Source organism: Cryptomeria japonica, chromosome 2 (genome assembly GCF_030272615.1).
Source record: "Cryptomeria japonica chromosome 2, Sugi_1.0, whole genome shotgun sequence".
Taxonomy (NCBI): domain Eukaryota; kingdom Viridiplantae; phylum Streptophyta; class Pinopsida; order Cupressales; family Cupressaceae; genus Cryptomeria; species Cryptomeria japonica.
In genome coordinates this window covers 79,375,088-79,447,176 of record NC_081406.1, presented here as the reverse complement: position 1 = coordinate 79,447,176, position 72,089 = coordinate 79,375,088, and the positions used below count along the sequence as shown (strand labels likewise).

Here is a 72,089-nt window from a genome sequence, read left to right as displayed (position 1 = left end):
AGCATGGGATAGAACTCATATATGGAAACATCCTCCTCAGTGAGCTGTTTCGGTATTCCAACCAACTCCTTAACACACGCCAAACAATACAAGAGATACAAAGACATAAAGAAGTTATGTTTGAACTGTTTAGCCATACTCAGTTATTCTCTCATTGAATCAGCAATCAATTCAGCCCAATCCAAATACTGCTTTCCTTCCAAAACCAGCTACACGTAGCAATAAATCCAGTCGTCGAAGCTATAAGCTTCAGCGGATCCTCTGGCCCAGTGCAACAAAAGCGTAACATCATGAATGTGAGGCAACATGTGATTCTTATTAGGATTCTTGGGTAACCTGGAACCACCTCTTTGAGGAACCTTCAACCAGAATTTTGCTACATTGTTACAGTGTCCGGTTCTGTCCGTGTTGAACTTGGTGATTGACCGAGCAAGGGAAAAGTTGGAGAATTGGTAATCAGGTATCTTGAAGACTGAGGAAATTACTTCACTATTTATGGCAAGAAGGGTTTCACCATTGTCTCTCCTAATGGTCTCAGACATTGGGTCGTATCTAGCGATACATTCCCGAATCAATTCTGAGCAAGGAATGGCTGGGGGAAAAGTTGTCGCTTCTATGAGACCGCTACTCAAAATCTCCACACCAAAAGATTTGTCAATTCCCTTGAACACCCTCTCTTTCAACACCTCAAGATTTTCCCCTTTTAGGTTGGTATCGCTAACTATGGGCTCAGTGTATGCCAAGCTAAAAACATTCCCAAACAAATGTAGTGTGGACTTCATAATTCAAAGCAATAAGCCTAAACCGGTTGCAGCAAAACTTTCTATGAGAGAGAAAATGCAAGCAAAAACTACTGGAGAGAACAAGAAAAGGACTCACCTTCACAGTTGAACAACCAGACGACGACTAGCAGCAAACGAGACTCCTATCCAGGAAAAACAAAAACGCAGCAGCGAGGAACAAATGCAGAGCACTAATAATCCTTCATACCTTATTAGTGAGGGCAATGATACGGAAACATCAAATGCAATAATTCCAATTTTCAGTCTGAGTGTGTTAAGTTTGTGGATTGGACATCGCACGCATGCATTGAATGCATGGCGGCATTTTTGATGTAACTGCCAGTTCCCGAAATGATTACTTACTTCGAAAAGCCAGGAATCGACGTCACTTGAAACATGGTTCAGCTTCCACATATTTGGTAATGAATGCACCATCAAATCATTAAAACCCGCGAGACCCACCAACTTCGCACACATATGAACATCCTGAACAAACTTCATGGGCGTTCAAGTAGTTCAAGATGTACGTCGTGCTCAAGGAAAATCTTGCCGAGAAAACTAATTATACCAAGCTGCTGACCATTTGTGCTATATTGAACATGTTGAACACGTTTGAACCTCTTGAACTTGGTTCAATGAGTTCAAAACCCGGAGAGAAATAAAGTAACATATTGTCTAACAAGAAACTTTTAGAGAGCCGCTGCAAGATACTTAAAGAAAATATTAGTATGAAAGACTTCCCTGAACACCTAGGAACCTATGGAACCTAAATGAACCCATTGAACTCGGTTCAAGATGGTTCAACATGTTCACAGATTTCAACTAATTACTAAAACTCGACATTTGTGACTGAAAGAGGATTTACAGACGTACTAAGGACTTGAACTGAGGTGTCACCAGAAAGATAAGGACTCTGAATGGAAGTTTTACAGGATGACTTGCTCTTGTCATGAGGAATAAATGACGCAGTAATAGGATCATATTTCTATAAATTATCTTGTGGTCCCTCCTAGTAGGAAACCAAATAACTTTATGCTCAACATTAAGATGTTGCAAAACCAAGATATCAAGAATGCTTTATATATTATCAGGCAAATTAATAAGTGGAGCCAACATATATCCTCAGCTATTTTCAATTGGAACGAGAATGTTGGAAGTTTGAGAACCCTTTGTCAAACTTTGGGCACCAAACTTGCCAAAGATGGAAGAGGAGAAGAGAGCGAGCTCACAGACAAACTTCTCACCCAGGAAGCTCTGACTTAGGAAGATCCCCACAATATTGATTTGTCATTGGAAATCTCCCATACCCGAGATAAGTTCAAAAATATTCAGCATAAGAAATCTCAAGGAGCCAAAGTCAAGACCATAATTAACGGGATGCAATTCGGTGATGAGGGCTAAAAATTATTCTTTAGTATGCTCAGACAAAAAGAGTTTAAGGAGAAAGTGGATACAATTTTGGGATGATGGTATTGAGTTGATAGACATTGAAGATATTAAGAAGGCCTTTCTCTTCTACTATGAAAATATTTTCACTTCAGATTGTGACTCTGCTCTTAACAAGGTTGCTCTTGATCAATGCAAAGCACTCATCCCTAAGAAGATTACTAATACAAACACATATATGCTTAGTAAACCTTTCACTCTTAAGGAGATCAAGGATGTCATTAATAGTATTAGCAATGACAAAGCTCACAGACCGGATGGGCTTCCTACTGAATTCTACAAAGTGAACATTGATTGGATTGCTGAAGACTTGCTTCAGGTATACCTTGAAGCTATGGAAATTGTGACATTGGGTGTTGAGATTAACAGAGGAGTCATCAAGCTGATTCCAAAAGATGGGGACAAATTCCTCATCAAGAATGGGAGGCCTATTACTCTCCTTAATGTTTCCTATAAGATTTTAGCCAAAATGTTGGCTCTTATACTAGAAGGAATTCTTCCATATTTAGTTAACAATACTCAGACAGGCTTTATCAAAGGGAAATATATTCTTGAAAATCTTATTACTAGTGGGGAGACCATGAATTGGGCCGAGGACACCAAACAAAATCTTGTCATGTTTCTTATTTATTTTGAGAAGGCCTATGATCGAGTGGAATGGGGCTTTCTGCTTATGATGCTGGAGTCATTTGGTTTCCCTAAAGAATTTTGTCATATGGTGTTCGTGTTGCTTAAAGATGCTTCAGATCAAGTGGAGATAAATGGATCTCATTCTCAAACTACATCCTTTAGCAGGTCCATCAGGCAAGGTTGCCCCTTGGCCCCGACTCTCTTTGTAATTGCTATCGATGCTATCTCTTATATTCTCAGAGACTCATCCCTTTCCCCAAGGGTGAAAGGAATTACCCTGCCCAACAATATGGACTTGGTGAATGTCCAATTTGCGGATGACACAACTTTTTTCCTTCACTTAGAGAAGGTTAATTTTGCTTCCCTATTGTGTAAATTACAAACATTTTGTGATGCATCAGAGGCCAAGATCTTTGCCCCCAAATCCATACTGTTGGGGTGGGATAAATCCCCCCTAGTTATCCAAGTTTGAATTTCAATGGAGTGGACCCTCGAAGTAGGTCAGATATTTGGGTATTCCATTTGTAGTTAACCCTTTCCTGAGAAAGATGTGGATTGGATCAAAGGCAAGTTGGATGGAAAACTTAATAAATGGAATAACCTTTTCCTCTCTTCTTACAGTTTGTATTATGCTTCAGTTTTGATGTTCAGTAATTATCAAGTTAATGAAATTCAAAAGGCCATCGGGAACTTTCTCTGGTTTGACGGTAGAGGGAAAAGAAAATGACACTCAGTCAAATGGAATTGGTGTTGTTTGGAGAAGGGCATGGGTGGTCTTGGGTTGAAGGATTTGAAGCTTCAAGGCATTTCTCTAGCTGTTAAATGGATCTTTCAGGCCCTGGAAGATGAAGAACCGTGGAAGATCCTTGTTAGGAATAATATTAATCTATCAATTCCTAAGCAAGCCAAAGCTTGGAAGATGCTCCCCTTTGATGACTTGGTCGTCGATAAATTTCCTATCTCCCCAGCTGGGTCCTCTGTGTTTAAGTGTATTTGGAAAGCCTGGGAATTTATTAGACACCTGATTGCTAACAATGGGATTATTGGCAAAGATAATACTATATGTGGTGAGAAATCTATCTAGTGAAACCTATGCATAAAGATAAGCCCTTGGCTCCTATTCAAGGATGCTCTGCAAGGAATTGGGCTCATAAAGGCATTAGAACCTTTAATGATATTATCAACAATGGTGCACTGATTCCCTGGTGTCTCCTTAAGCAGAGATTCTAGATTCGCTCCTCCAACTAGAGGACTTATGCCATGATTAGAGATGCTTGTCTTAGAGTGGACCTATCCAGGCCATGTGTGTTGAGGGTGGACAGGTTTTCCACATACACATGGGTGAATGGGTCACCCCTAAGTAAGATTAATGCTAAGATGATTCACAATTCTCTATTATCTAATGATGATCTTATTCTTTATTTGAATTCTATTTGAAATCTACAATATACTAATGCTGATTGACATAAATTATTTTCCTTCCATTAGCATTCTATTATTACTCCTAGATATAAATGCTTTAAATGGTTGATTATTCTTCATAGATTGCCTATTAAAGATCATAAGAGAGATGTTACTATTTGTGACCTTTGCAGAATTCCTGAAAATACCATACACATCTTTTTTAATTGCCTCTTTGCTAAAGAGGTTTGGAGTATGTTTGGCATTAACTTTGATAATGGTTTATCTCGCTATGATGTTCTTAATGGATTTATCAAAGGCATGAAAAGAGATGTTAATTATTTCTAGTCTATTTTATCTTGTGAAATTCCATGGATCATTTGGAAGTCTCATAATGAGGCTAAATTTTAGAATAGGGATATAGTGCTTATTGAGACTCATATTTTACAATGCTGGCATGCAGGATACGCTTGTGATGAGGCTTGCAGTGGAGAAATTTGAAAGATTCATTGAAGAAGGATCAGTACAAGTCTACCTCCCACAACTTTCTCATGGATACACCTAGACCAAATTCAACAATGAACGATCTCCCTTTGTGAGTGCACTTGAAGCATGCATGAAGGAGATCAATGAAAGTAGGCAATTGGAGCAGCAACACCGAGCCTAGGTGGATGTACCCTTCATAATCCAGGAGACCAGAATTGCTATTTGGATGGAGGGTCCAATGGGACGGACCTCATGGATAGACACTTAAGAATACTTTCGTGTCTAGTCATTCTCAGTTTTTTTTTGTATACTTCACTATGTAGCAGTCTTACACGATGGTCTTGATACAACATACTTATCAGTTTGGTTATTTTGTATAGACTATTATGCACATTGTAAAAAGCTTTAGTATGTGGATTTAGTAGGGTGATCAAGGGTAAATTCGAGTCATGATTATTGCTGCCTTAGTTACAGTCTGAACTCATTTGGTTTTCTCTATGTACATTGTTCAGAAGAAAACAAAAAGGTTATCATTTTTTGTTTAGAAATCAAAAGCTTGGCATATATTCAGATCCTTGTTGAGATGAAAAGTACGAGGATTCATTCAATCTAAGAGTAGGAAAATTGAGGTTAAAAAGGCTGCATTGTAGAATCAACGTATTGATTAAATTTTGAAAGCACTATTGGCTCTCACAATTAGGCTTCAATCTTTAATTCCAAGTAGGAACCTTTTCTTCTTGCTCATACTATACTTCTTAATAAAGCTTAGTTTAAGTAAATAAAATGTGGATTTATTATGGATAAAAAACATTAAAGAAAGTAGTTAGGTTTTATGTAAATGAAGACTTGTAGGAAAAACTTATGAATTATAGAATAACACATAAAATCATAGCACGATTATAATTACAATTCTTCATTAAAAAATGAAAAATAAAAGTAAATCCAATGTATAAGGAACCTATAATAGCCATACATAATTGAAAACTTGCATATGAAAAACCTTTCTTTTTATTAAATAAATTTAAAGAATAGAATATCAATGAAAATTTGTATTTCATGTCACTGTAAATCGAAACTAATAAGTTATACAGTTGAGAAAATTGTAATCTATCATTGTTAGTTGAAATGGAAATAAAAAAATTAGATAGTTAAATTATACATGAAACACTGTATTGATCGCATTCAACTTATTCAAAACTATATGATACATATCATTATCTTATGCTACTACATCTATATTATGTATTTATCTGCATTACTATGTCTTAAAGAATGTATGTACATAACATGTATAGAATAGCATATATACTTATATGCATATCATGCGACATACCTTATTTAAATAAAAAAAATCGTTTTCTCATGAATTTGAATGTGAACTTTTGTATGGTGTATCTTGAAACAACCATGCATATAAGTAATCAAATTGCATTTAAATAGCATGGAATCTTAGTAATGCATTCATGAAACAACCATATAAGTAAACATTTCAATTAGATGCATAACGTGTTAAGTATCATGAATCAAACTTGCAAAATATGTATTGAACAACCATGTAGAAACTATACCAATTATTTAGATATTATAGTTGTATCATGTATGTCTGTTTCATGTATGTATGAGTAGCTTTGTTTCCAGGATAGGGTGCCGAATATGGATTTACAAAGATGGATGATCCTCTTTATAGGAAAATCCCATTCCATAAGTGCTTTAGCTAAATCCATGACATTGAAATAGATGTTTTTTACCTAGCAAATTTATTCATATATACAAATCTCTACCACAACTTGATAGTAGGTTGCATTTCATGGTAGTTATGTACATGATATATCTAGTTGAATTGTGTGTTCCTCCCTACTTTTATTTTTCCAAGTTGCTAGGCATCCAGAGCAAGGTCGAAGGTTCTTCATGATAGGAATGACTCTGAGGAAGCAATTTGCTTCGTGGTTGAGTGATAAAGTGTCTTAGCCATGCTCTTGTCCCTCAGCATCGTGGAGGTGTATAGTGGCAAAGATTTTTATTTCTCTTTCAATTATACATATATACACATACATATCTACATATGTGTATATGTGTGTGTGTATATGTATATGTACATGTATATACATATATACACACACATATATACATACACATGTACACACACACACACACACACACACACACACACACACACACACACACACACACACACACACACACACACACACACACACACATATACACACACACATATAGATACATATATATATAGATATATATGTACATATAGATATAGATATACATATATATATATATATATATATATATATATATATATATATATATATATATATATATATATATATATATATATACGTATACGTATACATATACATATACATATACATATACATATAAATATACATATACATATACATGTGTATATGTATATGTATATGTATATGTATGTACATATACATACATGTATACATATATATATGTATGTATACACACACACACACACACACACATATATATACACATGTATGTATATATGTATACATGTGTGTATGTACATATATATATACACACATATACACATGTATATATATACATACATACATATGCATGTACATGTGTATATATACATATGTATGTATATATGTATATGTGTGTGTATACATATATACATACATATGTATACATGTGTATGTATATATGTACACACACACACACGCACACACACACACACATATGTGTGTGTGTGTGTACATACACACACACACACACACACACACACATATATATATATATGTATGTATGTATGTATAAATGTATATGTATATACATATATACATATACACATAATCATTTGGAGTCATATCCAACTTCCTAGTGATGATTTTCAATGGCTATTAGAATTAAGGGTTTTGCCACTTATGTTCTATCATTGGATGATCTTCATTACCTTTGGTGAACATTGCATTTAAAATAATAAACCCATATCCCAAATTGTTAAACTCAATTGCCTTGATGAGACTTTTGTAACCTATATTCACCATGTGATAAGATAACCTTGTACTTTGATGGCATAGTGTGTAATGGTTGTAATATTAATTATGAACTATACAACTTTTGCTCATTTTTAAAATTTTGATATTTGATTGAACTCGTGAAGAAAATCATAAATCATTTTTTTACACCGATTGTTCGTTATATGGATTAATAAAAAAATATGAAAAAAGATAAAAAAAACAAATTATAAACCTTGAAAATAGGAGATAATTAACGTTCACTTATTTTTTTGTTTTGGCCCATGTAGGTACCTAATCAAGAAAATGTATGAATGCATGATTTTATTGATGTCCACAAGACTGAACAAAATATGGGACCAAGAGAAACACCAACACTAAACCTCCTGAATATAATTTTCCGTATCTGATCTCTTATTATGAATCTTGACCAGGAAGCTTGTCATTTGGTTGATCTTGTCATCGTCAAATAATTGATGCATGTTGTCAGCCTTCAGAATGATCTCATACTGAGCCGAAATATCATCATATGTTGTGCATTCAGTAAGAAAGTGTCATTCCGTCTCCACTACTCCCATTCCGCAAAACAAGTTCTCTCTTCCCATATCTCCTTGGGCCTTTGCCACCTACCGGTTTCACACCTAAGATGATGCGAACCAGTCCTCAGTTGTGCCACGAGCATCCTAGCTTTCCCTTTAATGACTGCCCCTAAATATGCTTTCTCACCATGTTCCCCAGTTGGGTTAAATTCTTAGTATGCCTTTTTGCATCCAATGTGGTTATTCGACATGGCGGTTTGAAACTTTTCAATGACAAACTTCTTTATTTCCTTGTTGGTATTAGGACAATCATGCAGTTTGATGTTCCATGTATTCAAGCACTTTCTATTTTATTTCATCCAAGTTTTCTTCCTATGGATAAGACCTTCTTTCATCGCAATCTTGGACCACCGGTGGTTATCCATGTTTCCAACCTTCTTTAGATAACTTATTAACCAAGTTAATGTTGATGCTTCCAATGGAAACATACTTGCTTCTGCCAAAAGAATTTCATATGGCACTGATGTTTTAACTTTGAGATTGCTTGTGATTAGGTGTTTTTGAATTCTTTCTAACTATCTCCATCCACATTTTGACATGCTGCCTCCCCAAACTTCACAACCAAAGAGAACAATCAGTGTGACCAACAAACCAAAAAGAGTTTTTTTGGTTTTCCAATCCCATAATTCAACATTTCTGCACCTATTTTGAAGTAGATGTGACATTCTCCATCCTCCCTGAATCCTTTTTGCTCTGCAAGTCTCCCAACTAAGCTTATAGTGGAATTTAATCCCCAGGTACTTGTATTCTTTCACAATTTCCAACGGATTGCCTTTGAAAAGAAAGGTAATTTGTTTTTCTTTCCTCTTTAAAGAGAAAATCATGATCTTGGTTTTGGAAATGTTCACCTGCATCCCAACTTCCATATAAAAATGCTCTAGAGACCTTAAGTGATCCATCAAACCATGAGCCGTCTTAGAAATTAGGATAAGATCATCAACATATAAAAGTAATTTCACCACATACCCTACAAGATGAACCCCATCACCATCTGAATTGTTTAACCATGTTTCAAGTTTATCAATGTATAAACCAAATAAAGTGGGGGATAGAGGGCATCCTTTCTTGACACCAATGTCACTACCAAAGCACTCAGACATTCCCTCCTTAGTTTTGTTTTTTGCTCTGACTTGCTCATATAACCTATGGACAACCGCTCTATATATGTCAAGTACACCCAAGTCTTCCATTCTATTCCATAACTTATCTCTACGCACTGTGTCAAAGGCTTTTTTAAAGTCAACAAAACAACAATATGCCTCTTGCCCTTGATTGTCCCATGTTTTCTCTATCAAATGTCAGAGAGTGGTGCAGTGATCGATGGTGGAATGTCTAGGCCTGAAACCAGCCTAACCTTTGGCCCTTATACCTTCACCTTCTGCCCAACTGTTGATTCTACGCTCTATCATGCTCCCAAAAAGCTTGCCGAGAAGAGGATTGACCATAATAGTGCGATAATTAGATGGATTGTTGGTATCCCCACTCTTAAAGAGAAGGATAACCACATTAGTAGTCCAATCTGATGGGAAATCATCTTGAATGACACTATTGAATATACCCTTTATGTGAGGGCCGAGAAGCTCAGCTCCCCACTTTAGAAATTCATCTTGAAGCCTGTCAATATCACTTGCCTTACCATTGGCTAGACTCTTTATTCCCTTTTTGATATCTTCTAGCATGAATAGCTCCATTGAAGTGTTCACTATGGGAGGAGAGTGCTTCTCATGAATCTACTCATAAAGAAGCTTTGCATAATCAAGATATTGAGTATCAGTGATTCTGTTTTTAGTTTGTTTACTCTGTTGTTGTAATTGCTTCCAAAAATCTTTGGGGTTGTTTCTACCACAAGAGATTAACTCCTTCCTTCTCACCTTTGCGTATTCTTCTTCTTCTTCTTCTTTTTATTGAATCAACTTTGCGTATTTCTTCTTGTTGTCTTTTCTTGGATCTTTCCCCTTCAAAAGTCTCTTGGCTGCCTTGCACTCTTCGTCATACCACGGGTTTGCCGGGAAAGTATTCACAACCCTCTTTTTAATGCAAGTCCTTTCAAAGCTTTGTATATAATAGGTATTAGTTGGTTGCTATGAACATAATCATCTTCTTTATTGAGTCTTTCCCCCTTCGTCATTAGCCAATAGGCTATTTAACGTGGGCATTGCCCACGGGGATTGTCTCATGCATCCTGTAAAAAGCTCACGCCAAGGTTTCAACGAGAGCAAATTCCGGTGAATGGTAAAATATTATTTTACACTGACACATTCATACTTTCCAGGAAACTTGTCAGCAACTATAAAATGGAGGGTTGGACGCAACATCATATTTACCCAAACATTGATCTCAAATACCACCAGCACCTATTTAAGTGTCGAGTTAAACTTTATCGTGGCGTTAAATAGTAGATGATAACTGGGTTAAACTTTTTCACGGCGTTAAATAGTAGATGATAAAAAAACCTAGTTGCTTGCCGCCTCACTGCTCTCCTCCCGCAAAATCTCATTTGTTTGCCGCCCACCGCTCTCCTGATGCTTAAATACGTCTGCCTGAAGGAGAACAAACCCATATCAACAAACAGGCTACCGTAAAAATTTAGCTAAGGTGAGTTTTTTATTTTGTTAAATTTTAGGTTGATGGTTTAAAGATGTAAAAAATAGAGAGTGAGACCCATGTTTGAATGATGAATCGAGGGCTCAGAATTATTTACAGTAGCGACTGATAGAGATACAAAGAATTTGCACAGGAATCAGGTATTTATCATATGGTTTATCACTGCCTCTTTGATTTTTTGTTATATTATTTGTGAAAAAGCAATACAGTCAAGCTTCTATTATTTTGGTTTCATTGAAAAAAATCACAAATTTTAAGGTATTTTCTTTCAAATGTCATTGTTGCGTAGAGATGGTTATTTGTTTCTTTAATAAGCTTGCAATTACAAAATGCTATTTCGCGTCCTTTCCTCCTCTTTCCTCCCTGCAATATTTGGTTGCTACGATGCCTTCACTCCATTCCACACGTCCCTCAAATCTTATCTGTAATTTTAAATTACGTGGAATTGTCAATAAAGTTTGTGTGGCTTCGTCTTTCACTCCTTCGCAGTTTTTTAACCTTATCTGGCTGAAGCTATATCATTTATTTCCCGCTCTGGGATCTCATTGATTTCTCTGTTTGGGTGTTCCTCTTCTAAATGAGGAAAAAAAATTGAAAACAAGAAAGAACACTGCTTACAATACACGGTCTTATTAAGAGAGTCATGAATATTTTAAAATTGATAATGTCAATCATGCCTTTAAAGTTGAGAAGCCCAAAAATTCAAGAAGAAAATCGAATGAAAACGAGTCTCTAGAAACGTATAGATGAACTGAGAATAAAAAAACCCCAAAGCAGCAAAGAGTTAAACTCCAATTTAAAATTGAAAACAAAGTTAGATAACATAACATACCTCAGAATGAAAGGTTTTAAGGAAGAATAATTTAATTAGAAAATCTACTCCGGTAAATTCTTGTTCGCTAAATGAATATTATTGCATTTGTTTGATTAACCGACACATGATGCTTTGCCACACCAATATGTTTACACCCTTTCGTAAAGATGGAAACTTGCCACGCCAATATGATTACTAAGAGCAAAGAGATACGTGGCTGCAAAATCCCACATTTAATTTACTTGGCTGAGCTAAAATATTTCCGAAGTAAATATTTTTACCGTCTATCTATTACCAGATGTCTTCATTCACCAAGGAACCACTTTTCATGTGCATAAATTATAATTAGTTTTTGCTTTCATTTAGCCAATAAATCATACATAGTGGTTTAGTTTTCATAAATTATGCAAAGGAATTGTTACATCCCATTTTTTTGGCAAGTTTATATATGTGACCAGATGTTCCATATACCTTAGTCTAACCACTTATTTATGTGAAACCAAACCTTAGTAGAAAAGCTACCAATGTTTGAAAACACAAAATCAACTCTATGCAAAAAAAAAAACGTTTCCGATGTACACCGACGATTGTATAGATGTTTTTCCTTGCTGAAATGTAGGTAAATCTGCAATTTCCATGTTTAGGGTTTTGAGTATTAGCCCCCAAAACCAAACTTTATGACAATGGAAACTTTGTGAAATTGAATAAAGTAGAATAGAATTACTATGTCTCAACAAGAATTTTCTTTTGTTCGTTATATATGAAAAGGAAGGAAGGTTTTTTAAGTTGTTTTTCTTTTTAACAGAAGTAAATATCAAAATAAATATCAAAATACGAAAAGATAATCTTCATTTAATAATTAAAATAAATATATAAATAAATTAAAAACCGAATTTCAATAATATTCTATATATTTGTTGATAGGGGGTGTTTTTTGAAGATGTATGTTGAAATTTTGGAGTAAATGCTTAAGTAGGGCAGTAGGGCATAATATAAATTATTATGATACACAGGTTTAAACTAATCATACCCCAACCCTAACCTTAAACTTATCTTAATCTTTTAACTTTCACTATAATTAAAACATAGTATAAATATTTACATCAAGTAAAAAATTGTAGTTCAAATTAAAAAATGATTTTGTAAATTTTCTAATCAAAATTACTTTCACAAAAATTTTAAATTATTGAAATCTTCAAATATTCTAAACTCTCTAAACTAAATTTTAAATATTATTACTATTAGTAATATTTAATTTTTTAAACTAAATTTGTAAAGTTTATATCAAATACATTTTACAAAAGTTGCGATGTGTTTTTGCCCTAAAGAATATATAGCTTAGAGCCCTAAAACAAGGCAATATAGTTAAACTAATATTTATTTATTTTTAACCACAATTCATATCTTGGAACTACCAAGGCAATACGAAAATAATAGAATAGAATTTAGGGCAAGATTAATGATGTTCGAGGTTGAATGAAGACCCTCATATTTAAAAGTTAGTTAAAATTCATTTAGTTGTTGTAATGTTTCATTTTTTTATTCTAATGTTTTAGAAACCAAAAAGTATATTAAAATAAAGTTAGGAGTAAGACTGAATAGCATTTGAATTAAAACATAATTAAAACAATGGCTCTTAAATAATAAATTATTATTTTTCTGGCATTGGAAAAGATATATTTGTAGCCTTTTAGCTAATTAAAATTTGAGGGATGAAAACAAATTAAGAAGAATAGAATTTATGTAGCTTTAGAAATTTTGCACCTTAGGTGCATGTTTATGCATACCATACACCGCTTTATGATAAAAGCTAATGATTTCTATATAATATAATTTTACTACATGTTATCAGATCATGCCACGATTAAATGAAGCTATTGATGTAATCTCAATTTCAAGCGATTTACCTAATCATCAATTGTCACCCTCGAAACCAGAAGACGCCAATGCTTCAGGATCTGACTCAAACTCCATTGACTAGAATGAACACAATGAAAGTGAAATTGAGATGCTTGCAAAGAACGTTACTGCAAAACTTTACTGTTATGCATAAACAGAATAGTGCGGTAACATAAAATAAAGTTAAAACAAACAGATAACAATCATACATGATTCACTCCATAACACATATATTTTGGTTACGCAAAAACTCTTTGTTAGAGATAAAAACTGCGGTGGGGATGGCACCCACAACTTCACTACTGCAATAATAAAGATTGCTCGGTTAGAGCTACATTTAGCTATTTCTGATAGCTTACCCTGTTAGGAGTAACAAGATCTATTAGATCTACCTTGCTAAAGGATTTTACAACATTGATCTGAATGTTGCACCTAGTTAGAGGATTTACAATTTATAGACTTGGTTAGAGTCTTTTACCCTGTTAAAGGTTTCTCTTTCAACTTCACAATATTACAATAAAATCATTACAAATATCTGCAACTTTACATCTGAAATGTTATAGCAGATTCTATGTGCTCAGAATAAGATTACCTTGCTTATAGCATACCTCGATAACCCATATTGTAACTCGATAAACCCTTCTGTTTACTCTGTTCTTCGACTGTTCTCTGATAACCTTCTCGGTGACCTCTTAGTGTCTCTGTAACAGTCTTCCTTCATACATACACTTTTTTTTACTCTCTTCCCATGTTGTATAAATAGATCTCTTAAAGTGGTGATCTAATTCATTGCTTCGATCTTACAAACAAGATTCCTCGAATGAATAACTAAAGAAAATATTACATTAGTTAGATTGACCTTGCAATCATACACAATCTTTTAGTGCAATTTCCAATGTAATAACGGTTAGATGTGCCTCGATCTTGTAACACATTTTCATGTGCATGTCCAAGTTCAATGTATCTGGTAACACGTTTCACTCGATGAATATCAACTCAGTGTGTTAACTTTACTGCTCGGTAGCCATAAAAAGATACTCGATAAACAGCTCGGTGAATACTGCATTCTGTGACTGCTTTCTTTTATAACCGACTAGACTATTCATACCGACTTCTCTGTGTGTACCGACTGCATGATTCGGTAATGCTAACCGATTAGAATATATATTATGACTTTGAATATAAAAACTAATGGCAATTTGATAAGTAGTAACAGTAATCACAATTTCAAGCAATTTACCTAATCATCAACTATCACCCTCGAAACCAGAAGACGCTAATGCTTCAGGATCTGACTCAAACTCCATTGACTGGAATGAACACAATGAAAGTGAAATTGAGATGCTTGCAAAGAACGTTACTGCAAGTTGCCATGAAACTATCAAAGATCCAAGTCGAACATGTGACCAGGCGCAAAACCTTCAAAATCAGGGGATTGAATTGGTTGAGGGTGCTATGCAAACGCTTAAAACAACCTACAACATACTTCAGACCTACTACGAATCAATCCAAGAAATGTGATATAGAGAGTTTCATGGAATAAATGATTTAACAACACCAAAGCATAACTTCCATGAATTTGTTAATCATGTATGCCACCCTGAATAGTATGGAAATTGGAAAATGGAAGTTTTTTGTTGTACTTATTGATTTTGAATACGTGTGACATATGTTACCTTTGAGAAAAATTGTGAGCGACTACAATGTACAATAAAGTTTCACTTTGCAACAACTAACCACAATGTTAGTTTTCTTCCTTCCACGAATAGTGCTAAGGCATTTAAAATATCAAGGATAAACTTCAAGATTTATAGTTCAACTAACTCTCATGGAATAAATGATTTAACAACACCAAAGCATAACTTCCATGAATTTGTTAGTGATGTATGCCCCCCTGAATAGTATGGTAATTGGAAAATGGAAGTTTTTTGTTGTACCTGTTGATTTTGAATATGTGTAACATATGTAACCTTCAAGATTTACAGTTCAACTAACTATCGCTATGCACACACTCTAAACGCCCTAATTAAATAATTGCAATGTTAGTTTACTTTTTTCCATGTATAGTGCTTAGGGATATACAATAACATTTAAAATATAATAAAAAAATACTTTGTACTCTACAAAAAAATTGATATAAAGAATCTGACCTTGTATAAAAAAATTGGATGGGAGATAGCTTTCCATACATTAGAAGATGAAAAAATGTCGAGTTTGATACAAAGAATCTGACCTTGTACAAAGTCTTGTGCTATATGCTATTTAATCACACGAATTAATACTTTGTAGGAAAAACTAAACAATGGACATACTAACTACAGATGCAATCAAGCTTATAGTGGAAGGAGCTATAGACTTATACCAGTGCATCCAAGTATTCTTTGTATCAACATTTGGGAGAAACCTTGAACAAACTACACGATTTCGACTAGATATTTTTTATGGTACACATAAGCACAAAGCAACGTTGCCCAAGAAGTATAATAATTAGATACTCTCTGAAGAGATTAAGGTCAGATCCATAGTAAAGTTATCAGAGTACAACTGTTCCAAGTCGAGTAAGACATGGTAAGGAGCTAATTATGACAGTGTTTTTTGGATTTAAAAATAAAAATAAAAATGTCGCTTATAGAATTAGAAAATGTAATGTTGATAGTTTGTTTCATTAAACATGTGTAGGTGGATTACAATTATACACCTAGAGATTATATCTATGATACATGAAATGATTGAGGAACAAGTCCCCCTTGATGCAGACCAGTACTGGCAGGTGGATCAAGCGGCACAACTCACCCCTACTTTGGATGTTGGAGTAGAAAACCTCCAAAATTCAGGGACACTCTCTCAGACAAAGGTACTATTTGGAGTAAAGCGACCCTAAAGTTCAAGTGGGCTATTGAGCATAATTACGCCTATAAAGAACTTGAATCCATTCCAAACAAGGTGGACCATCAAAGGTCGTGTGACTATAAAGAAAGAAATTCACCGATACAATAAGCAAACAAGAAGTGGCCGAGTGTTTAGCTTCGACATCATAGACAGGGAAGGGACAGAGACACGTGTTTTAGGTTTTAATAATATGGCAGACACACATTATGGTAATACATACATTGGAGCTATGTATAAGATTTCGGGTGGGGTTGTGAAAACAACTAATAAATTTTATAATAAACTTAACAGTGAGATAGAAATAACTCTTGTGCCTAAATCGATAGTAACCCCCTGTGAAGATGACCCTTCCATTCCAAAAAACCATTTCTCATTCATGCCTATTAATGAAATACTTGAACAAAGTAATAATTCAAACATCAATGTTATTGGTGTTGTTATCTGTGTAGAACTAAGCTCTACAATCAGAAGAAGAAATGGAATAGAGGTTATAAGGCATACCATAAAGCTACTGGATATGTCTCGAACAACAATAGAAGTTACAATATGGGGAGCACCATCTAAGAAAGAAGGTGTCCAACTGCAACAAAAATACTACCTTCAAGAGACAACAATCCTAGCAATCAAGAGTGGACGTGTTTGTGAATATAATGGAAAAGTATTGAGTACATCAAGCAATACACACCTAATTCTAAACCCAATGATAGTAGAAGCTGATAAATTGAGAACCTAGTTTGACCAAAATGTAAGTGACACACATGAAACTTTGGTTAAGTATGCTGGCTTACCTTCGTCAATTACACAGATGACAATCAACAACATCCAACGAGAAGCAGAGCATATGGTTCAACCTAATCATTGCATACTAAATGCAACAACCATACACATTAAAACATAATTGTTCTGCTATCCAACATGCTCCAATCAGATAAATGGAAAAGAGTGCAAGAAACGATTAATTCGGAATGGAGAGTTAGATTGGTATTGTTCTAAATGTGAGATGACACTCGCAAAATGTGCTTACAGATATATAGTTCATATACAATTAGAAGACCATACAGATACATTATGGGCTATAGCATTTGATGAAGGAGAAACACAACTACTGGGCATGCTTGCTGAAACCTTGTATAAGCTACAGTTCGACACAGATATAGAAAGCAATACTGATGAAGTAATAAAGTCTATGCTAAACAAACAATACATCTTCAGATTGACGTACAAGAAGAAAAAATATAACGAAGAGGAACGACTGAAAATAACAATTACTAAGGTAGAACAAGTAGATTTTGTTGCAAAAAGTAATACCTTACTTGAACAGATCAAAGCAATGAATGATGAAATGGGAGCTGAGGAATAGATTGAAATATTATAAAAATAAGTTTGTACAATGATTGTCGATTTTTCATAAAACACAAAACAAGATGTATCCATAAACAATATGAATATTGAAAAATTCTAATGTAAAAAGCCTTTGTGCCCCACCTTGTAAAAATGACATGTATACGAATGTAAATATGTATTTGTTAAATGTTGTAAGTGTTACTCAATAGCACGACTCATTCCAAAAATTTAAATTCATTTCTTGCTCATTAAACTCGTATAAATAGATATATGATACAATTGGCACTTTCAGTACATATGAATGCAAATATATATTTGTTAATGTTGTATGTGTTATTCAGAACATACCTTCTTCCAAATATTTGGTTCTATGTTTTGCTCATTAGACTTGTATGAAAAGATATATGGTACACTTGACACTTTTTATTGTTTTACTTTACCTGTATTGTATTAATACCATTTCTTTTCATTCACGATTTTCAATTGCCTGACTATAGACTATCTAACCCCAAAATGTGTATATCAATAACAAACATTGAATTTGTTTACAAATGGCCGATTGTAATAGTGGAAAGAGGCAACTTAGCCCAAGGCAAATAGAAATAAGAAGAGAGAAAAGTTGGAAGAGAAGCCAAGATTATTATGCACAAAACAAAGAACAAATTGTGACACATAGGCGCCTAAGAAGAGAAGAGAAAACTACCCAACACCAACAACAAATACTGCACATGCCTACATCCAAAAATAATCCGATGTTTACAATGGCATTGAAGAGATTTTGTCAAAGAATAGACATGCTAGCTAGCCTAAGAACATGTCGTGTGTGTAAGGAGTCCTACCCAGGCATGCTCCTTTGTTCATCAGACCTCGTGACCACTTGTCGAAGTTGCTTTAATGAGAAAGGCCCGCATCGCTTCTCTGTAGCCAATAACGTGGATCCTAGAGAGAAGCCAACAGTCCTAAAAAAGCTAAATCGGATAGAAGAAATGCTTATTGCTAGAGTAAATCCTATCTTGCAAGTGAATCATACAATTGGAGGTCAATAAAAGTACAACGAACATACAGTTAGCTTCCTGCAGGATATAAAAAGTATAGCAAAGGAGCTTCCACGAAGAGTTTATAACTTAGATGTGCTTATAATACGTCGATTAAATACTCAAGGTCAATGTTATGAATGCCACGTGAGGAGGTCACATGTTAGAGATGCATTGGAATACAAAGTTAAAAATGATCCATATTATAAAGATGTTATAATCATTGATGATCATTAGTTAGAACTCCCTGAAAGAAGAACAAACATTGCTGGCATTGTACATACCATTGAAACTAACGATTAATTTATGGATATACATACTGGTGATGAGAGTGATGAAGAACAATCCGAAAATGAAATACCAAACACATCATCTTTTGTGGCTAAATTACCAAATAAACATCGTGAACTTGAAATCATAAAGCAAACATTGGAGCTTGAAGATACTGTAAGTGAAAATATTGCTTGGCCTACAATTGATACATCTTCAGTTAATGAATATAATACTGAGAGCTTACTTGACATAGCATTCCCTACACCTTTTCCAAACGGAACTTCTCTACAATCCCAACCACGATTAAAAGAGGTAAAAATGCACGAGTATGTGTTACACCTAATAAGGTTTCATGACCAAAGGTTTGGAAGGCATCCAAGGTTTCGATATTTTGTATTCAATCTTATGATGCGCCATTGCAGTCAGGGACTTGCAACAATCTTCATTAAGAAAAATGTAGAAGAGAACATACCAACCACTATTGAAAACCTTCGTGCACAACTCAAAACTCTCCTAGATACACAATTAGGTGGAGAGCTTATGCATTTTGGGTCATCAATGAGAGGGACAAGGCCATATTGGAACAAGTGTCGCACTGAGTTATCCAATATGATTAACCAAATATGATCACCGACACTATTCTTCACACTAAGTGCAGCTGACACAAAGTGGCCAGATTTGTAGCAGCTACTGACAAATGATATGGCTCTGACAATGCAATCAAACAAGCACCGTCGACAAAATATGATCAATAACCCACATACTATGTCACTATACTTGCATCAATGATTTACTATCTTTCATGAAGAAGTCATCGAGAAACTCCCGAATGCAAAAGAACATTGGTACATATATGAATGGCAACATCGAGGAACAACCCATATACATGGATTCCTTTGGCTCAAAGATGCACCAGACATGGACAATCTTGATTGGGAAAACAATGAGGAGGTTAGAAAGGTAAGAACATTCTTTGATCAACATGTTAGCGCTTGGAACACACAAGATGTATCAATGAGAAATACTACAATACATCACTCCCTGTGATGATCTATTCCTACTAACTACGTCTGAAATATTAGCCACAAACATGTTAGAAGACTATGACAACATAATTAATCGAGTCCAACGACACACAAAATGCAAAGAGGGTACATGCTTACATAAGAAAGACAAAAAACTAGAGTGTCGATACAAAGCACCATGAAAAGAGCAAGAAACCTCCGCATTATCACGCGACACAAATAATACAAAGGAGTATAAACCTGCAAGAAATGATGATCGACTAAATATACACAGTCCAGAAATGATCTCAATCTGGAGAGCCAATATAGATTGCCAACTTGTTGTGTCACGACAACTCGTCTTAAAATACATTGCCAAATATGCATCAAAAGCAGAAAAGGCCTCAGAGAGTTGCAAAGATATGCTAACAAGAATATCCACGAGCCAACGAACAAGAGACGCTGCAGTAACCACATATAGGAAATTCATGACATAACTTCTGGTTGAACGTGATATTGGTGCACAAGAAACATGCCACATGCTACAGAAATTGCCCCTCGTTGTGTGTAACATAACTTTCACAACCTTGAATGTTGGTCGAAAAGTGCTACACCGAATAAGAACAAAAGAGAATGAAAGAAGGTTAATTTTTAGTTACCTGGATTCTTATATGGAACACCCAACAAAAATGGAAAGCATACCACTATTAGAATCTGCAAGATCTTACTCCTATGCAACAGCTCGTAAAGGTTGCAAATGGAAACAGTGAACAATAAAAGCCATTGTGAATGTTTTCCCAAAATTCTATAGCATTCCAAAACAAGATTCATAAATATGTGAAAACTTTTGCTAGAGTGAGTTACTCCTATACAAGCACTTTCGAAACATAGAACAAGAGATAGGCCCCGACCAAGAGATAATAATCGCAAATTGGAAACAAATGAATGAAAATAAGTATAATGTATGGCATGTAAACCGTACCACTGAACATGAACTGAATACTGAACAAGAAGAAGACAGTGAAAATGATATAAACAGAGAAAATGTAATGGAAATGCAAGAATGGGAATTACTCTTACGAATGGGAATAACAAGTCATATGGACTTAGATGAAAATGAAATGCTGCGAGTTTGATTGTAACTACAAATGGGATGAAATTACAGTGCCGAATGATCTACATGATATGGCATTACAATTCATAACCATGGCAAAAAATCATTGCCCAAATGAACCTATACCATTTGTTGACAAAGTACAAGAATATACCTTATCATCAGAGCAAAAACAAGCACTGGCAATAATCATGAATCATAGTAACAGGCTTACAAATGGAGCATTACATAAGATTATCCAAGGAACAATAGGCATAGGGAAATCTTACCTGATCAACTGTATAAAGAATGCACTTCAAGGAGAGACTCCCTAGAGCCGCCAAATCCTTATACTGGCTCCAACAGAAATAGCTACATTTAACATAAATGCAACAACAATACACTCAGCACTCAAAATCCCTATTAAAGAAATGCACCCATTACAAGGCCAAGCATTGACTGTGCTCCAAGAAGACATGAAATATGTATGATACATTCTCATTGATGAGATGAGCTTCATAGGACCAAAACTACTTCTACGAATAAACATGAGGCTAAGTGAAGCTTTCCCAAATAGACAACATTTACCATTTGAAGGGATATCCATAATTTTGATTGGCGACCTTGCACAATTACCACATGTAATGGACAAGCCTATCTATACTTCACACTCAAGTGCCATAGCACTATGGAACCTATTTACGACAACCGTGACCTTACAAACAGTGTTTTACCAACAGAGTGGAGAACCAACACAAGCACGATTTAGACAGATCCTTACTAACATACATAATGCACAACCAAAATAGGATGATTGGCAATTGTTGATGACACAAACAAGAACAATTTAACAAATCAATACACCTATTTCCTACAAATGACATGGTAAGGAGTCATAACAAAAAAATGTCACGAAATTGAATCGCCTAGTTGCGATTAGCGAAGCAACAAACGTTCGAAGTCGGCCAAATGTTGAATCTGAGGATGAACAATTTGAAAAACAAGTTCTATTATGTAAAGGCCAACAAATAATGCTAACAACAAATATATGGACCAAAGCAGGCCTCATAAATGGGGCTCTAGGTGAAGTACTCGACATTGTGTATCAATATGGGTCCAAGCCACCAGATATTCCAGCATATGTAATAACAAGAATTAATAACTACACTGGGCCATCATGGAATCCGACAAATCCAAAAGTTGTACCAATAACTCCAATATCACTAGGAAACAAAAAACAAGTCTTGCTTAAGATGGTGTGGGCTATAACAGTCCACAAATCCCAAGGCTTAACACTCCAGAAGGCAACAAATGACATAGGAGCTATTGATAGGCAAGACTTGACATTTACAGGCATATCTAGAGTTAAAAAATTAGACGGTCTTCGTATAGAACCTAGATTGTCCTTCGAAAGATACTCTAAAATGCAGAACAACCCATATACAATCATTAGGAAGCAAGAAGAAGCAAGACTACAACAACGATCACTGTAAAATAAAATAAAAGTTATATGTCATAACTATTGGATACTAGATGTATGGTTACGTATCTCTATAATGATATTTGTTTAAAATTTGAGACATTTAAATCTTTACAAATTTATTTAGTACTAGAAAAAGTTATTTAAAAACTGATAGATTACTTTATGTCAATTGCATCTGAAATGACTAATAGATACAGTTTTCACATCCTAATTTTATACTCTCCAACATAATTGATTAAAATATAGACTAATCATTGCACCTTTGTTTTGGTGCAAGCGCCAGTACTATTTAGTTCACGGAATTGTTGCTTAAGGACAGCCTTGAAAATAAGAGAGAAAATTGGGCGCCAGATCCAAATGCTTAAATCTTCATTTCCAACGAGAAACGGATATACAACAGTTGCGGTAAGTGTCGGCGTAAGCAAAAAAGTGAGGGAATTAGAAGGGTAGTACAGAAGAAACATATATTCGATCTAACAAGTCCAACAATAGCTAATAACAATGGTTAAATTCTCTCCCGGGGATGAGTACAGTAGCAATTCGAAGAGACCCAGACCAAGCAGTGCTGAAGAAGCTCCACCAGTGATGCAACAAAGGCAAGAGAGGGGAATTGGGTTATCTGGGTCAGAGAGTGACATGGGCATCGGCATGGCTGCTTTCATTGACCCCGAAACTCTTGATTGCTGTATTTGTATGGAACCCCTTTCATCCCCCGTGTTTCAGGTACTGGCAGTTGCATTCTTTTTCAATTTTGTTGAGAATGATAAATTACTAGGCTGCAGAAAACAATCAAACAAGTGGGCTGTGTATGCCATCAAACCTGATTATGTACATTTGCCATCGCATTAAATTGAACAAGATGACCACCAAATCATGATATGTGAATTTATTGTTGTATTTAACTAGAATGAAACCCTTCATGTCTATTTACCATTGTATATAACTAGAATGAAACCCTAGCGACCTCAACGTGAAATAAACTTCTTCATCAGCTGGGCCATGACAAGTTCTACATTTTTTTTTGATGTTCAGTTTCTTGAAAGAGTATAGGAAATTAATAAAAGTTTACAGGATAGTAAGTGTTAGGCCCAATAACTTATGAAGGCTTCTGGAGAATGACTATAAACAGCTGGCAATGTTTCAGCCCATTTCCAGGAGTTTCTGCAAGTTTCTTGGATACGAAAACATTTTGCAATCCTGGAAAGTAGAATGAATTTATACTAATTTGCCAAACACAGTTTCTGGAATGCAGAGATAAAACTGTTAAACCTGAGGAAGGAAAAGGATGAGGAAGTGCAATCACAAGGAAAACCTGGAAAAAGGAAAGAAACGTTCAAGGAACTCATAAATATAGAAGGATTAGGATTTAATGAGTTAATACTACATTTTTCCAAGCAGGAAGAAGAGGAAGAAAACTCCTTTGAAATCGTTAGCATGGAAGGGTGGTGTATGTTGAAGAGAGGTGAATATAACAGGCAGAAGAAGAGGAAAGGAAGCTTGAACTTTGAAGAACTAATATTTGGGATGAGATATTCACTTTCACAAGCCATGGACAGATAATTGCCCCCAGAAAAGAACCCTTGTTTTTTGTTGGATTGAAGTGCATATGATGCAGGAGCATCCGAGTTCACAAGTAAGCCCATGTCGACTAAAAAGACTTTCATGTTTCAGTTCAGTTTTCTTTTGTTTCCGTTGGTTTTTGGTAGTCTTTTGCTCTAGGAAGAATTTTGGCCAAATGGAGAACATCATCTTGTATAAGTGCTTAATGGGTATTTGTAGTTTAATTTGGCGAAATTTGGGCAAAAATTGAAGGCTGTGGCTTAATTAGGAACTGATTCTGAGGTTTAGGCAGTTCTTAGAATCCCAAGAACCATCGACAGGTTCTGTTTCCTACCAAATCCTCCAATGGTTCCTAGTTACTGGTGGAGTTGGAATTGCCAATAGGTGCTTGTTCCCTCCCTTTTCCTTGACTGTTCCAATTCCCTTTGAAAATGCCAACAAAGCCTACGACCCTTAGCTACTTTGCAAATCTTTCACGAGTTCGAGTGGTTCCAAGTGGAGCAAGAATCTTCAAGTGCTTGGTGCCTGGTTCCTGACAAAGGGCTACAGTGATCAAACTATTTGGGAGTTCCTAAGGAGGTAGGAACCTTTGATAAAATGCATGGTGCTTGGTTCTTGATGGGGTCGGAAACCTGACAAGCGAAACACACTTTAGAAGATCCCAGTGGAATACGAACCTTCCGACAAACGGTGGTTCCTAGTTCCTGATGGAATTAGAACCTCAACAAGAGCAATAAAGATGATTCAGAAGTTCCTAGTGGAATAGGAATCTTCGTCAAGTGGTGGTTCCTGGTGCGGTGGTGCCTAAAGGGTATTAAAGCTCTGACAAGTTTTTTTGAGGATCTTTTAAATGCTGACACATGCCAAGACTATTCAGTTCCAGTGGTTCAACCTCCATCACCATGCACATACAAAAGCCTTTAACACACTTTGTGAGGGGGGAGTTTAGAGGAAAAGCAATTCAGAGCTTGTTGATCTGGCTCAAATAATTTGGGGATTGGGGCATATTGATTGGAAAAATAATTGTTTCCAAAGATGATTGATTTGGATTTTATTTTATTCCCAAACAATATAATGTAGTGTATGAATAAATATTTTGAATTTTATTGTTTTGTGTAGAAATTTCGTGTTGTGGATGCATGATTGAGCTGTTTGATAAGACCCCTTCATCCTGACTGCATCAGCACATAAGGCAGTGAGCACAATGGGTACCTCTTTAGAAGTAGTCTAGGGATCCTTAGCCGGTGTTTACCTCAGAATAGAGTATATTAAAAGGGAAATGGATACAATTACTTTTTGAGGAGGCACTCTGCATCTTGTCAGCTAAGAATCCTCTCATGAGGAATTGGTTTAAATGGAGCAGGCAACACAAAGAAGTGGAAGTGAAGGAGGCAGGCCTAGTATTTGAAGGCTGTTAGGAAGGGCCTCGTGGATGATGAAATCACTGGAGAATTGAAGTTGTTCATTTCACATCACCTGAGTGGTCTAGATCTAAAGTTGGAGAACACTTGGTGCTTTAAAGGTGTTGGACATAAGGTTATACCATTATTGTATGCTTGCAAGGCCAATGTAACATTATTTAGCACAAATGCTAGGTAAATCTAAAGAGGGCCTTAATTTGGAATTTTGGATGGTAAACATATATTATCAGGTCTGGTTGGTGATTTCACTTTTTTGAAGCAACTTTGAGAAGGATGTGGTTATTTTTTAGGATGCCATGTATACTAATTTTTTTTTATGTAAACGAGCAGATTGCTCTTGAGGATAATTTGCTAATCCACCTCTTTAGATAGTGGGTCTGCTAACCTACGTTTTGATGAATCCATGCAGATGCATTACATCCATGTTGTTTTGTAGGATTTAGTGGGTATGTAATAAATAGGTCGTTTTGTGATTAAGCATATCAAGATGCAGGATTTTTCTAATGTTCGGTTAATATGGATTGAGATGGTGGTGCACAAGTCTTTGAAAAATTTGTTGTCCATATCAACATACATGCTGGAAAATTCTCTACTCTCTATGGTATACTGTTTTATTTTTCAGTTTCAAGAATGAAGGAATCTCTCTCTAGATTTTTTAGCAGCTATGGACTTCATTTTTTTTCCTGGAATTACAAATTTATGTTTCCAGAAAATCCAGATTTGAGTATCCAGCAGTTTCATATTTTTTAACAATTATTTCAGATTATTTTTAGTTTCAAAATTTCATAGTTTTGGTCAGTTTGTAATATGCTAGCATGTTTTAAGCTCAGCTCATAGCAGTGGTATTAGAGGACTTTCTTGGCCTCATGGATAGACATTGACATTATGTAGAGGGAATTCTAAAATAAATTATAAATATTCAATCATGTCTTACTTCACGATTGCATGGCAAGATGTGGTTGTGACAGGTGGAGGAAGATGTTTATTGAAGAGATAAAGTGTTGAATCCCTGTTTTGTTGTAGGAATCTCACTGCAAATTGTTTCAGAAATCAAGGAGTACACTTTCAGTTCAAATCACACCACTCCAATTGAAGAGGTTCTACATTTACTGCAATCACGCACTGTACGTTTTATGATTTCATGGGAGGAGTCATGGAGCTAGCTACCCTGGTTTTCATGTATAAAGTTTCTCCATTATAAATGTTGTTATTAGTGAAGTACACTCCTGAATGGTATAACAACAAAAATGATAAAAAAAATGTAAAGGAATGAAATACGATCACCAATTAGAGGAAAGAGAATAATTGCAAATGCTTTGGGGCGCAAGCAATTCCAGGAAGCAACTATATATATTTTTTTACCAACAATTACAGATTTTAGTTTTCAATTTATTTTTAGATTTCAGCTTCCAGAGGTTTCAGATTTTCAGCTTTGATGTTACACATTTTTGGATTTTATGGCATCTACAATTTCCAATTTTCTGTTTTGTTTTTAAGATTTCTATTAGGTATATAACTGTTATAGCAGTGGTTTTCAGTAGATTTGTTGTCCAATCTACTGAAAACAGTCTCTGGAAAGAAATTGGGAAACAGCTGATTATTTTGAGGGGAATCAATAGGATACTGAAGTGGTTTCGCAAGGAAATTCTGGGGAAGGAAGAAATATTGTAGGAAAATTTTAAGTATTAATATATGAAGGTTTTAGGATTCAAAGCTTATTTTCTAACGAATCTTCCAAGTAGGAAGAAGAGAAGAAAATGCATTGAAATTGTTGGAAGCAACTAAAGGCCATGGAACAGAAACAAAAATTTGTTTATAACTAGAAGATAGCTATGATAATGACATACAGGTGTAAATTCAGAAAGAACAATGGGATGACAAATGGAAGAAGGGGAAAAATGGAACTTGAAGATTTGTCTTCTGGGATGAGATATATACTCACTTCAGTTATATTAACAACCGATTTACATAGGAAAGAATCAGAACTCATTCTTTCCCATGGAGTAGACAGCATTGTTAAGAGAAATGACTGAATATACCTTTTAAGGAGCATTCTACACATCCTTTCAGTAAAGATTTCTCTCATGAGAGATTAGTTAGATGGGAAGCAACATAACACAAATAAGTGAAGAGAAGGAAGCAGACTGAGCATTTAAAAGGCCTCGTAGATGATGAAATCACTTGCGAACTGGAGGTGCTCATTTGGTAAGATGTCATGTACCCTTTCTCAAATTAGCCTCACAAGGAGATCCATAGCCTATTTTATTCATTCCCATAGGCTAAACATTGAGCAAGGAAAAGTATTATAATATTATTTTTGGTTGGGCCTGTCAATCTTTCATTCAAGGGGCAGTTAATATAATAATAAATAATAATATAATAATAAAGAATAATAAAATAACAAAAAAATAAAAATAAAAAATAAAATTCAAATAAAAAGTATTTTTAATTACTTGGAGGGAATTTTGGATCCTAGGGCCCACATTGGAAAAAGGTATTTGAAGATTGAGCCCAGCTTCATTTGGATCATTTAATTTTATTTGAGCAATTCTTCATTTGAAGTTGAGTTTGAATTTTGCACTCAAGGATGGAAACCGAAACCCTTGGCTGCACACTGTGAGAGGTTAGGACAAAATTTCTTGCTTCTCGCTTGGCATTTCCACACAAGTATTGCAAGGTGGACTGAAACTGAAGTTTGTGCAACTTCCAGGTATAGGTGATCAAGATTTGCAAATATAAGGAGTGTTGGTTGATCGATTAGAGTGCCATTATTTGAGAGCTTCAACATGCATACTATTGCTGTTTGGCAGATCACAGCAGTCCAACAAATATTCATCACCATAGAGATTTAGGTGGAATTCAGCTCTGCGTGGAGCTGCATCAGCTAACTGTCTCTCTACAGCCCTCAACAAAGGGACACAGCTGTAGTGAAGATCTATGTGGAAGCTAAATTGCCCGAGCACTGCATCCTTGCATCATTCCAGGGCTGTTGCTGCATAATTCAGTGGTGCATTTCTGATTTATATCTTGGTTGTTTTGCTGAAGGAGCAGATGAGTGTAATTATTGGTAATTCAGATCTTGCAGCAGGGTTATATCATTCCCGATGATTCTGCAGTCCTTATTCACTTCCTGGAAAGGAATCTAGAATTACTTACAGAATGGAGGACATTTCACTGGCTACCTGTGGTTTTCCCCAGTGATACACAGTTGGCAAGGTGAATCTGGATATAGAAGTTAGATTCATTTGCAGCACTTACAGCTGCTGATCCCTACCCAGATCTGAGTTGTCAATCCATTGGCATGCCAAATCAATATATTCCCAGTGAGCTATTGCTGCACATGAGATTGTAAGTTGAACTGTACACTAAAGGCGATGCTGGTAATCTCGGATACGAATAATATGATATGTATTTCTGAAAACTGCTTTGGCTGTCCAAGTATGAAATTGTTTACTGTCAGTCGATGTAAAATTGATTCAGAATATTAGTAGAGTGCTTAAACTCTTCCTTGTTTTCAGTTCATAATCTATTCAGACTAATTTTCAGTTCAGCAGCTGTAGCCGTTTTGTGTTTGCATTTATTTCAGTTTGGAATAACTCATTTGAAATTTATATCCGGGAACATCATGCTAGATTCACAGTTGTCCATCATTTGGTGGTTGATCTGTAATTTTGTCAAACATTTTTTTTAAACTAACAATGGCAGAAAACTTATTGCTTGCTCTGATTAGAATGACTAATTTACTGCCCTAGAATTGAGTTTGTTCTGAATACACACACAACTAACATAGAAAATTTACCCCCGATAATCTTCAAACAGGAGGGAAATCAGCTGGAAGCAGCTAGATAGCTCATCTACCGACCTGAACACATATTAGTTGGAAAAACAAGTTACAGAGAATTGAATATGAAATATAGTTGTTCTATGCTTTCCCTCCAATTTCCCCTATATAATAGCTGGGTTCTCCTTTTACAAATTGCATACAATCCAATGCTCAAACCTTTAAATCACTTTAATCATAATGACACTTACACACCCATGAGTAGAATGTTGTAAGCCTTTCCCGTGCATTGGAAGCCTCAAATGATTTGGAATGTGAGAAGACAGGACTGTTCTGTTGATGTGTTTTTTAGGCACATGCGAACACAGAATAAAATACCGAAAAGTATCTTATCCTCTCTTGATCAAAGTCTCTCAAATGCTGAAGATTCGCATAAGGATCACTTGAGATAACTCCAAGGTTCCTCAATATGTTGGGTGGATAAGCACAGTTGGTCATTGTGATTGCTGTTCCTCCAAGGGGCCTTATGTTGTACATGAATGCTTGAATTTCTGGAACTTAGATTCTATCTACTTGCTTGGAGAATAAAAATAGGGCAAAAGACATAGGGTTTGAGAAGTCTAAGAATGTAGGAACGATGAACAATCTTAGGTGAAACTCGACTAAGCCTTGCTTTGACATGCAAAGCAACAACTCCACAAAGCTTAGTGCGATCTTCTAAGGAAACTAGATGATTTTCAAATCATTATCAAGCATAGACACCATCAATTGAATGTATATCAATTATTGAATAACAATCGAACTTAAGCTCATTCAGGTATTCTAGTTGACCACTCAAGGCACACTTACAATCAACAAGAGGCTAGTGGTATGGATTAGGAGTTTCACCATAGATCATACACAAAGATCTTCCATTCATCTAAATAGCATGAAAATGAATTGAGAAGTAAAGACCATGCAAGTTGTTGAAGTAACAAATCAAATTCACCATAACTTCAATGAAATCAATTGTCCTTTACAACAAAGTTTTGGCATCAATCTCTGCCTTCTCCTAATCTAACTTCTACCTTAATTACTATCTGCTATTGAACTATTCTTGAACTACCAACTATTTTCTATTTACTACTTTATTCTATTCACTATTAACCTTTACAAAAGAAGAGCTTGAGCTTTATATAGAGAGCTCATTACAATGAATGGCTAGGATTGAACCCCATCAATGGCCAAGATTTTACAATGAATCCCTAATTAGGTTTTGTTACGACAAACTTCATTCTGGCCAATGAAATAATTACAATGCTGCTTGGACACATCATTTTTGGGACGTTTGACCAATAGATAGTGGGGGTAGGTACATTAGAGTTTGTGCCTCCATGGGTGAGCTTGGTTCATTGAATCCGGACATGCTAATGTGGAACTTCTCTGATTGGTGGAATGATGACTAGGACGCCACCTCAGTTTGCACTTGCAGACTTGGTAGATCATCATGAATGAATATTGAGCAATATCTCTTGATACTCAACATTATTCAGTTTGCTCGATATGATGATGATGTTGAGCATGTTTCCAAATTGTATCATGCTGTTCGAACTAATCCTCTAACTTTGATTAACTCGTCTGACTTGATTACACTTGCATTTCCATCCTCTTGTTCAAGAGTCCTGTAACTAGTTCACTTCTAGATAAGTTCGATTCCAACTTGTTTCAAAATCCTTTACCTTAGAGTACTAACAATGATTCTTGGGCTTCCGGAGGAATTCCAAGATTGTAAACATTTTCCTCTCATCTCCATTGTGTATTTGAAGAATGCTGGAGTGTTCATTTTGTGGAGCAATCTGCTTCCCTGCCTTGTATAATATTATGAAATCTTCCCCTTCGAGCAGCTTCCTTGTGGACTATCCTTCTCTATTACTCGTTCATCAATCCACAATCCTCCTTTGTGATGGTAAATTCCCTAATGCTTCCTGAATTTGATGTTTCATTTCTTGTCTTAGACCTACAAGCAAATGGATACTGAATTAAAACATTATGAAATGAACAAAAGAAATTGCACATAGCAAATCATACATCTTAAACTGTTAGTATGAAATAAGAACTCAGAAAAAGGTCTGATTCTTTGTTTTGAATTCGTGCTCCTTTCCAGATGTGATTCAGTTTCTGCTCTTTATTGAAGTTTAAACAAATTGAAGTTCAATTTTTGTGGTCTTGTGTGCAATAGAGAGATTTTTCCTTTCAAATGGCATTTGACAAAGGAGTCAGGGCATAATGGGAAGGGTTGCACTAACTGCTCTTGAAATGTCTCCCATTAAGCTAGCATTATGTTTGTAAGATTATTGGATGCGTCAAATAGAGTGAAATCAACACAACTACTGTTCACTTAACTTGGTGAGTTGGTAGTTGAAGTGAGGCTGCAATATGTGGTCCCTTTTATAAAAAGCAATGTTGTTCCCTATCTTGTTGGTAGATTGCTAATGGACAAATATTTTTGAAGTACATGTGTGGTACATTGTTTCAATTTAATCTTATAAGATATAGAGAAAATTAAATAGGTTAAATCTATGTTGAACAGAGCCAGAAGCATCACAATATTTATCTACAGTAATACAAGGGTGTTACATATGGTTCACACCTTCACCAATGGTAAGAAACTTCTTTAACTAGTGATCACGATATTTGCCACTTGCTTCCTAGCATTGTAGACGCCTTTTGACAAAAACATGAATCTCAAACAAATTTTTCAAATGTGTGGTTCCAATTCAGTTTTGTTGATCATATATGGTCAAAATATGGCGGAACATATTTTTATTGCAAGTTTTTGGACATGGCAAAGGTGGTTGTGCTATTTTTGGAGCCTTTAGTCAGAGTGTTGTGGCTAGTCAATGGGTATAAATCCTTAATGGGCTGTCTTTATGAGGCCATGGATAGGGCCAAGGAGGCTATCAAGGCAAGGTTTGACCATGAGATGGGAAGGTACATGCCAATATGAAAGCTCATTGATGCGAGATGGGATTGGCAGATGCATTGTACTCTTAATCAACATTGTTTTATAGTGTCTCCTTCTGTCTTGTTGAAAAGATGAATGAGGCTCTCTTCCAATGCATCGACAAATATTTCCTTAAATCTCAAGATCAATGGGAAGCCATGGCAAAGGTGTCCCCATAACAATAAGAAAGGGATTTTTTGCCACTCTTTGTGGTATAGAAGGTAGGACCACTTTGAAACAAGGAAATGGGCAATTTGCAATGAATTTTTCCCTTCTTATCTTTTGCAAAGTTTAAAGTTTGTTCCTTTGTTTTGAAGATTGAAATTCTCTAACTAAATAGCATTTTGATAATTTTTTTTTTTTGTAGTTGATTGGTGGAATAATTTTGGCAGATATGCTAAAAGATTAGAAAGGATGGTGATTTGCATTTTGAGCAAGCCATGTAGTTTGTCTACTTGTGAGTGTTCTTAGAATGTGCTTGAACACATACACTCCAAGAAACACAATTGTTTGACTCAATCGATTTTTTCCACAGCCTTTGCCTTAGATAAAAAAACTTAAAGAGAAGGAAAACTTGCATTTCTGTTTGTAAATTATAATTATTGTTTTCTTGCAATTTGCAATTATAATTCTTATTTTGCATAGGGTTTGTCAAACTATTGCATTCAATTTGATTACATTAGTTAGTATTGAGGACAATCAGCCAATTGAGCTTGACGAGATTGGGCTTGAGAGCTACTTGATGAGGAAGACTTGGAAATTTTTAGAATGATTGATATATTTGATGAAGAGCGATAGAATCAGATTAGGAGTCATATATTTTGATGACATTTTGGTGTTCAACAATATAAAGGGGACCATCTTGTGCACTTTTAGTAGGTCTTTGTATGCCTAAGGAGTGAAAACTTGCATGTGAACCTGAAAAAGTGTTGTTTAATGAAGAAGACACCAAAATGCTTGGAATTTGTGTTATGTGAAAATGGATTATGCATGGACTTGGAGAGAAAGTGGGATCGTTGAGTAGTCTAAACCAAAAAGTGCAATGGAAGTTCATGAGGAACTTTAGTGGTATATATGCACCCTTGCTACAATTTATGTGAAAGGGAGGATTTTTGTCAATGAGAGTTGTGGCCAAGAGTTTTGAACTCCTGAAGAAGCAAGAAATGGAGGAGCTAGTTCTTAGGCTCTTAGAATTTTAATAAGTTTTTCAATGAGAAAATTGAATGAGTAGACATAAGTGTTCTATCTTTGACCAAGAGTTCCATGCCATTGTTCAAGCTTTGTGCAAGTGGATACATTACTTATGATTAAAGAAGTTTGTGTTTTACATTAACTGTTTCTTTTTGTAGAAGGGACAATTGTTCTAGGTAGGTGTTGTTGCCCACAATGATTGTAGAATTAGTGTGCATAGAGGGAACAAAATATTTGTATGGTGCAGATTTGAATTTTTGTCGATGCATGGTGCACATGCATAGAGCTTTGGGTTGGAGATAGAAGTCCATATGATTTCTTTGAGTAGAAGGAAACTTGTTCTAGAAACAACAGTTGTGTATTTTGTGCATTTCAATGATAGAATCTCATTCTAGAGTTACATAATGGTAGATTGGGAGGACATTTTGGCGTTGATAAAATACAGGCCATGCTGGAAGATAGACACTATTGGGCGAGTTAGCATAGAGATATGAATATTAATAGAAATATGCTTTGCATATTCAAGTAACAAAGGGAGTGTTCCAAGATACTAGTTTGTATTAGCCATTGCACACACTGGAGAAGCCATGGGAGGAACTATCTATAGATTTCTTGCTTGGATTCTTGTGCACTTAGAGAGATAGACTCTATCTTTGTAGTGGTACATAGATTTTTTCAAATGGAGCATTTTATTCCTTGTCAAAAGTGGAATGATGTGTTCAGGAAAGAACTGGTAAATTAATTCATTCTAGTAACTTAGAAAAGATTACAATATATATAAATGACAAAACACTGTAGCTATTAATGAAACCAACTAACTGCTACTGTAGACATTTCAGATGTCTAACAACACTAATTACAGTATTGACCATTAACATAATAGAGAAATATAATTCTAACACCCTCCCTTAATGGTCAATCTATCAAAAACACCAAGTTGCCCCCTGAATTTTATTAACTTATCCGGGCTCAGAGACTTGGTGAGAATATCCGCAGTCTGATCTTCTGTTGGAACATACTGCAATTGAACTGCTTACGGATGTAGTGACAATGAAGCTTGACATGCTTGGTACGTTCATGGAAGACTGGATTTTTGGCCAGTTTGAGCACCCCTTGATTATTAGTATACAAGGGAGAAGGTCTTGCTTGCGGCATCTGCATGTCAGAAAGCATCCTTCGGAGCCAAATTGCCTCACATGCGGCCTTGATTGTTCCCGGTATTTGGCTTCTGTCGAGGAAAGAGCCAAGGCCTGTTGCTTCTTGCTGCTCCAAGTGACGACACCAGTATCCAAACTGAATACGTACCTAGAAGTGGATTTTCTAGTCATCCACTGATCCTGCCGAATCTGAGTCAGTATAACCAATCAGCTTTGGATCGTTGCACTTGCTATACAGAATGCCATAGTCTGAAGTGCCTTTCACATATCATAGCACTCGCTTAGCTGCAATCCGGTGATCAGCTTTTGGGGCTGTCATGAAGCGAGAGATGTAGCTGAAAGCAAAACAGATGTTAGGTCTAGTGGCAGTGAGGTAGATGAGGCTGCCTACTAGTTGTTTGAATTCGGTCTCATCTACTGCAGGTGGATCAAACTTGGCTGATAACTGCAACCCTTTCTCCATAGGTGTGGAAGCAGGTTTACAATCCGGCATTCGAAACTTGTCAAGCAAACTGCGGGCATACTTGGACCGTGAAATAAAGATACTGTCATCAATCTACCATACTTCAACACTTAAGCAATAATGGAGAAGCCCCAAATCTGTCATGTCAAAAGCTTGGCACAAGTCCTGTTTGATGGTTGTAATCAAATGTGCTGAATTGCCAGTAATGATCAAGTCATCCACGTAGACAAGAAAGAGAATATCATCACCGAAGAGTTTGACATACAGATTAGTGTAAGAGGGACTGCGTTGAAAACCATGTTCAACCAAATACTGATCAATTTTAAAGTACCAAGCTTGAGGGGCTTGCTTTAGGCCATCGAGGGCTTTTACCAATCTGCAAACCTGATGTTCCTTACCGGGAACCTTGAAGCCAGGAGGTTGAGTCATATAAATTCTTGCAACTCACCGTTGAGTAATGCACTCTTAACGTCCATTTGGTGAAGTTTCTGTAAAGCGGAAAAAATCGAACCCTAGTCGTTCTCCCCTCCCCAACTCCAAGGAGAGAGAAGGGAGAGTCACTAGGGTTGATGGTTTTCACTGAGGAGAGACTTTACATTCAAAAGAGGGGTTGAAACCCACAAGATCCAATCTCACGCAATGCAAGATTGGATTCTAAATGAGTTTGAAGGGTTAAGACATCAAGGATACCCTCTTTTGTAAAGAAATGTAGATAGAAAGATTGACCTAGGAATTCATGTAAAGTAGGAAATATTCACTTATAAACAGAGATAGGGATATGGGATGAAGCTGCGGACCTGGAATTAGCAGTAAAATGTCGAGACGGTGCTGTTCTGCAAATTTGAGCGAAAGTTGACGGGACGATGGCGCCCGGCGTGCACACGGTCCTCCGAAAAATCCGCGAAACGAAGGTGGATCTGTTCGTCTCTGCACAAGGATTCCAGATCTTCAATTACAGCCGCGTACCTGCAACCTACACACAGAAAAGAGAGGACGATTGGGGGGTTAGGGATGAGGGGTTTGCCTTTAGGTCAAACCCCGGTTTTGGAATTAACCAAGAAATGAGAATGCTGTAAATGTAAATGTTTGTAATGTAAACAAGTACTGATACCTTGTTGTAAGAATGTTTGTATTCTTACATGCGAAGGTGTAATGTATGTAGTATGTTGTATGTTGTATGTGATCTCCTCTTCAATGGTTGAATCCTTGTCTTGAATGCAACACTTAGCCTTGAATGGAGACTTAGAATGCTTGAATGCTTGAATGTTTGAATATTGCTTCCACGTCTTGCTCTTGCTTATTTCCTTTTTTTTCGACCTCCTCAAATGGGAGAGGAAATGTAGTTTATATACTTGTCAATTAGGGCTGATAGACTGATTTTCTCGACCTTAGGCCGACCAGGAAACATTATTTTCCAATTTGCAAACTTAAAGACCCGATGCCCCAAAAGAGACCGGGCCCAAAATAGGGCCAGGGACCAGGGTGCTGGGCGCCATGGTCCCACCTCCCGGGACAACAGGGTGCAAGGAGGATCAGGCCAGGGTGCTGAAAATGCAGTTTTTGATGTCATGAACAAGTTTCGGGGTCTCCATTCAAGTTCCGTGTTGCATCGCCATCGTGAAGACCCAAATGCAGTCGAAATTGCAAGTGTTGCAATTTTAGGACGCTACAGTTTCCATCCAAACTGAGCTGCAATGGTGAGAAGATGAATTGTGCTCTCCTTGGCAGTAGGAGCAAAAGTCTCCTCGTAGTCAATGCCCTCCCGTTGTGTAAATCCCCGAGTAACCAATCTAGCCTTGTACTAATCCCAAGTACCATTTGCATGATACTTGACTTTGTAAACCCATTTACAATTGATAGGTTTCTTCCTAGGGGCAGATCAAAAAGAACCCAAGTGCTATTCTTCAGAAGACTATGGTATTTTGTCTCCATAGCCTTTTCCCACTCAGGAATGCCTTTAGCCTCAGAATATGTCGAGGGCTCATGGATGCTGTGGATGTTGGCCATAAGTGCAAAGTTTACTATATCTTGCTACTTTCTCTTGCGGCGAACTGATCTATCCTCAAGAAGCTCATCATCACGAAGATCTCCTATGGTCTTGGCCCACCATTTAGGCCCGAGGGTAGAAGTACCAACATTTGGCATTGGAGGAACAACATCCCCTGTAGTTTCCGTGACATTGTCATTTGGATGCGAATCCTGTGAAAAATCAGGGGGTGTTGGATCAGTAAATTCCTCATCTTCAAAGTCAAAATGCTCTGAAGCCCTCCCTTCATGGGAACCAAGAGGAAGACGAACACCAACATCAGAAGTCTTCATAGACTGAGTCGCAGGACTAGGAGTAGAAGGCATAAATGGACCAGTAGTCTCATCAACCACAACATCACGACTGAAAATGAGACGATCCCTCTCCACATCAATCAACCTATAGGCCTTGTGGTTGCTGCGGTAACCAATAAACATAAGTGTTTGGCTCTTTGAATCCATCTTAGCATGCTTGGCGTCTGGAATCCATACATGAGCAGTAGAACCAAAGACTTTCAAATGGCCCACTTTAGGCTTGCATCCTGACCGGGCTTCTTCAGGAGTCATCTTCTTAACGACATGTGTAGGTGACTGATTCAGGAGATAGACTGCAGTGTAAACTGCTTCAGCCCAGTATTTCTTAGGAACATTGCGATGCTCTATCATAGAACGAGCCATTTCAGTAATGGTGCGATTCCTACGTTCAACGACACCATTTTGCTGAGGGGTGTATGGTGTGGTGAGTGGGCGCTTAATGCTACGTGTAGCACAAAATGTAGAGAAGTCATTGGAACAAACCCCCCCCCCCCCCCCAATTATCTGACCTTAGAGTGACAATCTGAGAACCGGATTGTTTTTCAACTAAGGTCTTAAACTGCTGATATGTACTGAACACTGACTTATAATACACCCACATTTTACGAGTGAAATCGTCAACAAATAACAAGAAGTACCTGCAACCTGTAACAGATGGAGTGTTCGTTAGCCCACATACATCAGCATGAACCAATTGGAGGACCTTGGAGGCTCGCCAAGAATCACCATTCGAGAATGGTGTCCGATGCTGCTTCCTAGCTTGACAGGCTCCAGAAACTCCATGATTTTGAGGTTGGATCTCAGGTAGATTAGCAACCTAACCCTCTCGATATAATTGAGAGAGATAGTGCACATTTAAGTGCCCATAACGTTGATGCCAAAGTGTTTTGATGGATGTACTTTTAACAACTAGAACGTGCTCCTGAGAATTGCGGGAATCAACAAGTCTATACAAACCATGATCCTCAAGTCCCATAGCGATTGTAGTACAAGTCTCCCTATCATCAATGTTGCAGGTGGACGAACTAAAGATAACATCTAATTGAGGAGAATGCCTCATGATCTGGCTGACGGAGAGGAGATTATGTTCCATGCCTGGAATATAGTAGACATCAAGAAAAATTAAATTTCTACTGGTTGAGTGAATCTGGACAGTGCCCTTACCAACAATCGTGTACTCTTCTCCTCCTTCGAAGATTATTGAATCCGAGAATGGTTCAAATTTCGTGAACCAATCCCGATGATGAGTAAAGTGCTGCGAAGCCCCTGAATCAATATACCAGGTAGAAGAGTGTACTGGATTTGCTGTTCTCTTGGCCATAAAAGCATAGAAAGCAGATTCTTTCTGCTTAGAGTGTTCAGCTACATTTGCCTTTTGTTGAGACCCTCCCTGCTTCTTTTGTTCAGAAGCCAAACGAATTCGACACTCGGCCTTCACGTGACCAAACTTATGACAATAATTGCACTGAACGTTTGTGATAACCCCTACGGTATCACCAGATGTAAAATTACTTAATAATATTAATATATGGATTAATTAAATAAGGTTATTGTAAATAAATGATTAAAATAATAATATAAGTAATCTATGAAAAATAAAGGAAATACATTTTAATAAAGAAAATGTTATTTAATATTTAATATATTTAAATGAAATGATATTTAAATATTTAAATGAAATGATATTTAATATATTTAATTGAAATGATATTTAATACTTAATATATTTAATAATAATAAAAACACATTATTTAAAAGGCAAAATGACCCCTAGTATTATGCAAACACAACACTATACTAACTAGGCCCGATTACTTCCGCACGAAGTGGTGCGATGGTAATCGCAGCCTGGGCTGCAATTACCACCGCACCCCTTCATGTGGAAGGGGACCTGTGGAGGGGTACAACCCTTCACGAGATATAAAGGGAGCAGTAAGCAGCCAAAGGTTAGGGAGAAAAGGAAGGAGAGAAAGGGAGGAGAAAAAGCACGCTCAGAGCCAAGCACATCTGACACGTCTGGGCTGCAATTACCACCGCACCCCTTCATGTGGAAGGGGACCTGTGGAGGGGTACAACCCTTCACGAGATATAAAGGGAGCAGTAAGCAGCCAAAGGTTAGGGAGAAAAGGAAGGAGAGGAAGGGAGGAGAAAAAGCACGCTCAGAGCCAAGCACATCTGACACGTCTGCTGCAGGTAAGTAAAGGATCCATATTATATGTATTAATATTAATGGATGTAAATAATTAATTATTATAATATAAATAATTAATGGACGTAAATAATGAATATTATAATATATGCATTAATGAATGATTATTCTAATAGATAGGTAATGAAGGAAGGTAATAAATGTAATTAATGTATATGTAATATTTATGATAATAAATGCTTTAATGAACACATCAATGAATGGTTTTTAGGAATTAAGGAATAAGTATAAACTGTATGTTAGTGAACTTGTACTGACATACGTTAATGAATATATATCAATGCCTAGTAGGAATATATGTGATTATGGGTTAGTGAACATTTTAGGAATATATGTAGGAAATACATGTTAAATTAGGAATATGTACATATGGATTATGAAATAGGAAAATAGTAATAAAAGGCAAAAATATATCATAAATGTTATCACATGATGGAGGCTATAGGGAGGAAACTCCCATAGTCTAAGGGAGGGATTATGATAATCCCTAGGGCAGTATATACTGAACATTGATATGCATATGTATGGCTTGGTTGATTAAGTTCAACCAAGAAGAGACGGATCTGGCCGGTCCCCTCTGAGAACTTGGATGATGGGATGCATCACCCAAGGCAAGGAATGGACATAGGGTCTTCCTTGGATGGCTTGGGTGTAAGAGGTTACACCCAAGACAGGAGTCGAATTCACCTTCGACTTCCTGGAGGGCTTGGAACCAAGATGGGTTTCAAGAAGGTGAGCTTCACGGCCGCCTAAGGACATACTTTCGTATGGCATTCGTATCCTTTTTATTAGATTAAAATTATGATTATGTTAATTAAAGTATTTAAAAGTTAGATTGCAATTTAGATTAGTTATATATTTATATGTCTGTTGTATTCTAACACACTACTCTGCAGGACAGTGATCTCTAACTAGTGGGGACATTACAACGTTCTTCTTCTTCTTGCTGTCCTGAGAAGAACCAAAGCCTTTCGATTGAGAAGATTGAGCCTTCCCTTTGTTCTTAGCAAAACATTTGGCAGAGAACACTTGCTCGGTGGTGGAACTGGTACTGCTTCCAAACTGCTGGCGCCACCGATCTTGCTGTAAAAGCTTGTTACAAAGATTGGAAAACTTCAAATCAACATCAGTGGAAGTGATATTGAGCGTTTCGATGAAATGCTCATAAGATTTGGGCAAACTCTTCAGAGTGATGACGACCATGTCCTCTTCCTCCATTGTGCGACCAATCGCCTCAAGTTGATCACAGATCTCCTTGATCTTTGTCAAGTGATCTTGCAGAGGTGTCCTTTTGTCCATCATAATCGAAAAGAGCATGTTCTTTAGAAAGAATGCTTTGCTCTTGTAAGAGGTTTCATGGAAACTCTATAAATGATCCCATATCTCCTTCGCAGTTTTGCCGGATGATACCTTAGGTAGCTATTCATCGGTGACAGAGAGTTTGATGAGCATGTCGGTTGCGCTCATCCCATTTGTCCTGATCTTTGCCAGCAGTGGTTGGACGTTGAGACGTGCCCAAAACAACTGCATCAAGACATCGGTACTCAAAAATTGTCAACATGCACTGTTTCCAGGTGTTGTAGTTGCGGCCGTTGAATTTTTGGCTGCTTTCGAGCATTATATTTGTCAGAGATGCCATCATGTACCCTGAGGTCGAATTGGTGAAGGCACGAATTCCAATGCACAAAAACCAGTAGATGAAAACAAAGGGTTTTTTAGAAAAAAATCAGCAAGCTGGATTCTAAGGTAGAATCTGAAACACTAGCATGGTTTTCGAGGTAAAATTTCCAGTTGACCTAGAAAAATCTGACGAAGACCCAGAAGAGCTCTCGAAAAACTCACAAAGATTCTATGATTTAAAATTTATTTCGGCAAGAATCTGAGGGTTTTTTGCAAAACCCTAGCCAAAATACACATAAACCCTAGTTGTAGAAATAGGTTGCCGGAAATAACCAGAGGGTGTTTGAAAACTCTAGGGTGCAAAATGCACAGAGCCATGAATTGCAAATTGTGGAAAAAATTCTGCAGGTCGCAAAACAGATCTCGTTGCAGAAAACACTGTCGCCGTTGACGGGAAAAACCCATAGGTTGCGAAAAAATTTGTGTGGGTAAATAACCACGGGTCGCTGAAATACTATGTCCGTCACCCACATAAAACAATCATGGGTCCCGCATGCACAACATAGAAAGGCGTCTGCAAAAAACCGCGGGTAAAAATGCTGCCGTAGCGTAGGTGGGAAGTCGTGTCGCCAAAAAAATGGAATCGCGCAAAAAAGGCATGCGATATTTGCAGAGCACCACAGGATGTCGCAATCTGCAGCAAAAATCGAATCCAAAAAATATCCGATGCATAGATTCAGGAAAAAATCCAGAACAAAAAACCGCCCGTCAAACAAACGATTTGCAAGCTATGAAGATTGAAAATGCAAAAGGGAAAATTTGTGTTTAATCACCCACAAATACATAGGCCGAAGAATTTGGGTTTGGATGGAAATCACAGGAGCCATGAAAAACCCTATTCGGGTTTTTTTTAGACAGAAAAAATTCAAAAATATAAGCTGAATAAGTTTTTCGAAAAATTTCTTTACCCAAGGCTTTGATACCATGTTCAAGAAAGAACAGGTAAATTAATTCATTCTATTAACTTAGAAAAGATTACAATATATATACATGACAAAACATTGTAGCGATTAATGAAACCAACTAATTGCTACTGTAGACATTTAAGATGTCTAACAACACTAATTACAGTATTGACTATTAACATAATAGAGAAATATAATTCTAACATGATGCATCTAGGATAGTTGTTTGTTTTTCAAGAAGATAGATTACATAGGTTGTCACAGAGTACCACTTAATACCAAGTTTCTCAGCCAGTTTTGTTGCACATTATGGAAGAAGTTGGGTATTTAGTTGAACTACAGTTTTGAACACCATCCTTAGATATTCAAACTGAGGTTGTCGTTAGGAGTCTTGGCAACCCCTTGAGATGTTTGGTGAGAGAAACCAGCATAGTGGGACTCTATGATGGTGCAAATGAAATTTGTGTAGAATTTAGTAAACAAGTCTACTAGAAGGACATTGTTTTTAAGTGGCAAATAGAACATTTCTAAAGGTTGTCACAGACTTGTTGAAGATCAAAGGTTGTAAGTTCATTAGTGTAGAAGCAGAAGACTTTGCACAACACATGAAATATTTTCACAAGCAAGTCAAGAGATAAGTGAAGGAGAGCAACACAAAATGTAAGTTGTTTGTAGATGAATTTTGGAGGGAAAAGACTTCTCTTAGGGAGAGTGGGTCATGGTACATTTGCAAAAAGAATGTTTCCCAATTGGAACTCATAGTAACCTAAAACCCAAGATGATCAGTTCTTGGAAAATTTTGTTCAAGATTTTAAAAGTGTGTATGAAATTGATTTGCTTTAAGGGATGGAATCTCTCCAATAAACAATGTGTCTGATCTACATTCCTATCATGCATCTGATCCTGAAGATAGTGTGCAGGAACAAGAAAAGGTGAATTGGAAGACGCATTCCACAAAAGCAATAAGATGAAATTGTGTAGGTTTTGGTAATGTGCATTGCAAAGAAGATTTGGTGGAACAAGTACAAGTAATATCTCATGTGTTGGAAGGGTAAGGGACCAAAAGAAGACAATGCATATCTGAAGTAAATTGACTCGAGTATCCTGATCGTCTTTTTGTACATTCTTAAATTTGAGTACCTAGCTATTTACTGCTATATCTGATAAATTAAATACAGGAAGTAACAATAAAGATTGTTGATTATAATTAGGGAATGGCGGATTCCAATTGCCTTGGGCAACATTGGAATCCGCCCAAGGGGGCCAGCCCCTTTCTCCAACGTGTAGGGTTGGGCCCTATACCTCACTTCACTCCACACTACATAATGAAACCCCATGCTACATGCATAATAACGTGCTTGCTTAAATAGGCCGACCCTATCTATCAAGGCATTTCGGATTAAAGAGATTCAAATTAAATTAAAAGTAATTTAATTTATATTAGGCCGACATAAAAAGGATTTTGCATCACATATATATAAGACATATCTGCCTCATTCAAAATACAATTAATAAACATCCTTCAAGCGAAATACATATCTGCTAATGATGCGAAGTTCACACATGCCTAAGGATGTGAAGTATACATCTGAGTTCACACATGCCTAATGATGCGAAGTATACAATCTGATTAATGCAAAAGCTGGTGAAGGAATTTATGCGAATCATCCCTGCCAATTAAAGAAGCAAACATCAAGTTCTTGCTGTCATAAAGAAGGCTGAGCTGTTCCAGAATTAAAGTGCCAGGGTTACTGAATCAGTGCAGATCTAAGACACATCAAGAGTGCAGATCTAGGGCTTGAGTCTGAGTGCTGATTGGTGTGTTGAAGGAGCAGACCTGATATACATGAAAGTGCAGACCTGTGGTTGATTCCATCAGAGCCCTAAGAGCAAACACTTCAGACATCTTCAAGGACCTAAGATAAGTGTTGTAACTGTTATATGAATATAATCCATAATCAAATTTGAGGATCTTTTCTGGCTTGGTTTTTCCTCCTAGGAGGTTTTCCTAGGGTAACCATGTGTTGTTCTTATTTCTTTGTTCATTTCTATGTCATGCCTAAATCTAGAAATCTCTAAATCTTTCAGCTAATCAAACCAAATTCTGATTTCTGAGTTTATATTAATTTGAAAGTAGTAAAAATAACAAGATGACAATGCATACCAGATATAGGAGTAAAATATATCTTTATTCACACATGAATTTGTTACAGAGAAGAAGACGAGATGGTCGGTGTTTGCCATATACGGGTAAACGATTAAATGCCGAAAGTAAATGCGCAAAACATAATGGGAATATATTAAAGAACCAGTTTCTGTATTAATTTAACAATCTATGTACATCACGTGCTTACAACATTACACCCAGATACGACTATGATGATGCCACTACGAAGGAAAGGTATGCAATATATAATACCCGAAGGGGTGCGACCAACCGTCGCGTCCAATTGCCCTTCGGGACGACTAACTAATTGCCAAAACTCATAATTACCGTCGACAACATAACATAATACGACAACATGACATAATGATTATTCCTGGCAACATCATCCCCCCCAAGAAAAGAAGTCGTTTCCGGACGACTTAATACAAAATAGAGATGACATTAAACAGAACCAAGGTAGAGAATTGCTAATGCCAGTCGAGCTCGGAACTCATACACCTGCTGCGTCTTCGCTTGGAAACCCTTTTCTGCTACCAACCGATGCTCAAGTGCGGATTTCACCATCAGTGCTTCCGCAAGGTGGTCTTTTTTTTCCTTGACATCACAGTCCTTCTGTGCCTAAACCAAACTTGTCTGCAAAACACGCTTTTCAGCCTCAGCCTCCACCAACTGCTACTCAAATGATACTGTCTCCCTAGCCAATTTATCCTTGATAGCCACCCACGCTGCCCTCTCAGCATCCAACTCCTGGGTACGCTGAGCTAAGTCTCATGCTACTACGACCTCCAACCTGGTGGTCAGCTCCTCTCGAGCCCTCTGTGCATCCACCAAGGCAACGTCACGTCCAACCAAGACATACTCCGAGTCCTCAAAGCGTACCATTCATGCCTGGAAGTGGCCACAACCCTCTGGCACAAAGGCTAGGAGACGCCTCAAATCCTCCATCACACTCCCCAAAGGTTGATAACTGAACTGAATAACTCCCTGGTGCCGTACGACTTCGCGTTCTTGTAATGCCTTCCTTCAAACTCTATTTGTTTGCAACCTCCAAATCCGTCTCCTTCTATGGCTTATGGCTTCCCCGCCAATGCTTAGCTTCAGACTTCTTTCTCAAAAAGTGTATTGTAGCTCAAAAATAAACTGGGGGTCTGGGGGCAGTGCCACCAGTGGGGTCGAGGGGCTGCCAAAAACTTGCTTCTCCACTCTAATTTTTCAGTGTCTTGGCTCCAGACTCTATCGAATGATTTTAAATCTGGTCGTTGTTTTTTTTTTTCACGTGCCATCACCATCGTTTATCTTATCCCTGCCGTGCCGTGGTATTTTCTCTTTCACCCTCTTTTAAACCGCCGCCGCCATGCTCTTTCAGGCCTGCAGACTGTAATGTCTCGAGCTCGTAAAGAGGTTATCTGCCGGACGATGGAGTGAACCCGTACAGCGACTGGGGTCACCTGAAGTTTGGTGCTGTACGATGATTGGTCTCCCGTACGGTGGCTAGGAAGGTCATATGGTGGATGAATACCCGTCGAGTTCCACCCTAGGCCAGTGACCTCCGTCGACGGTGGTGCACCGCACGGGGCCCCACCGCACGGTGGTGCACCGTACGGTGTCCCACCACACGGTGGTTGCACGTGGTGGTTCCACCATGGCCAACGATTTTTTTCTCTCTTTTTTTTTCAATTTTTTTTAATTTACTTTTCAATTTTTTTTATTGTTTTTTTTTGTCAATTTCCTAATTTAATTGTCCAAAGAGTCTTTGGCTTGGGTCCCGTGTCTCTGGGATCGCCCTTTATCCTTCTCGGTTTTCCTTGCCCGGGAGTCTCCCGCTTTGGTCCCGTGCCTCTCGAGTCGCCTGCCCGGCCACTCGAGTCCCCTTCCATCCTCCCGGGTCCCCCCTCCGAACTCTCAGGTGTTCTTCCGGCCTCTCGGGTCCCCTGCGTGCTTCTCGTGGTAGGGTTTCAATTTGGACCCGTTGATGGCAAGTCTATTTTCAATGGCCATTCGAAGACCTGGAACCATAAATTCTACAGGAACCACAGTCTCCTTCTTGTACATAAGAAGAATAATAATAAAGATTTTGAAGGCTGCGACCTTCCACACAGGGTTCCAATCGTTGCCGACACAAATGATCTTGGGATTATCTACGTCATCGAGGTTTGGGGCGTCTCCCTTCCAATATTCTCTATATTCCAGCAGGTACACCTCCTCTGTTACTTGCTTTGGTTCCTCTACTTCGAGCCTGTAGCTCTGGAACATTTCGTAATCCTCCATTTGCCAGTGGAAGAGCTCGTTCAATGACCCTGTCTCATCCTCGTAGCAATCTCCTAGTTTGAGAATCCCTTCGTCGTTGGGCTCCCTACAACCCCGTCCTTCGTCCCTCAGGTCGCTTTCTCCTTCACCCTCCGATTTCGAAGATGATTCCAGTTCCTCACTAACCAACTGCGTCCCGAGGTCTATGATAAACTTCCTTCCTCCATTCTCCATAGACAAAGTGTTCTTCTTCTAGTTGTGGGTGGCCTTGGCTGCCACCAGCCACCCTCTCCCTAAGATCGCATCATACCCTTTTTTCTTTAGTGGGATTACCACGAAGTCCAGTATGAAGGGTTGCGCCCCGATGGTAACTTGCTGGCCCATCAGTGTCCCGATGGGTTTGATTCCATGTTGATATGCTCCCAGCAGATTGAATGTAGGTGGCCACAGTGTCGGCTTCCCCAGCTTCCGCCAGGTTTCTTTTGGAAGAACATTCACTTCCGATCCACCATCGACGATGGTATCGGTTAGAATGGTGCCAAGGATACCCATCTCCACAATGGCTGGGTTCCTTCCAGTGTTAACTGCCAGCAGCATGGGGTCTATTGCGGACCCCCCAGGAACATGCGTGCGGTGGTTGGTATTGGTGCGTGGTTGGAAGAGATTATTCAGCAACGCCGTTCGTTATTGAGGCATCGTCTGGAGGAGGTCGTGTACCTTCACAGGCACCTCCAATTTTAAAATTTGATTTAGTATAGCCTCCTCCGCCTTTGGTCGGCTGGAAGTACTCGCCGTACCCTTCGCCTTCGCCCTTTCTTGTATCTCTTTCTCAATTTCTTCCCATGCTTCTCGTACCCTTCGCTTCTTCGTTGCCGGGTCCGGGCACGTTGCTTGTTTGACTTGGGCGCGAGTTATGACCAACACTTCCTCTTCTTTGGTTTCCTCGATATTGAGCAAGTTGATGCCGAACTTTGGGTAGGTGGCATCTTCGTGGTCTCTCGGTCTGCACCATTTGCACAAATATTGTGTGGCCTCTCCCTTCGAGCAATCTCCGGCGAGGTGCCCCCATTGGCTGCACGCTCTGCATTGTATCATCGGTCAACCTTTGGATTCATATTGGATCTGACTCCTTGTATTGCTATTGTTGTTTCGTCCTCCCCACTGGTTATCTCGGTAGCCTCTTGATGTTGCATTGTCGTTCGCCTGGGAGTTGCCGGTATTGCCCGATGTAGTTGGTTGTTCCTGCATAAGCAATACTTGTTGGTTTTGTGTTTTCATGTTGTAGGGGCATTCCCTGGTGGGATGCCCCATCAACTGGCATATATCACAATAGGCCTTCTTTGGGCAGGAGCCTTTCGTGTGGCCGTCCGTCTTACATTCCGTGCAACAAAGCTCCCCTTCGTTAGTCTTGCTCGGACCTCCCTTCATAACCTTCAGCTCTTTCATCATCCTCAGCATGTCCTTCTGCAAGGCTTGCACTTTTTTGTCGGACTCGCCATCCCTGCTGCTTCCCTCGGAAGAGTCATCATCCTCGGACGAGCTATCCTTCTTCTTTTTCTTCTTGGATGTCTTGGTCTCGCTCTCGAGATCCATCGCTCTATTATATGCATCGTCGTACGAGGTTGGTGGAACAATTTTCATCTTCTTCCGGAGGGAGCGTTTCAGTCCCTCCACGAACCATCTCTTTTTCAAACCATCCGTTGGTTGACTCTCCATTTTCCCCAACAGTTCCTTGAGCCGCCGACTATAGGCTCGGACAATCTCGTTCTTGTTTTGCTTTGTGCCATAGATTTCGGCTACTATTTCAATGTCGTCTCGAAGCAGGCGGAACTGCTTCTTGAAGGCTTTCTGCAGCGTGTCCCATGTGGCCACTGCAGTTTATCAATATCCGAGTACCAGTCGATGGCAACTCCCCGCAATGTCGCGGAAATTGCATCATCCATTCCTCCTGGTTCGTGACACCATTGGCCGCCCATATGGTTTTGCAGGTTCTGAAATGTCTGACGGGATCCTGCTTCCAATCGCCGGTGAATTTCGGTAGCTTCTGCCTATTGGCCATTGATGGGGGTTGTGTCCTCGGAGGTGGCTGTGTTTGTGGGGGTCGTGTCCTCGGATGTGGCTGTGTCCGTTGTGCATCCGCGCCACTCCCTCCGGTGCCTGTGGTGTTTCCTGCTTGAGTGACTGGGGGTACGATGTTTTGTCTGCTGTGTGTTTGGGGCTCCTCCGTACCTACGGTTGTACGGTTGCCCTCACCTCCGTTCTCACCCGCGTCCGCTGCTGGCTTCCTTCGGTGGTCCTCACTACGCGGCGTAAGGGATAGGTTCCAGAACTGATCCTGGGTCTCTTCGACCAGATTCCTTCGTAGCCTTGTTTCCTCCAAAAACTCTACGTGGCTTCTCACCCTATGGTGTTCTGGCAACGTGTAGAAATTTTCCTCGGCTTCTGCACCCTCTGTGACACCTCCTTGGTTCCCTTCGGCCAACCCTTCGGGCAACCCTTCGACAGGTTGTCCTTCGGCAAGTTGCCTCAGCCTCCGTCTACGTTCTACTTGTTGTTCCAGAATCAAGGCCCTCTGTGCGGCCTCCCACTCCTCACTTTTTGCCTTCTTATTTCTATCTTTGTTTAATAGGTTGGGCATTAATTCCTGTACATCTCCATAAATGGCAACAACACATAAAAATAGAACACTTCTTTATTAATTCATCCCGTCGGATACAATTTGTGTCAATAGTACGCCACCATTATTAGAGAATGTTCTTTATTCCTCCTGGAGGTTCAGGATTCAATTTCCCCTTGGCCTCGTGCCATCACGCTTCGCTTCCCAGCGACGACTGTTTTCTTCGTACAGTTGGAGGACTTGTTGGCGTCGCTCCTCATGGGCAATCTCCTCCAGGCGAGTTCGTTGTGCCAGTGATGCCTGTGCAAGCAACCGGGGTGTTGACGTATTTTTTATGACAGCGTCGAACACAGAATAAAGTTGCCTAATGGTCACTTCACTCTCTCTTGATCAAAGTACGATTGCATGCTAAGATTGCAAAAAGTTCAAACAATCGACTCCAAGGTTCCTTTATGCTACGGACGTGACTTAGTTCGCTGATGTGATTGCTGGTAATCCAAGGGGCCTTACGTTTGCATCGTTCTTTCACTTCTTTACTGTGGCTGGAACTCCATCATCGGATATGACAATTCTAAGATGTTGCTGCTTTGAACGGACTAAAATGAACTGAAAGAAAATGGAAAGGGTTCAGAAGGATCTAAATCTACTCCTAAGGGCAGTGATAACAATGAATAGTGCTTTGGTGGACAAATTCCAAATAAACCAAGCTCTGCTTCGCCAAGTTCAACTACAACTCCGCAAGAACCGGTGCAATCTTTTGGGGATATTGAAGGATGTTCAAATCGAGAAAGTGCATTTGAGTACCCAAAACAGCGCAATCCAAACGACTGTCCACAACCGAACTTAGCACAAGTTTAGTGGCTCAGGCTAACTTTACACTGCAACTTACAATCAGCAAGATACAAAAAGTATGAACCATGGAAATTCATCAGACACCAGTACATTCTCCATCGAAATCAAAGCACTTTACTACTTCTAATCTAAGTGAGGAAGGTGAAACCATGCAAGCTCTGAAAAAATAATTTAAGTGGACACCATCAGAGAACAATGTTTCACTGTTATTATCTCAAAACTTATCGCAACAATTTCATACAAAGCTCCCTCCTTTACAAATGAGGGGGGTCACCCCTTATATAGGCCTCAAGCCATGATTACATGCAAACCCTAATTAGGGTTTTCCCTAAAAGATTCTCCACTCAAGATGCAACAAGGTGGGAATCTCCAATTAATAACCCATCATGCCCATATGCAATTAATTCCATCCCATTACAATTAATTACATTCAAAAAGTGCCCACTATGCAATGAATGTACCCTCATGCAAAAATCACCCATGATGCCATAAATGTGACGGCTGCAAGCAGAGAGATGCTTCACTAATTCAACGTCCGTTGACTCGGCTGCTAGTTGGCGAGAACACCTTGGAAAGAGAAAAACTTCAAGAGGGAGAATCTCTGACTCTGGAAGTATTTTCTTGAAGTTTTTGAACTTGCCTTGCTCTGGAAAAGATTTTCAATGATTTTTCAACATCTCTTATTTTTTAGGGATTTTGCACAAATTAGGGTTTCAAGTACAGGAGGAAGAGAATTCTCCTACGAATCCAAATCTGTAAAACTTTCTAAATTTGGAGGTCATTTGAGCCCTGGAAATGGATTTTTCAAATTCTTCCATGGGGGGGAAATTTCTTGTTCAGTTCATTCCTGATTCCTTCCTTGCCTAAGAAATTTTATCTTCAATTCATCCTTGGATGTGATTTCTTGTTGTGGAGGAATTCTCCTTTGGAAAGAAATTTGTTCCTTTCCCCGAGGAAGGAAATTTTTCATGCCTTAGCCAATTTTCATGATTTCCAAGAACTATGTCCTGAAGGAAGAAATTTCAAACACTTAGTCAATTTTTTACCTTTCCTGGAATTTTGTTTTGAAGGAAGGAATTTCCGACACAGCCAATTTTTGCACTTTCTTGGAATTTCTTCCTCTTGGGCGCAATTCCTCCCCGAGGAAGGAATTTTGACTTGGTGGAGGATGCAATGAAATTTGTGAATCCTCCATGCCTCCTTCATTTTGGCGCCTGTCCTTAATCTTGGGCGAAATTTTGACTTGGTGGAGGATTCAATGAATTTGTGAATCCTCCATGCCTCCTTCATTTTGGCACCTGTCCTTCATCTTGGGCGGAATTTTGACTTGGTGGAGGATTCAATGAAATTTGTGAATCCTCCATGCCTCCTTCATTTTGGTGCCCTCCACAAGGCTGGGGTGGAAATTCCTCCCGAGGAAGGAATTCATTGCTTTGTGAATTGTCCATGTCTTCTTTTCAACATCCCTATTTTTTAGGGATCTACCTAAAATTTAGGAATCAGGTTCATTGGATGGGGAATTTCATCCCAATTCCGAATATATAAAATTATCCATACTTGGTCGAGATTTGGTGTCTAAAAATGGCATATTCGAAAATTCGCCTGAGGGGAATTTTGCTTTTTATTCCTCCTTGACTCTTTGGATTCCATGCCTTAGGCAAAATTTTTATTTTTTAGCTTGGGCTGAATTTTCATCATGTCCATGGATTCATGGATTTTTCCACTTGTGAATGCCTTCTTGAATTCAGCGCCCCAGCCCAGCCTTGCGCGCATTTTCACTCTGTCCATGGACTGGCGGATTTTCCCACTTGTGAATGCCTTCTTGGTTTTGGCGCCCCAATCCACCCTTGGGCGCATTTTCACTCTGTCCATGGATTGGCGGATTTTCCCACTTGTGAATGCCTTATTGGTTTTGGCGCCCCAGCTCAGCCTTGGGCGCATTTTGGCTTTGTCCATGGATACATGGATTTTTTTCACAAGTTCCAGGCTCTTCGTCAGGATATAGATATGAAATATAACATTTAAGTATAAGTCTTATACTTTTAAGTTATATTTCATATATATTGTCAGGATGTTTGAGAGTGGTTTCAGGTCCATAGGAATCATAATGCAAATTCTGGATTTTGGAAGATCTTCCAAATTTCCAGACTAAGTCAAAGTTCAGGCCATTTTTCGGATCAAGATGACATTGGTGGATTGATGTGAATTTCTGGACTTGGATGATTTTGCATGCTTTCCTCTTCTGGAATAGGAGTTCCAAACTTAACCACTTTTTTGACCCAATTTGTGTGCCTTCTGACTCTTCCGGATTTAGAAATGGTTTGGGCAAAATAGGTCAGAAAAGCACTTACTAAAAAATAGAAACTTACTAAAAATAGTAAGTTTAATTTTTGGCAAAATTAGACCAATCCGAGACTTAGTAAAATCCCTAAAAAATAGGAACTTTCTACCTTGTTTTGGCTCAAATTTTACTGGGAGGTTCCTTGAAGGGTCCTGATTCCAGTTGTATGTTCAGCTTTCTCGAAACCCTAACAGAAACCCCTAAAATTCACAAAACGAGTCCCAGAGTTAGCCGAATTTGCTCAAACGAAAGGCAGACTTGACCAATATGATCCTCGAACACCTGCAAAGCAAAGAGACTGACGAGACTGCTGCGAAAAGACCCCAAAAACAAAGCCAAAAGACCGGAAGGGCCCCAAAAGAAGGGGGTCTCCATTTGTAATGGGGCGATATGTGAAAACGTCATAACACGGGGGAGGTGGTTCATCAACCGATTCGTTGCGGGGCTAACTTCCAGTGCTGTCCACACTACACTTGTTGGGACGTCAGCCTCCGTGGCCTCCCTTCGGACATAGGTCTCGATGGCCACCTGAAGCAGGATTGAGAATTCCCTCGTTGCAATGTCTTCTCCATCATAGAGCTCTGTTTGCGCGTCGTCAGCCTTTGGGTTAATCTCACCAACGGGTAGGCTCGTCGTGTCCGTGTGCCATCCGCTCCTTCCTTTCCCGAGTATGTCTAGGCAACGACGCCAAATGTTTGCCACGTACGGGTAAACGATTAAATGCCGAAAGTAAATGCGCAAAACATAATGGGAATATATTAAAGAACCAGTTTCTGTATTAATTTAACAGTCCATGTACATCACATGCTTACAACATTACACCCAGATACGACTATGGTGATGCCACTACGAAGGAAAGGTATGCAATATATAATACCTGAAGGGGTGTGACCAACCATCGCGTCCAACTGCCCTTCGGGACGACTAACTGATTGCCAAAACTCATAATTACCGACAACAACATAACAAAATACGACAACATGACATAATGATTATTCCCGGCAACAGTCGGCCAAGGATTCTAGTTCATCCAACTATATCATACTACCTTTCCTTGACGTACACAATATATTTAAAGGATCCGATGGTTGCCAAGAGGAGCACAAGCGTCAACCAACTAACACTTGTAACTACCCGAGAATGACAAACAGCTTAATACAAACAATTAGTACATTGTCAGATAACCAATATTATCGAACATAACATTAGACATTGTATGTTGACTACACTAGCCAAAATTTCCATTGCATGAGTTGTTTGATGCAAGAGTATCGCAGGAGTTGTGCAATCTTGAATCACCCAAAAAATGCTTGGTGTGAAGGTTTTGTTCCTATGCATTGTTTTGTTTTTTTGTTGTGTTTGTGAGCAAGTTATTGTTTCATGCATTGGTTTCTTGTTTGAGCACGGTGGACTTTTGAAGTGGTGTATAGGTTATATTGGGTACAAAATTAGTTGCTGTGTATACATAGTCTTTGAAGAGCATAATCTTTCCTAAGCTGCACATCTTTGGGTGGTTCCACCCATATTTATTCTTATGCATCCTTCTTGGTGTGTAGGCATAAAAAGTAGTCCCTGACTTGAATGATGACATCTATAATTTGTTTGTTCAAATGATGCTTTGTAAGTTGAAGTAGTTGTTTTGGAAGGTGAACTCGAGTCTATATTTGTGCAACAGATTGGAAGGCAGGGGGTTTGTTGGTTGGTTAGACTTAGTTGAGTGGCACTGGTTCTAGGATAAAGGAATTGGGCTTGGTTGGGTTGTACTAGGCATATTGTTTTTACATATATTGGATTTAATGAGGAAACTCCCCATACGAGATTGACTAGTTGATGATGATCGCTTACTAATATTGGATTCAAGATGTAATCTTTGTATGTCTATGACTCTATGTAGTCATTTGCTGTTAATGAGGATCTAAGAATTTGTAATTTAATATATATTTGGATTACCTAGACATTAATTCTTTTTTTCTTAATCTTTTGTTGTATACTCTTTGCATGCAATAGTTGGTCGTCTATTTGTCCTGTAATCATCACCGTATCCAACTCCATTTTTGAATTGACCAATTTGGGTCTTCCACTTTGGACCCATTCAAAGATACTCTTATGCACCATAAAGGCTTGCAACCTCCGGTTTGACTAGTCAACAGTTAAACCTAGTGCCCAAACTTGGTAGTGTAAATTCCCTTCCAAGAGGCTCTTTCAAGTCTGCGTTGTAACCCCCATCTTATATGTTTCTCTTACATCTGTCATAAGCACTTGGACAAGTGTCAAAATATATCATCCATGGAATCTTATAGATTCTGATTGTGAGGCATCCTGTTTGAGGAGGGCTCAACATTAAAATATATGCAATGTAAATGATTACAATTATTCCCAGGACTTACGAGGTGGTACAACACGTAGTCCTAACATCTGACAAATCCATTTGGCTTCTATATATACTGAATCTCCCACTTAGGTTCTCAAATGGTAGTGTGCTATCTTGGCACAAGCTTTACTACAGTCTCCATGATATCCTACAAATAAATTCTATTCATTCAATTAAATGGAGTGTTTAGAACTTGAAACATCAAATAGTTAAAAAGGGTCTTAGACTCTTACCAACCTTGAAAAGGTGTTTTGGGCAAACGTTCGTTTGCCAGGGATGCCGGTCATGTGTCTGGCTATGACTGAGGCCATGGAGAAGGCTGCAAGAGGTGGACCTTGTCCTCCATGCAGATATGTGGAGCATGACTAGTAAATGACATGGTACAGAAGTGAAGATATCAATTCTGGCTGGTGCCCATGGAGATAAGTATAGGTGTTTAATCCTCTTCACATACAAAATGGTGTGCTTACAGAGCCATTACAAGTTGTCTCCCTTTGTATTCCTGCTTCAAATTTTAATAATTCATACACACACAAACGCGCGCGCGCTGTACCGTACTGTTTTATAATTTAGTAGGCAAATTATGCGATATAGCAAGGAGTAGGACCCTTGTAGAGTTAATTTGGTTTCTCAAACCAAACAAGACAATCTTTTCAATTACAAGACAAAAAGCTCGACACATCAAAATAAAATAAAGGATATTTTGACTGGCAATCTAGCACCTTAGCTAATCCATTGATATCACAGTTTGTACGATAACAATAATTCTAAACTCGAAAACAGCTAGTGTTTTTAGAAATTTCAAGGGTTTAACAATGAACATTTATCTAGCAAAAACAATTTGGGCCAACAAACTTGAAAATTCATTTTTCAATAGAATCACATCAAAATAAAATAAAGGATATTTTGACTGGCAATCTAGCACCGTAGCTAATCCATTGATATCACAGTTTGTACGATAACAATAATTCTAAACTCGAAAACAGCTAGTGTTTTTAGAAATTTCAAGGGTTTAACAATGAACATTTATATAGCAAAAACAATTTGGGCCAACAAACTTGAAAATTCATTTTTCAATAGAATTCTCAGCATCACATACTAGAAAAGCTTTCAGGCAATTTAATACATATCTTGCTGCTCTGAACAAAATCCCCTAATAAAAAATGATCGCAGACTAGTACCCGTGTCTTCAGATATCTAATTAGCAACTACAAACCATGGAAAATTGGAGATTATAGTCTCCTGCCAAGAGCACCGCCAGCTTGGAATCCACCTGGCTTGAAAGCACCACCACCCATTGGGGGATCCGCCTGAAATAGTTACAAATATGAGGCTTTCAGGTATAGATTAGAGTTTAATTACACCAGCATACAAGACTAAAATGAAAAAAACTTCATAAGAATCAACCAAAAATAAACTGCATTATAAAAACACTTAAAGTTGAATTGGACAGAAATTCAAGAACTTGAGAAAAAAATAAGGCATACCTGCTTGACAACTCCAGGTAAATCAGACATGCCCAGAGAAGCAAGCATGTCTGATATCAATTCTGGCTAGTGCCCATGGAGATAAGTATAGGTGTTTAATCCTCTTCACATACAAAATGGTGTGTTTACAGAGCCATTACAAGTTGTCTCCCTTTGGATTCCTGCTTCAAATTTTAATAATTCACACACACACACACACACACACACACATATTCCTGCTTCAAATTTTAATAATTCATACACACACACACACGCATGCGCACACACATATACACGCATGCACACACACACACAGATACTTGTGGAGAGGTGCTTAGGCTTAAGTATCTTATAGGAATTTTATTTAGAAAATAGTGTTTAGATTGGGATGGAAATAAAAAACTTTTTCAGAACATTTGCTTTTGCTTTCTATGTAATATTGTAGGATACTTTTTATAGCCGTGCTTATCAGTTACTGTATACTCGCTAACTCTATTGGAATGAGTATTAGGGAAGTAAACAGAATGATAGATACAGATGCTAGTAATTCACAACAACAATTTCATAAAGATCTGTCTTTCCATTCATTCATGTTTTTTTGCAATTGATATATAAAGTCACATATGTGGTCCTGACCATGTGTACAATGAGAAAGATATAGAATAGCCGATGTTTCTTGAGAACTGCCAATCGCCGCAACTACCAACTGTTGGGAACTAACTTTCCAATTACAGTGAAACTAATATGATTATCTATGTACTACAGATACTGTAGGGTTTTTGAAGAGATTGTAGGAATATCTTTAGTCTAGAGTCTGGTCTTTGTGTGAACAATTTTTGTGGTGGATGATGTCTTTATTTTGATTGTATCACTGCTCTGTATAAACTTATTCCTAATTCAACAGTTTTCTGTTTGTAGCTAGTACTTTTAATATAGTTTCTTGATGAGCATTTGTCCAAAAGCCATCAAAAAAGATTCTCCAGGGTATTAATACTTATACAAATGAATGATTCCTAGAAATTTTCTCTAGCAGGAAGCAAGGATGTGTGCAACAAAGAATACAATTTTAGAGTTATAAACAAAATATTGAAATTTCATGTGTACGAATGCGATAAATTTACAAGGGTGAAATCATTAAGGTAAAATTCTTTTTTTGGGTCCTAGCCAAGTGAAAAATAATTGAATAATCGGATTACGAATATACAACCATATATAAAGGAATTACAAGATGTTGTTCTAAAATTACGAACTGTAAAGCTAAAGCTTCAACATGAAGCTAAAAAGCTTAATACGTTAAATAAAGCTAAAAAGCTAAACACTAAAAAACAAACTATGCGTTTTTATAAAAGAAGCAATAGTTGTACTTAAAAGACTAAACGAACTAAAAAGCTAAATAAGTCAACAACTAAGATGACAAACTAAAAAGCTAAATCACTAACTAAACGACCATTAATAGAACTACTAAAAAGGTATTGACTAAAAGAATTAATTATTCTAATACCCTCCCTTAATGGTCATTGTATCAACTAAGTACCCGACAAGAGACATTGCAGGTCTTTTGATCACAAATGCAAGAACACTTTGTTGCTGCGGAGACCCTCCCAAGATTTGCGAAGTGGAAATGACCACGAATAGTTGATTTCGGATGACTGATGTAACCCTCACACGCGAAGTATAGAATTGTCACACGCGAATTACTGAGCCTGAAACCATGATTTTGAGGAAAAATCGGCAAACACTTCAAAGAGCAACAAACACGATTTTAGCAAAAACTGCAAAATTTTTTGTAGAAGAGTACTAAGCACCACTTGCTCCAACAACTCCAAAACAAACCGCAAGATACCACGGTTGCATATGTTCGCCGTAGCAACTCCAAGTGCGACCCAAAATTGACTGCAACAAAGTAAGATTTTTGAGGAAAAAACCATGAAGCCTTGAAAACTGGATTTCACAAATCATCGTTTTTGAACCCAAAGATAGGAACACCCATCATAAATACAGATAATCAAAATCTCACGTGAACTTCACGAATTACAGATGATTTTTTAGGACAAAATCGAAAAACCAACAAACAATTTTTTTAGGAAAAAATCGTGAAAACCTTGGAACCTGTAGGACGAGAGGCCTTGCCCAAATCAATCTGATCAAGGCAATGATATTCAAATATCCTCAACATGCGTTGTTTTTGGGTGTTCTAGTTGTGCCCGTTGAACTTTTGACTGTGTTCTAACATGATGTTGGTCAAAGATGCCATCATGGAAATTGAGATTGAACAAGATCAACCTAGTGAAGGCGTGAGACAGAAGAATCTGATTAAAAATCAGAATAGTTGCACAAAGAATCTGAAACCCTGGAGCAGAATTTGAGGTACGAATCCCAATGTGTGAATTTCGAGGTTTGATGAAAACCCATAAATTAAAATTTCCTGCCAAGTTAAAACTTGGAATTTTTATGAAAAAACCAGAAAAATAATAATTTGTAGAAAAAATATTGATTATTTTTAATTTAAAAAATCAGTAAAAAAAACAATTGTACTAACACGAATTCCAATTCTCGGAATTTTGGAAAACCTAGAAAAGAAAATTTCATGTATAAAAAATAATGAATTTAAAAAAAAGAAGGAAATAATATGATTTAAAAAAATAAAATGTTGTTGATGCCTGAGTTTGGGGAAGAGCCCTAAAAAGCTTCAGATGTCGATAGAAACCCAAGCCGCTGCACAAAGAAGACCTAGAAATTGTAGTCCGTGAAACAAAAATCATGGGTCACGGCAGTAGAAATTGTGAAAAAAAAATCGCACCGAAAAAGGCAAACACGGAAATCTTGTGAGAAAGCAAAATGTGGGAGTCAAAAAAACGAACCATCCTCAGAGAAGCACAAATGAAAATTGCGTGTAAGGCGGAAATAGATGCAGACCCCGACGTGATTTGTAGGAACTCAGCCACAATTTGGTTAATAAATCGATCAGAAAAGATACGCGAAGTTTCCAGGTAGAGAAAAACCCTAGCTGTTGGTTTTTAGACCCGGAAAAAATTGTGCCGGAAACCAGACTTGTAAACAAACTTGGACCACGAAAATTTGCCCACGAACGATAAATATCGCCTAGAAAAAACCTGCTGTGCACTAAAACAAGGCTTCAATTTCCCCAAAAAATCAATTTTGCAGGTCACGAACAAAAAACACGATGCCTAGAAAAAAAACTTTGATGCCGAAAACAGCTTTAACCTTGCGCACAAAATTTTGAAAAAAAAAGCTATATGATTTTTCTGGAAAAAAAACTTTCGAAAAACCCTTGGAAAATTTCTGCAATTTTTTGCATAAAAAAAATTATTAAAAAAATTCTAGAAAAAAATCCAGGTTGGAGGCTCGATTTTTTATTAAAAAAATCACCAAACTCTAAAAAATCCCATCGACCTGCTTTGATACCATGAAAAATAATTGAATAATTGGATTACGAATATACAATCGTATATAAAGGAATTACAAGACACTGTTCTTAAAAGAATGAACCGTAAAGCTAAAGCTTCAACATGAAGCCAAAAAGCTTAATATGCTAAATAAAGCTAAACACTAAAAAGCTAACTACGCGTTCTTAAAAAAGAAGCAATAGTTGCACTTAAAAGACTAAACGAACTAAAAAGCTAAATAAGTCGACAACTAAGATGATGAACTAAAAAGTTAAATAAGTCGACAACTAAGATGATGAACTAAAAAGGTAAATGACTAACTAAATGACCATTAATAGAACTACTAAAAAGGTCCTAACTAAAAGAATTAATCATTCTAATACCAAGCCAGATGCCAAGTTTTCATGTGAGACTTCCCTTGAAGAAGCTTGAAAAGTTTTTTTTTTTACTTTTATATATTGGTTGAATTTTGTAGCCCTTTGTTTAGCGTTTATGAAATTCAGGAATACATTATTTCTTGGCCATTCACCCAAACACAAAGTACCCCTATTTTTCAAATTTGGTTGATCTCATGACCAAGCTTGGAGTAAAGTGGTAAATACTTTGGTGGAGTGAAACCTTGATTGCTGGAATATGCTATTTTTTAACAAGAAGCTTGTAAATGTTTGACACTTATGTTAGCAATAGTCGCAAGGCAAGGGGAGTAAACTGAGCTTTTCCATCTATCTGCATTCGCAATGACTGGTAGTTAAGGAGACAATAATAACTAGTAGCTATAACAACAACAATAACGGCAATAGCAACAACAATAATGATAATACTGTTTCAATAATATCATCATCATCATAATTAAGACATAATATTTTCACAGTCCATGATAGCAAGAGAGACGGTGCTTCTGGCTTTAACTACACCTTTCTTTCTCATATCATTGTCATAGTTGTTTGTAATACAACATAAACATTGAGGAAATTGGGATTTTATGATATTTCCAGTTCTTGATTTAAAAATAAAACAGAAATAATCCTTAAAGGAACTTACAGTGTACTAGATTATTTTATAATTGGATATTATTTGCATTAGTTTCATTCTTAATTTATCTTTTATTGGATGGATCAACTCTGTTAGTATCTAACAAAATCCAATGTTAAATAAGCATTCTAGACTATGGAATACGTATTTGTCATTTCTGCTTAATGCTTTTGTGCATCAACTTATCTTCCAGTTAAGTTATTATTTGTTATTAATGATTTCTAACTTCTGATGAGACAGTGCTCAAATGGACACATAGCCTGTTCCAAATGCTGTGAGCTATTGTACAGTAAATGCCATTCATGTGCTAAGCCTATTGGAAAGATCCGTTGTTTGGCCATTGAAAAAGTGATTGAGTCTGTTAAAGTGGGCTGCAAATATTCTTGTAGTGGATGTACAGAGTTAGTTAGATATCCTGAAAGACGTGATCATGAATCCAAATGTCGGTATGCGCCGTACTTATGCCCTGTTTCGGGATGCAGTTTTACAGCTTCATCAAAACTGTTCCCAGAGCATTTCACAACTGTGCATGGAGCTACTGCAACACAGTTTAGCTATGATGCTTGGTTCACTGTGACAATGGATACAGATGAGCCATTTTTAATCCTGGAAGGTGAAGATATGGTTTTTCTTCTCCAGAACAAAATGAAACCTCTTGGAAATCTAATTCATATAATCTATTTTGGACCAGTTTCTTTGGAAGAGCAGTATTCTTATCAAATTGAGATAAAAAAGGAAAAACGGCGTTTGATAATGGAAAGTTTTGCAAGAAGCATTGTTGGGATATGTGAGACTCTTCAGGACTTTCTTCTTGTTCCAATTGAAACTTATGAGGAGAATGGACAATTTACATTTGAGATATCATTTCATCGCTTATGAATAAAAAGGGGTGAACAGTGCATAAAAGTAAAGGAATGCTATTAAGCTCCAAATAGAATTGTTCTCTGTTTTACTTTTAACCCATTCTTAGGTCTGTTCTCTTCAGTGAGATCCAAATATGTGAAAGTATCTCAGGTACGTGCCTGACCGTTGAATTATTTTGTTATTTTATTTAGGGCAAGTGGCTTTTTTGGGTCAGTCTATAACTTCAATGACATTTTGAGGCCAAAGAGGTCCGAGCATTGGATGTCCAGCTGGAAGTGAAGTGCTAGTGTAAATAATACATTAAGCCTTGTGTTCATTCTACACTACTTGAAAATTTGAAGCATCAACCGCACCATTAGTTTGTCATGTTATAAATGAAGTCTCTTGTTCTTATGTTATTGTACAGTTGTCTTTTAGGGGAAATGTTAGGGATATAACAGGCAAGTTTTTTGATATTTTTGTACCTAATTAGTTCTGTCAATATTTGCTTCTTTCATTTGACTTCTTAACATGAGGAATTTTTGGACATGAATTTTAGGAAGACATTGGTGACAAAGAAAAATAATGATAATCAAGTTAAATCCAGATGTAACATTGTGATGGAAAGCTGCTTAATTAAAAACATTGTGATAGAAAGCTGATTCACCGATTTGTTTCATCCAGCTATACTTTTTTAACATATACAGTTTTTGCTGAAATGCTGCTGGATGATCTTGAATTTGCAATTCTAGATATGCATTTGGGTTGTTGAAGTATTTTTGATTTTTGTGAGCTTACTGAGTATTGCTATCCATGAATTTTGTAGAATGAATAATAATATAACAATCTGTTATTCTTGACTACGTGGTTGGGTGAAGAGAAATTGGCCTGACAGTTGGATTTCTCCTGTATCCAATAATTCGTAAAATGAAATTGTGAAGATTTTGTTAGTGAATTGACTTATATGAGTTCATGGACAGAAATATCAAATTAATTAAATTTCGTTTTTTGATGCTATAGAAAAAGTTTGGAGTTCTTTAACATATTAGATTTCTGAAATCCTATGGAACTCATCTGATGACACAAGCTTTCTGATATGATGGAGATTTATGTTGATTGTTTATCTGCATAAAGAAAAAAGCCATCAAACAGATTGGTTTTGTGTATTAAGATTTTACTAGTGAATTTATTCATATAAGTTTATGTGCACAAAAATATTAAATTAATTGAAATTCAGTTATTGATGCTACAGGAAAAAGTTGTAACCCTTTGGCATAATAGATTTCTTAGATCTTGTGAGATTAATTTGATGGTACTAGCTTACTGATATGATGGATTTATGTTGATTGATTATTTTTATAAAGAAAATAGCCATCATCCCAAAACTAACAAGTAGTAAAATCTACAAACCTTGCCCAATGACTCTTTTTATTTATAATTTTTCGGAAAAAAGAATGTATATGAAAATGCAGGTTAAATGTGTCTCGAGGAAAAGTCAACATAGAAGTGATTTATAAAGAAGTTGAATTACACTGACAAACCTAAAACGCTTGTTGTCTACATTAACAACAAAGAACAAATATGGTTCATCAGGAATATAAAAGACGAGAAGCAACATGATTAGGACCTTTGATTGTTTTTGATGTAGATTTCACTTGATGCAGGACACTGAGTATTAGTAAATTAGAGGATCACATATTTATATGATTAATGCGAGACTGTAGCTTGAGTTAAAAAAAAATTAGAGGATCACGCATTGGTTGGGTTGGACATGGTTAATGTAATGGATGTTGTACTTTAGTTGTAGCATGGGTCAGAGTCTTCGTGCTTGGTTACATAAGTTTCTCCAAGCTCAGACCACAAAGAAGTGTTTGAAGGAACAGAAAGCGATCTAGTCTATCTTCTTAATTTATTAAATTATTTGTGATTGTAAAGAAATTGGACCCAATTACTTAATAAAATGCCTTACAATCAAATTGTTTACAATGCATTATGTATTTCATATTTTAGAGTTGGAATATTCTTGACCCATCTAAATAATCTTAAATGGTCTTTTATTACATATGACCGGGGATACCTTACCCATACAGTCTCATTTGATTATGATGTATTTGAGGTTTTGAATTTGGTGATGTATGTAAACCAAATTGTGGTCAAGCGAGATCGGTACAACCCAAGGTTAGTGATGTGAGGATGCTAAGACAAAACACTTATTTTTTTCTTGTTGCACTAGGAGTAAATCCCTGCGATCCAACCTAGTGCCTAACTTGCCTTACCTTGGTCGGTCTTGTAGCCAAGTCGGGGTTGAGGAAGGGGTGAACTGAGACGAGACTAATCTCTTTGGAATGTCCGCAATCACTTGCAAACCATGTGCATCAGGTAAGCTCATACCTCAGAGTTGAACCCGAAACCAATGGGGCTCAAACCTATGGCTCAAGCCAATTATCCGTGCGGGTTACTAAGGCAAAATACTTGTATTCACACTTTTAAAGGTTAAACATAAGCGACCCCAAGGAGGTTGATATGCTACCTGTTCCAACTTGTTTGATTAGTGGTGTGTACACTCAATTTTGGTGATTATATATATGATCAAGCATAATATTGTTTTGATTATGCAATTGAAGTTTTTAATGAGGCATCTGATTAGTAGCGTGCACACTCAATTTTGATGATTTAGAAATCTTATATTGTACATGATTCAACACAATTTATTTGTAGATTATATTACCATTTGATGAGAATGGCGATGCCATGAATTGATGATATCACGATATGTTTTATTTATCTCTCAAATGATCTATTCATTCTTGTTAACTAGACCAGTAGATGAACAATTTTGATGTATTTATTTGTAAAGAAAAATAAACTTTTCGTAAGGGTTAATCTAATTAGTACAATTAGCCTATCAATTAAAATTTGGGAATTTGATAAATTGATTGCTTTTATTTTGGGAAAGTAAAATAAAGTGGGATACTAAGATTGGTGATTGAAGAATGATTGCTAAATAGGGAAAAAAAATGTAATCTGTTTGATCAAGTCTAAGAGTAGTGCTTTTGTTAGTGATTGTTTTTGGAAGTTTTCTAAGTGCTTGCTTTGATAGAGGACACGTTCATAGATGAAGGATGAAGTTGTAGTTGTGGCTTTGTACTTCGAGTCCATACTTGTCTTGACAATTAGTGTTATATGACTATAATTTTATTTGACGTGTGCCAATCTCATCCACTCTTGAAAAATTAGGGTCTTGTCATATTTAAAAACATCTGAAGTGTTGACAATTAGTAATAGGATATGACTAAATGTATAGATATGTGCGTGAGTGGATGAAAGGCTAGGGGGGGTGAGCTCAACTTCGCAAGATTGTGATATTTGTCATTGTCTATGTTGGAATCAATTAAGATTGAGAGGCAGGTGACGGGGGGGGTTAATCAGTGCTATGCAATTTATAACTTTCTTGAACTGATTCTTAAACCACTCGATGCAAATGAATAAAAGTAAAGTGCAGAAACTCAACACAAACAAGCACAACAACATAACATCGGATTTTTTACATGGAAACCCGAAAAGGGAAAAACCACGGTGGAATTGAGACCCACAATATTAAAATATTATGATCAGGAGTATAATAATATTACAAGGAGAATGCACATGCATTCAGACACACTACCTAGAGCTCACTGCTTAGTTACAAGAGAGGGCAGCAACCTTCAGAGGACTCACTGTCCTACAAATGATTACAAACAATAACTTGAGTGTCTGAACTGATAAATAGTATCTACAAATGCTAAAGTGCAGTTTCGGTTAAGCATAAAGTATCTTCCTTCCACTATTTTGGCACACTCCTTTGTTTTGTTGTTCTGACATACATCAGAGCATAGATCCAAAGATAGCGCACGTGGAACTGTGCACAAACGCTCATACAATCTTCACACACTCTCATTGATCACCAAAATGATCATATAGATTGGTGTTATATATCCGCATCACTTGATTTAGGTTACCAACATGTCGACGACAAAACATTTACAAAACATGAAACGTGTAACAAGAAGTCGGCTCAATTCGATTACAAATGCACATGTGAACTAAAACAAATTGAATATATGCTTCACATATATTGGCTCGACCACCTCAAACACGAAACCAGTCAACAAAATTATCCCAAAGATTTTGCATAACACGCTACACCATAAATTACACAAATAACCTCGTTCTTCTTGAAATGTCGGATACCGGATCTTCAATCAAGCACAAGAATCAAACCGAAGGCTAGGATTTCGGACTAAGCTATCCCAATCACCGAATCAACTACCTCTTCTACTGCAAAGAAAATGTGCACCCTGTGTTCCACCTTCCAGACTTGAGCAAAGTAGACTTTGAACTTCCGATAGAATGATTCTACATATTCCGGATGAAACTTCTAATTGGAGTTGCCATCAATGACAACCCCTAAACAATCCTTAAGCACTTATCTCTACCGATACAGTGTATAGTGTCTCTTGCCAACAGTCTATGCATATAGACATTGCCTCAAAATAGACTATAATTAAATGGGAAACGACATGGATATGCAAATTTCACTATTGGATATTATTTCCACTTTGAGGTGCATGTGAATCCTAAAATGACCATGTTTCTCAAAGTAGGTAGCTCTATAGACATGCTTGTCAATTGAATATTGTAATACTTAAAAGGATATCACCATAGGTCCATATCATGTCCCTTACAATTGCAACTTTTGCATTACACTTTGCTCTTTTATTATAGCTTTCTTGAGAATCCACAAACATTGTATATTCTTTTGCATTGTATTTAACACAAAGATTCATGTATATTACCTTATCATCTATATTATTGCAATATGAACTAGCATTTGTTTTGTTGGTGTGAACATGGGCTTTACTTATCTAGTTTCCCCTTTGTAGTTTGAACTAGGCACATTAACTAACTAGTTTATGGTTAGGTCGTATTCACACAAGTTCACATGTTAAGTTTACTAAAGAGCTGGGAGAGTTCTAGAAATATCTAGTTGTTAAGTGATCTTATCTTATCACTAATTGTCTTATTGCTTAAGATAATGACACTTGCCATCATCCTAACTAGTCTTGTTTCTTAACCTTGCCTTTATAAACAAGACATCATATATATATATATATATATATATATATATATATATATATATATATATATAGAGTGAAGTATCTATCTTTGATCAATAGATATAATCTTAAATGCACCATAATCAAGCAATATTTTTCTCTTGTCGCTCTTTTGTGGAAGACATATTTTGGTTTTGTAGATGATTTTGAGATGTTTCTATTGGTATGGCATCAAACCCTTATTAAATCTAGGAGATAGTTAGGCAAGGACTCTTTCTAGGTGCATTTTGAGACAAAACAAACCTCACCATTAAGTCTAGAACGCCCAAAAACACATTTTTATTTATGATGCATTATATTTTGGAGACATTATTTTTGGCCATTTTAAGGGTTTGATCAAACTATAAAAAAAGTTGTTTATAGTTGTATGAATCTAACATAGTTGATGTTAGTAGATGGGTCGCTAGTGCAAGCAAATATTTGCCGGGCATATTATGTAGAATCTATATTTGCAATACATTGTTGGCGTAATTTAGGGTACAATTTCAAAATTTTAAATTTACTTTTAAAAAAAATAAATTATTTTTTGTTGATAAACCAATGGGAAATTTATAGCCTTGAGTTCTATTTCAAGCCTCTTGGGTGGTTGTGTGACTCATAGAGGCCCAAGGCTTTGGGCCTTGCTAGGTAGGCAACACAACTCACTTGTTGCTTGGCCACTGCTAGCCCGTTCCCCAATGGGCGATGCTTATTTTTTAAACTACTCAAAGTTCCCACTTTCACATGGAGAACTTGTAGCTAGTGCTCAAGTGCTAAATCTACCTCCTAATGCCCTAAATAGGGTCTTTTTAATAAATGTCATAATGTTTCTTCAAGGTGTTAAACTTTTGCAAATGAGATAACAATGAGAAACTAGTTTCGAGCACTTCACAATAGTGTAGGCCATTTTGCAAGATTTTGTTGTAGGTGTATTTAATTGTAGATTAAAGTTAGATTTTCATTTTTTTTACTTTTGAGCTCAAAATTATTTTCCAAGATCTTCATTTTTTTGCAATTCTTGCATCATTGGAAAGGTATTGAGAATATCTATCAAACCATCCATACACTTTTTAGATTCAAGTCTGACTACTTATATATATATATATATGTTTTTTTTTTTTTTTTCATATTTACATTTTAGAGGGTTACTTGGACATGTTGGGACTTGGAAAAGTTTTGCTTTGATCAAATCACTCCATTCCAACTACTTATATGCATTTGATATTTGATTTGATCATTTGAGGAGTGTATCACTGTAATAATCATGGGTTATACAAATCATCATTCCATAATCATTATGACTAAGGATCATTACAAATCTTGGCAAAAAGACATCTTGACACATTGCAAGTGGCTTGATCTTTCGCCTCATCTTTGTGGTTAATGGTAAAGAGAATCTAGTTTGTAAGTTGAAGAAATCTTTGTATGTTTTGAAATGGTCTCCTAGAATGTGGTACCAAAAGTTTGATACCTATGTGTTGAGTTTGGTGTTTTAGAGGCCTAAATTTGACCATTTTGTTTATTTTAAATCTGATAGTGGTCGTATTCTCATTATTGTTTTATGTAGATGATATTTTGTTTATTGGGAATGGTGAAAGTATGATTTCAACGAAGTCTTAACTATCAACATAGTTTGAAATGAAATATCTGGCTGTAGCTAGGTACATTTTGGGAATGAAGACCAGAAGAGATAGAGCTAGCAAAAAGTTTTGGTTGAGCCAGAGTAAGTATTTGAAATTTGTGTTTAAGAGATTCAACATGTCAACTTGTAGATCCTTGGTAGTTCATATTTTACAAGGAACAAAATTATCAGTTGAGAATTGTTTAAAATATCACACTGAGATGGATGACATGACTAGAGTTCCTTATACGAGTGTTGTAGGTAGTCTAGTGTGGGGCTAGACATTGCTTAAGCAGTGGAAGTTCTTAGTCAATTTATGGCTAATCCTGGATGAGTGCATTGGGATGCAATGAAGAGGTTGTTTAAATATTTATAAGGTACATCAAAGAATTCATTGTGTCTTCATGGTTATCTTATTGGACCTCGACATTCAATTTGTTTTCATGGATATATGGTTTTAGATTGGGTAGGTGATATTGATAGTAGAAGATCCACTAGTTGTTATGTGTTTTCAATGCTTGGTGGTGCTATCAATTGGATAAGTAAGCAGTGAGTTGTAGTCGCTTTATCCACTATGAAAGTAACATACTTGGCATCTAGTCATGCTTGTGAGGAGGCCATTTGGATTATAAATTTATGTTCAAACATTAGTTTTGATGCATGAAAAATTACTATATGTTGTGATAGCCAGAGTGCCATTTTCTTGGTAAAGATTCCTACCTTCCATGCAAAGCATATTGATGTATAATTTCATTTTGTTTGTGATATGGTAGAAAATAAAAAGTTGGAGATGGAAAAGGTTAATGCTTTAGCAAATGTTGCAGATGCACTAACGAAGCCACTGAGCATAGATAAGTTCATATGGTGTTCAAATTCCATTGGCCTTGGGGCCTTAACCAGATGGAGTTGAATTTTGATAGGTCTTTGACAAGTGGGAGAATGTTGGGATTAAGGTTTCTCAACCTTAGAGTCCTAACATGTTGATTTATTTAACTAATCATTGCATAATGATTTATCCCAAGTTTTTTACTTCCTATTGTCATATCACCTTTGTGGGACCTTTTGGTGAGGTGGCTTCCTACATGGAAGGTGAGACTATGACAAGGATTCCTCTTTTCTAGGAAGTTAGCACCCACTTTGGAGTTCCTATTAACTTTTTGGGGACTAGTGTCATAAGATGTTATGTTGGGACCATGGCAATTTCCCTTTATGACTATGACAACTACTAGTTTGGTGGAAGAGTCATGGAGAGTTAATGTTTGGCAACTGGCATTTGTGGTAGACTTCACTTATGATAGGTGGTATGGGTAAGGAATACATCCATTCTTAGTTATGGAAATTTCTATGTTGAACATGCACTGCATAAGGCAATATGATTGTTATGAGAGAGTTAGGTGGTAGTATTTTGGAAATTTCTATGTGCAACATGTCTTGGTAGCGAAAACTTTCTATTTTGGGCACCACATTACCACTTAGGCATGGGAGTTGGTTTTGGAAACCATGGGCCCCTACCCTTCATGTGTAGATATCTAGAAATACTTGGTGCCTTTGTGTAGTTTGTATGATAGTTTTTATATTTTTTTGAGAGATCGTTACATTGCTAGACTTGCTCCAATTTTATTTCTTGTAATATTTACTTCTATAGAACATAGACTATTTACATTGTATTGTAACCCTTTATTGTTGGTAATACAATTGAGCTTGTTGTTTTGGAGTGTGGGTTTTTTTCCCTTAAGGGATTTCCCATGTAAATCTAGTGTCATGGTTTGAATTGTTTTTATTTTGTAATGTATTTTAATGTGCATTTAAACTGTAATTATTTAAGGGTTTGTAAGATTTTTTTGCATCCACTCTCCTAATTTGGTTAGCTTTGGAAGCGTTATTCAACACTCAACTTCCTTTTAGAAGCTTCTAGTTTGATTTACATCATGTTTCTTAAACTTCATTCATGGATATTGTATATGATTTCATATAAATATCACTTATATATCCCTAACGAGTGTTTGTAGGGTAACATTAGCCTTTTAACTTATAATGGCTATCATGCACTTTCTCACACTTATCCTACTACCCATCATGAGAAACAACATAAGCACACGATTACACATTATATTAATGTTATTAACCATGAGCACATGATTTAACCATAGTTAAGGAATCAAAGAAAGTTCATAAAGATGTGACATCCTCCACATATGATATTAAAAAAACTTTCACAATTACAACTTCTCAAGTTGTCTTTCATCATGCCTATTGATACATCTAGAAATGTGCCACATAGTTGTTCTCATTACTTTGTGATAACATCAGAACATGGGCATACTATGGATGAATGCATTATACTCATACATAAATTTCAATATCTTATCAACAAGGGAGTGATACAATTTGAGGATAATGATGGTAATAGAAATATATCTTTAGTTTAATCATGACAAGGTAGATTCTTTTAGGAATAGAGATAAGATAACTAATGGCTGTGTGCACACCATAATATCTACATCTAACATGTCATATGGTATACATAATATGGAGAACGTTAAGGTATACATGTCTAAACACACATAAGTGGAGAAATACATGGTGACACACAATTTACAAAGATAAATAACATGCATCAAAGTGTGGCAAGATTATAAAAGATGAGTCTTAAGATATTGTATTGGTGGGGAAAATTAGGGTTTCACTAATTAAGATAATAAAACCACTAATCCTACCCAAGGAAACGATACATTGAAAGGGGTGAATCCAATAGATTTGGCCACAATTCAATTAGAAAAAGGACTAGAATTTTGATTAGATTCGTTGGTTTTGTTTGCTACCCTCTTTTAGGTGGAACTTGGAATTTAAATTGTAGGGTTTATGATGAAGCAATAGATAATTGAAATGAAACATTAAAAACAAACTACTACAAGTATCAAACAAAGCCACCAACATGGATCTAAGCAGAGGAAGAGAATCAGAGCTTGTTCCTAAAAGTTTGGGCTGATTTTCCGGGACTGGGAAGGTGGGTCACCTTGTTACTTTAAATTTGATGTAGACAAGTACAATATGTTCTGGATCAAGGAGATGTATTGGATTCACTATTATAAGCTTAGGCAAAATTTTTGGGACTGGGTAGGTTGGTCGCCTTAGTCCTCTGCTTTTCGCTCTGTCAAAATACGAACCTATTCGTCTTCATCAGCTCTTTTGGAATCTCTGATTACAACTCCTGATTCAATTCTCTACACACAAAAGGAGAGGAAAAAGGTTGTGAATAGAGGTTTGCCTTGAGTCAAACCCAGGTTTAGGAATTAACCTTGAAATTGAAATGATAATTGTAATGGAAACTGCAACAAGATACTTTCCTTTTGAGGGAAAGGCTAGATTTGAAATTAAATGCTTGTAATTGAAATGTATACTTTGATGAAGCTTGCTTGAATCCTCATGCAAGGGTTTTAGGATGTCTTGTAGAATGTCTTCATAGAAGGTTGATCATGGATGACATCTTGAATGCTTGAACTTG

General features: G+C 37.1%; 2 protein-coding genes and 1 long non-coding RNA gene across 3 annotated transcripts in view; all 3 read left to right on the top strand.

Moving 5' to 3' along the window:
• Nucleotides 1-5,293, top strand: part of LOC131078861 (uncharacterized) — an 11,358-nt gene extending 6,065 nt beyond the window's left edge. The window contains exon 3 of the long non-coding RNA XR_009113862.1: nt 4,723-5,293. This is a non-coding gene — a long non-coding RNA (uncharacterized LOC131078861). The remainder of the gene's footprint in view (nt 1-4,722) is intronic.
• An 11,461-nt stretch (nt 5,294-16,754) lies between these two features.
• LOC131078877 (replication protein A 70 kDa DNA-binding subunit C-like) lies at nt 16,755-17,924 on the top strand. The gene is made up of 2 exons (XM_058016702.1): nt 16,755-17,222; nt 17,493-17,924. Exons 1-2 carry the CDS (start codon nt 16,755-16,757, stop codon nt 17,922-17,924), a joined length of 900 nt encoding a protein of 299 aa, XP_057872685.1.
• A 5,145-nt stretch (nt 17,925-23,069) lies between these two features.
• LOC131078868 (putative E3 ubiquitin-protein ligase SINA-like 6) lies at nt 23,070-62,247 on the top strand. The gene is made up of 2 exons (XM_058016698.2): nt 23,070-23,518; nt 61,226-62,247. Exons 1-2 carry the CDS (start codon nt 23,297-23,299, stop codon nt 61,862-61,864), a joined length of 861 nt encoding a protein of 286 aa, XP_057872681.2. The 5' UTR covers nt 23,070-23,296; the 3' UTR covers nt 61,865-62,247.
• Nucleotides 62,248-72,089: the final 9,842 nt, after the last annotated feature.

Bases quoted from the DNA above. Each gene is read 5' to 3' on its own strand.
- LOC131078877 (XM_058016702.1), top strand. From the start codon at position 16,755: ATGGCAGACACACATTATGGTAATACATACATTGGAGCTATGTATAAG. The intron at 17,223-17,492 runs GTATTGAGTACA...TGCTCCAATCAG, and splicing joins TTTGTGAATATAATGGAAAA to ATAAATGGAAAAGAGTGCAA.
- LOC131078868 (XM_058016698.2), top strand. From the start codon at position 23,297: ATGGTTAAATTCTCTCCCGGGGATGAGTACAGTAGCAATTCGAAGAGA. The intron at 23,519-61,225 runs GTACTGGCAGTT...CTGATGAGACAG, and splicing joins TTTCATCCCCCGTGTTTCAG to TGCTCAAATGGACACATAGC.